Source organism: Balaenoptera musculus, chromosome 8 (assembly GCF_009873245.2).
Source record: "Balaenoptera musculus isolate JJ_BM4_2016_0621 chromosome 8, mBalMus1.pri.v3, whole genome shotgun sequence".
Classification (NCBI taxonomy): Eukaryota; Metazoa; Chordata; class Mammalia; order Artiodactyla; family Balaenopteridae; genus Balaenoptera; species Balaenoptera musculus.
In genome coordinates this window covers 104,947,350-105,014,773 of record NC_045792.1, presented here as the reverse complement: position 1 = coordinate 105,014,773, position 67,424 = coordinate 104,947,350, and the positions used below count along the sequence as shown (strand labels likewise).

The following is a 67,424-nucleotide window of genomic DNA, read 5'->3' as shown; positions in this document are numbered from 1 at the left end:
CCACCTGTAAACGGCGGCCCCCTCTCTCCTCTGCCTCATACAGTCCTCACTTGAGTTTGGTTCCAGCAGCCTCAGCGGGGGCCCCGGAGCCAGGCTCTGCGACCTCAGGTAGGGGGTCAGCCCGTCTGAGCCACAGTTTCCTCCTCTGTAAAGTGTATCTGTGGTGGCACCAAGGTCCCCAGGCCCTGCGGGAAACTCAAAAGGGCAGAGAGCATATTTGAAATTTTCTAAAATTTGGACATCTACCCACTCTGAGCAAATTAATAGGTTCAGGTGGTTCACAGTTTCACTCTTAGCTCACACCACGATCCTTTCATGTCATATCTTTGAGAAGCTGGGTTTCCTGTGGTTTGGGGATAAAAAGTGAAAATCACTGTGGAATAGGAAGTGAGGCCGGGGGTCTCCAGTCTGATTCCAAGGTTTGAGAAGCTGGCCGGTGCACACAGCCAATTAGTAAGTCATAGTGGTTATTAAAGAATGAAGTAAACACCGTTTTTCTTTCTCTTGGTGTGTGTTATATTTTCTAAGTGACTACTAAGTTATTAGAACCTAAGTACTTATTGGTTTGACCTAAAATAACTCACAAATAGAACTATTCGATATTTCTTTTGGCCTAGGAGCACCATGAAAAAATTCCTGAGACACTGAGGATTCCATGAACAGGGCAAGTTTGGCTCTGTGTTAGCCCAGGGCTGGCGCGGAGTAACTTACAGTGAGTCCCTCGTTGGACCCCGTGCCTCCACCCCCCACCTTGTCCAGAGAACCGGCGGGATCCTTTCTGGACCCAGCCTAGGGAAGGTGATTAAACCTATGGTCTGTGATGCCTGGGAAGGGAACCCCCAGGGTCTGCTGTGAACCAACATGAACTAGTTGCCAAGTTGTTTTTGGCAGATTCGGGGGTCTTGCAGTCATGGGCGACGGTGAGGGCCATAAGGCTCCTCTCCCCAGCCTCCCTACCAGGTGGTCGCTAGACTCAGACAGATGAAGGGCTGAAAACTGCCTGCCTCATACAGACTTTCAATGACAAGCAGACCAAGACCGGTCATGCGGTGTGACCAGCACTCTGTCCTTCCCGTTCCCCACCAGCCTCTGGCATGGAACGGAACTTCTCTGACAGCAGATGTGGCAATATCCTCCTGGCAGGATTCCAGCTAAGTTCCAGTCAGAGATGGGCAACCAGATGCTTGGGTAATAGGCCTCTGAATGCAGGGCAGGGTGCCATTTGGAAGCGTGTGGGCCCCTGGGCATGCCGGGCAAGGTGGGGGAGGGGACGAGGATGGTTCTACAACTGGTCTCATTTCAAAATCATTTCCGGTGATGAGCAAATGAAAGGGTGGCCCAGGCACACGGAGGGAGCACGGCTTCTGATCGCATGCCTCACACCAAGGTAAGTTCCCCATCAGAAGACTCCATACCTCCTCTCGCTACTCCTGGCACACGGACAAGACCCACAGACAGACACACGTAACAGGCCACACCCATGACAAGCAACACACACACACACACCCCCAGGACAAGCAGGGTAACTGTCACCGCAGCAAGCCCCAGCAGGCCAGTTCTTTTGGAAAGCCTAATTAAGCCATCAGATGTGAATGATGGAGCCCCTTGGCAGCTCCAGGCCTGGTTGTAAAGTATGACATTGATGTCTCTGTCACCTCTGGATAAGGTGACCGGGCAGAGGTCTGGACTCCGAAGTGGAAGATCAGACTCCGTGTCATGGTCTCAGCTTCTGTGATTTTGTCAATCTTCCCCAGGGTAATTTTATTTTATCTATTTTTTTTTTAAGTGAACACTTTTGTGATAGTTAGTACATTCACAATGTTGGCACTGAATGATTTTTTAAAATATTTATTTATTTATTTATTTGGTTGTGCTGGGTCTTAGTTGCAGCAGGCAGACTCCTTAGTTGTGGCATGAGAACTCTTAGTTGCGGCATGCACGTGGGATCTAGTTCCCTGACCAGGGATCGAACCCAGGCCCCCTGCATTGGGAGCGTGGGGTCTTAACCACTGCGCCACCAGGGAAGTCCTTGCCCCAGGGTAATTTAAAAATTATCTGATTCCAAGACTCTACAGTGTAAGATTTTAACTATCTTTAACTTCTCAATAGCGTGTTAGAGAGCCTGAAATTTCTCCTGCTAGAAACACCTAGAGATCCTGGATCAGAAACAAACTGATTTTCAAATACATAGCTGAGCTCTCAAGAAAATAAGCAGTACCCCAGGGGGAAGGGCTGGGCTCTGAGACCGAAAGATGGCCCACTGAGTATTTCAGACCTGAGCAGGATCCCCCGATGCGTGGCAGCGTCCCAGACGCAAGATGTACTGAAGGAATAGCCAGAAGGCTGAGCAGCAGTTCTTGTGTAACCGCCTGGGTTTAAAGATCTGCGAAAGTGGAAGGCCTGGACTTGGAATAGGCATTGTTTGGGGTGTGGGTGGGGGCTTGCTTAATATCTGCATGTTCAGGACTCGGGAGCACCTCCTACTGGAAGACACTTTATGATGTGCTGATTTTGATTCTCACCTGTACTGTGAGAAATTTTCGTTAGAATTGTTAATTATGTATTTTATATTTTTGATTTTTTTTTTTTTTTTTTTTTTGCCACACCACACAGCTTGTGGGATCTTAGTTCCCCGACCAGGGATCGAACCCGTGCCCCTGCAATGGAAGCTTGGCCTCCTAACCACTGGATCGCCAGGGAAGTCCATATTTTTGATAAATTATGCAACTTAGGTAGATCTACATCAGCAGGATACCAAAAGTAAAAGTCGATATTTAGAGGGTCTTAGGGTTTATATTTAGAGGGTCAGTCTGGTCTCCATCCCTTACAGCATGCAGAGCAAGCTTGTAAACGTGGACATTTTCCTGAGTGTCTTGTTCAGGCTATGAGCCTTTTATGAGAAGGTGAGACCTTCTGATAGTTGTTGAAGTTTCAAAATTTGGCACACAGGCAAATCATTTTGTGTTGTATATTACGGCTTATGAGGCAACAGATGTTGTGGTTTTGCTTTTATAGACAGCCAACCCATCAGCACAGCCCAGGAGTCAGGAAAAGTGCGCATGAGGCCCCGGCTGGTCAGGGTCCTGCTCTGGTGCTAACAGTAGCACCCGCTTCGTCCAGCTGAGCTGCCCCATGTTGATCAGGGAAGGCCCACGAGAGAGGGAACTGCTGCTCTCTGTGAGCCCCTTTCTTGTTTACTCACTTATTCCTAGGGGACCCCAAAGTGGTTAATGTCTCTGGGACAGGGGTGGCCTCCCCCAGCGTCACAGTCTCGGGCAAGGGACCAAGGGCGGGGGTGGGGATGGGGAAGGGGTGGGGAGACACTATGCCAGATGACCCAGGTCTGGCTTTATCCTAACGATGTCGTCTTTACTGTAGCAAGGAAGCTTCTGTGGCCCACCTTCCTGACCCAAGACATATGTGCAGCTGTCCGAAAGGTCATCAGGTCAGAACCAGCGAGCTGTTACGTAAACAGAAGTTTTATATGCGCTGGGGAACCAAAAAAATTTCTTGTGAGACTTGCTCTATTACGATACTTGCTTCCTTGTGGGGTCTGGAACAGAACCTGCAGGGTCTCCGAGGTCTGCCTGTAGGTGATGGAACGGCTGGTCAAGCTCATACCCAAGACAAGGCCAAGCCAAGGTCAACCCGACTGGTTTGGCTGGTAAAGGCACAATGAGCCACTTTTAGATTTAAGGCGTATTATTTCCATAGACAGTGAAAAGGAGAATAAGCCCAAGGTGCCAGCCCCTGGAGGTCCTTGTCACTTACTCCGAGCTCCAGGGGCCCAGACTGCAAGGCCGCTGTGGGAGACCCTGGAGCTGGGGAGCTGATTCTAGACCGCTGCTGAGTGCCTTTTTATCCTGTGCTTTCTTCTGAGGAGGGCAGCAGAAAGACTCAGACCTCATCAGACTGGAGGTGATAAGAAGCTCTCAGGACAGCCTCCAAGGTGGGTAGGTGGGCGAGAGGCAGATGGCCTCACAGCAGCTCCCACAGGCCTCCCACCCTCCTGTGTCCTGGTGGATTATAGCTTCCTGCCAAGACTCAGATGAGCTGCGGTCCAGGCCTCTGCCTGCGTGGCCTGTGTGGACACGTGCGGGTCACTGGGGCGCAATGGAACCTTGAGGGCTTGTGCCCAAGTGGGCTCCATTTACGACGAGCAGACTTCTGAGAACTTGTATAATTAAGTTTCTTTTTTCTCTTTTTTTTTAAATTGAAGTATAGTTGATTTATGATATTGTATTAGTTTCAGGTGAACAAGCACAGTGATTCAGTATTTTTTGCAGATTATATTCCATTATAGGTCATTACAAGGTAATGGGTATAATTCCCTGTGCTATACAATAAATCCTTGTTGCTCATCTACTTTGTATATAGTAGTTTGTATCTATTAATCCCATATCCTTAATTTGTCCCCCCACCTTCCCTCTTTGGTAAACCCAAGTTTGTTTTCTATGTCTGTGAGTCCGTTTCTGTTTTGCATACACATTCGTCTGTATTATTTTTTAGATTCCACATGTAAGTGATATCATATAGTATTTGACTTATTTCACTAAGCATAATACTAAGTCCATCCATGTTGCTGCAAATGGCAGTATTTCATTCTTTTTTATGGCCGAGTCATATTCTATTGTATGTATATGTATATATATACACCACATCTTTTTTTTTTTTTAAGTTATTTATTTTTGGCTGCATTGGGTCTTTGTTGCTGCGTGTGGGCTTTCTCCAGTTGTGGCGAGTAGGGGCTACTCTTGGTTGCAGTGCGTGGGCTTCTCATTGCAGTGGCTTCCTTTGTTGTGGAGCATGGGTTCTAGGCGTGAGGGCTTCAGCAGTTGCGGAACGTGGGCCCAGTAGTTGTGGCTCACGGTAGCTGTGGCTCACGGGCTCTAGAGCTCAGGCTCAGTAGTGTGGCGCACAGGCCTAGTTGCTCCGCGGCATGTGGGATCTTCCCCGACCAGGGCTCGAACCCGTGTCCCCTGCATTGGCAGGCGGATTCTTAACCACTGCGCCACCAGGGAAGCCCTGTATTTTTTTTAAAATAAATTTATTTATTTATTTATTTATGGCTGCATTTGGTCTTCGTCGCGGTGCGTGGGCTTCTCATTGCGGTGGCTTCTCTTGTTGTGGAGCACAGGCTCTAGGCGCACAGGCTTCAGTAGTTGTGGCATGCGGTCTCAGTAGTTGTGGCTCACGGGCTCGAGAGCACTGGTTCAGTAGTTGTGGCACACAGGCTTAGTTGCTCCGCGGCATGTGGGATCTTCCCGGACCAGGGCTCAAACCTGTGTCCCCTGCATTGACAGGCGAATTCTTAACCACTGCGCCACCAGGGAAGTCCCTATACCACATCTTCTTAACCCAATCATCTGTTGATGGGCATTTGGGTTGCTTCCACGTCTTGGCTATTGTAAGTAGAGCTGCTGTGAACACTGGGGTGCATGTATGTTTTCGAATTAGTCTTTTCATTTTTTCCTGATATGTACCCAGGAATGGAATTGCTGGATCATATGGTAGTTCTAATTTTAGTTTTTTAAGGAACCTCCATACTGTTTTCCATAGTGGCTGAACCAATTTACATTCCCACCAACAGTGTACAAGGGTTCCCTTTTTCCCACACCCTCTCCAACATTTGTTATTTGTAGATTTTTTTATGATAGTCATTCTGACAGATGTGAGGTGATACCTCATTGTGGTTTTGATTTGCATTTCTCTAATAATTAGTGATGTTGAGCATCTTTTCATGTACCTGTTAGCCCTCTGTATGTCTTCTTTGGAAAAATGTCTATTCAAGTCTTCTGCCCATTTTTTGATTGGGTTGTTTGTTTTCTTGATATTGAGTTGTCTGAGCTGTTTGTATATTTTGGATATTAAACCTTTGTATGTCTCATCATTTGCAAATATTTTCTCCTAGTCCCTAGGTTGTCTTTTAGTTTTGTTGATGGTTTCCTTTGCTGTGCAAATGCTTTTAAGTTTAATTAGGTCTCATTTGCTTAGTTGTGCTTTTATTTCTTTCACCTTGGGAGACTGATCCAAGAAAATATTTATGATTTATGTCAAAGAGTGTTTCACCTACGTTCTCTTCTAGTTTTATGGTTTCAAGTCTTAGATTTAGGTCTTTAAACCATTTTGAGTTTACTTTCGTATATCATGTGAGGGAATGTTCTAATTTCATTGTTTTACATGTGGCTGTCCAGCTTTCCCAGCATCACTTGAAGAGACTGTCTTTTCTCCATTGTATATTCTTGCCTCCTTTGTTGTAGATTAGTTGACCATAGGTGCGTGAGTTTATTTCTGGGCTCTCTATTCTGTTCCATTGATCTATGTGCCTGTTTTTGTGCCAAATCATGCTGTTTTTTGTTTTTTTAAATTAATTTATTTATTTTTGACTGCATTTGGTCTTTGTTGGTGCACCCAGGCTTTCTCTAGTTTCAGTGAGCGGGGGCTACTCTTCGGTGCGGAGCACAGGCTCTAGGCACACAGGCTTCAGTAGTTGCGGCACGTGAGCCGTTGTGACTCATGGGCTCTAGAGTGCAGACTCAGTAGTTGTGACGCACAGGCTTAGTTGCTCTGTGGCATGTGGGATCTTCCTGGACCAGGGCTCGAACCTGTGTCTCCTGCATTGGCAGGTGGATTCTTAACCTCTGCGCCACCAGGGAAGTCCCACCATGCTGTTTTGATTTCTGTCACTTTGTAGTATAGTCTGAAGCCTGGGTGGGTTATACCTTCAGCTGTGTTCTTTGTTCTCAGGATTGCTTTGGCAACTCATGGTGTTTTGTGGTTCCATATAAATGTTAGGATTATTTGTTCTAGTTCTGTGAAAAATGTCTTGGGTATTTTGATAGGGATTGCATTAAGTCTGTAGATTGCTTTGGGTAGTACGGCCATTTTAATAATATTGATTCTTCCAATCCAAGAGCAAGGGATGGCTTTCCATTTCTTTGAGTCATCTTCAATTTCCTTCATCAATGCTTTATAGTTTTCAGTGTACAGTTCTTTCACTTCCTTGGTTAAGTTTTTTCTTGGGTATTTTATTCTCTTTGATGCGATTTTACATGGGATGTTTTTTTAACTTTCTCTTTCTGATGTTTCATTGTTAGTGTATAGAAAAGCAACAAATTTCTGGGTATGAATCTTGTATCCTGCTTGTATAAATAGTTTTCATAAAATTTGTAAATGGGAATATGTCACCTCAAAAATCCAAGTAGGCCCAAGAAATATTATTAGAAGACTCTTTAATAAGCATTTGGGGGAACTCCCTGGTGGTCCAGTGGTTAAGACTCCACGCTTTCACTGCTGAGGGCTTCGGTTCAATCTCTGGTCAGGGAACTAAGATCCTGCAAGCCACACAGCGCAGCCAGAAAAAAAAAAGCATTTGGACACTTCTGTGGAAATTGTAGTCAATAAAATGTCACACTTGGATTCTGGGGACAACTACATGTGACTGAGGGTCTGTCTGCATGGATTTCATGCCACAGCTGGGCTGTTCAGGTATCCTGGGGAGTGGAACACAGGTGTACTGTGCCTGGTCCAAGGTGAATGCAAATTGCTGAGAGTGACGGTGTGCCACACGGGAGAGCCCCGATTGAACAGTGGGGCCTCCAGGAAGGTTAACAGGGTAATCCCTCAGCCCTCTCTGCTGGAACTCAAGAGAGAGAAGGACTTACCTCAGAAAGAACTGTGGATGTACCTTTCATCACATGGAATGAACTTCAGTGAGAGTCACAGAATTCCCACAAAGTTTTTGAGAAATTTTGCCAGCTTGGACTGAAAGGACGCAGACAATACAAAACAAAAAGAGGCCGTCAGGACCCTCCCCAGTCCATCAAATTCTACCGCAGGAAGTAGGCTGAGAACACCACTCAGCTGCAAACACATGCTTCCTTTCATGAAAAAGGAAGGACTCAGACGACCAGGACCCAGAGAGCAGAGCCAAGAGCCATGGAGAATTCTTCCCAAACCTTGGAAGCTGATCAAAGAACTTCCAGCATGTTCCTGGCTGGATTGCAGAATTGCTTTGGACCACGGGACTTCCTGGTGGTCTAGTGAGTAAGACTCCATGATCCCAATGCAGGGGGCCCAGGTTCAATTCCTGGTGGGGGAACTACATTCTGCATGCATGCCACAACTAAGAAGTCTGCACGCCTCAACTAAATATCCTGCATGCCACAACTAAGACCCGGCACAGCCAAAATAAATAAATAAAAATAAATAATAAATAAATATTAGAAAAAAAAAGAATTGCTTTGGACCAGTCTGGTCCACTGTGCCTCACATTTTCTCCCTCTTTTAACAGGAATGTCTATGGCAGTTATCCTGCATTGAGGTTATAAGACTGCAGTCAAGGCATCAGCCAGAATTCCAGTCATCTCAGGGCTCAGATGGGAGTAAACAAGAGAAGAAGCAGAAAGAGCATGAGCGATGGAACAATAGTCTTTTATTTTCGTGGAAACAAAATTCAAATAACACGCAACTCACCATTTTAAAGTTGCAATTCAGTGGCATTTTCTGCATTTGTGATATTACACAATCCATACCCCTCTCTAGTTTCAAAACTTTTTCGTCACCACTAGATGAACACCCTGTACCCATTCAGCAATCACTCCCCATTTTTCCTGTCCCCAGACCTTGGCAGCCAACAGTCTGCTTTCTGTCTCTATGGATTTGCCTATTCTAGACATTTCATGTAAAAGGAATCATGCAGTATGTTTGGTGTCTGTTTTTTTTCCACTTAACATAATGTTTTCAAGTTTCGTCCATATCGTAGCACATGTATCACTACTTCATTTTAAAAAAATAGACTTTATTTTTTATCGCAGTTTTAAGTTCACAGCAAAACTTCATTCCTTTCTATGGCAGAATAATATTCTATTGTATGACTATACCATATTTGGTTTATCCATTCATCCACTGATGGACATTTGGGTTGTTTCCACATTTTGGCTGTTGTGAATAATGCTTCCATGAACATTTATGAACAAATATTTGTTTGAACACCTGTTTTCAGTTTTGGGGGGTATACACCTAGGAATGGAATTGCTTAGTCATGTGGTATCTGTGTTAAACTTTTTGAGAAACTGCCAAATTGTTTTCCAAAGCAGATGCACCATTTTATATTCTCACCAGCAATGTATGAAGATTCTAATGTCTCCACATCCTTACCAAGACTTGTTATTTTCTGCTTTTATGGGGTTTTATTGTTGTCATTTCATTATAGCTATCCTAATGGGTGTGAAGTGGTATCTTATTGTGGTTTTGATTTGCATTTCCATAATGATCAATGAGGTTAGACGTCTTTCCATATGCTTTTTGGTCATTTGTACATCTTCTTTGGAGAAATGTCTATTCAAGTACTTTGTCCATATTTAAATTGGGTTGTTTGCCTTCTTGTTGCTGACTTTTGAGAGTCTTTATGTATTCTAGATATAGAACCCTTACCAGATATAGGAATTGCAAATATTTTCTCCCATTCTGTAGGTTGTCTTTTCCCTTTCTTAATAATGTCCTTTGATGCACAAAAGTTTTAAATTTTTGTGAAGCCCAATTTATCTATTTGCTCTTTTGTTATTCGTGCCTTTGGTGTCAAATTTAAGAATCCATTGTCAAATCCAAGGTCATGAAGATTCACCCCTATGTTTTCTTTTTTTAAGTAGAATGCAATATATTTCCCTCTGTATTCTCTCTCTCTTTTTTAGAAGTTTTATTTTCTTTTATTATTTTATTAATTAATTTATTTATGTATTTATTATTTTTATTTTTGGCTGCGTTGGGTCTTCGTTGCAGCACCCGAGATCTTCTTTGCAGTGTGCGGGCTTCTCTCTAGTTGTGGTGTGGGGGGTTTTCTTTCTCTAGCTGAGGCGCGTGGGCTCAGCAGCTGCGGAGCGCAGGCTTAGTTGCCCTGCGACATGTGGGATCTTAGTTCCCCGACCAGGGAACCCACGTCCCCTGCACTGGAAGGCAGACTCTTTACCACTGGACCACCAGGGAAGTCCCCCACCCCTATGTTTTCTTCTAAGAGTTTTATTGTTTTAGCTCTAATACTAGCTTGTTGATACATTTTGAGTTAATTTTTATATGTGTAGTGAGGTAGGTACTCAACTTCTTTGGCATGTGGTTGTCCTGGTATCCCAACACCATTTGTTGAAGAGACTGTTCTTTCCCTACTGAATGCTCTTGCCACCTTGTTGGCAATCGATTGCTCATAGATGTTTGGGTTTATTTTTAGTCTCTCAGTGCTATTCTATTGGTCTATATGTCTGTCCTTAAGCCAGAACCAAACTGTTTTTGATTACTGTAACTTGAAGTAAGTTTAGAAATCAGGAAATGTAAGTCCTCTAACTTTGCTTTTCTTTGTAAATATATTTTTGGCTATTTAGAGCCCCTTGCAATTATGTATGAGGATTGGCTTTTCCATTTCTGCAAAACATTGGAGTTTTGATAGAGATTACATTGTATCATAGATCGCTTTGGGGAATATTGCCATATTAAAAATTATTCAGTTTTCCAGCTCTCAGGTCCTGCTTCCAAGATGACCAAGAAAAGAAGGAACAATAGTTGTGCCTAAAAGGGCTGTGGCAACATGCAGCCTGCTCGTTCACCAGCTGTGCCCAGTGTGTGCCCAAGGGCAAATCCGTTAAGAAGTTCATCATTCAGGGACTTCCCTGGTGGCGCAGTGGTTAAGAATCCGCCTGCCAATGCAGGGGACATGGGTTCAAGCCCTGGTCCGGGAAGACCCCACATGCCGTGGAGCAACTCAGCCCGTGCGCCACAACTACTGAGTCTGCGCTCTAGAGCCCCCGTGCCACAACTACTGAGCCCGTGAGCCACAACTACTGAAGCCTGCGCTCTAGAGCCCGTGCTCCACAACAGGAGAAGCCACTGCAAAGAGAAGCCCGCACACCACAACTAAGAGTAGCCCCCACTCACCACAACTAGAGAAAGCCTGCGCACAGCAATGAAGACCCAACACAGCCAAAAAATAAATAAATAAAAATTTAAAAAAAAAAGTTCATCATTCAAAACACAGTAGAGGCTGCAGCCATCAGGGATATTTCTTTTTTTAAATAAAATATTTATTTTATTTATTATTATTTATTTTTGGTTGCGTTGGGTCTTTGTTGCTGTGCGCGGGCTTTCTCTAGTTGCAGCGAGAGGGGCCACTCCTCGTTATGGTGCGCGGGCTTCTCATTGCGGTGGCTTCTCTTGTTGCAGAGCACAGGCTCTAGGCCTGCGGGCTTCAGTAGTTGTGGCACGTGGGCTTCAGTAGTTGTGGCTCGTGGGCTCTAGAGTGCAGGCTCAGTAGCTGTGGCGCACAGGCTTAGTTGCTCCGCGGCATGTGGGAACTTCCCGGACCAGGGCTCGAACCCGTGTCCCCTGCATTGACAGGCGGATTCTTAACCACTGCACCACCAGGGAAGTCTACAACTGGGTATCTTGATGGGAAAAACACTAAATTGGAACTCTACTTCACACCACTTACAAAGTGCATAAATTCTAGCAGAACTTATTGTGAAAAGCCAACTTTTGGAAGAAAACACCAAAAAAAAATTTTTTTTTGTAACTTAGGGTAGAAAAGGATTTCTTAAACAAAGTATAAAAAACACAAATCTTAAAGAAAAAATTAATTGGACTATATTGTTGATGTCCTCCAGCCAAAGACCACTGAGAACACACTTATCTTTGAACAAGTTGGACGTATTGCTCGTGAGACCGTGGAGAGCCGTGAGGCATCTCAGTAGGAGGGCGTTAGAGAGGGCTTGTAAGACTCATGTTTATGTCAGGTGACTGGGAGGATTTGAGGAAGTTGGACTTTTCTCTGGATTGGGTGTTATCAGAAGCAGGGCTGGGACTTCCCTGGTGGCGCAGTGGTTGAGAATCCGCCTGCCAATGCAGGGGACACGGGTTCGAGCCCTGGTCCGGGAAGATCCCACATGCCGTGGAGCAACAAAGCCAGTGCGCCATAACTACTGAGCCTGAGCTCTAGAGCCTGCGAGCCACAGATACGGACCCCGTGAGCCACGACTACTGAGCCCGCGTGCCACAACTACTGATGCCCACGCGCCTAGAGCCCGTGCTCCGCAATAAGAGAAGCCACCACAGTGAGAAGCCTGCGCACCACAATGAAGATGGTCCCCACTCACCGCAACTAGAGAAAGTCTGCATGCAGCAACGAAGACCCAACGCAGCCAAAAATAAATTAATTAATTAAAAAAATACAAGAAGCAGGGCTATTTCTATGGTTGGGTATCTGAATAAATCTTATCTGTAGGGAGTATAGACTAGAATGAGGGTAAAGCTGTAATTGGTCCAGCAGTTACTCATATTAGCCAGGATAGTGGAACGTTTAGTCACTTTTGTGGTCTGGACAACGTTCATGTTTGGGTGATGATGGTGTGTCAGTGGAGGTTTGTTGGCTGTAACAAATGTATCCCTCTGGTGGAGGGTGTTGACGGGGTGTGTGTGGAGGGGGGACAAAGGGAACTCTCTTTCTTTTTTGCTCAATTTTGCTGTAAACCTAAAACTACTCTAGAAAATAAAGTTAATTAATTTAAAAAAGATGCTTGGCAAAGGATTACTGTTGCGAATATATAGAGAGTTCCTACAAACCAATAAGACAAAAGAAAAATTCCTACAAACCAATAAGACAAAAGAAAAAAAGACAAACCAATAAGACAATAGAAAACTGAGCAAAAAACTGAACTGACCAGAAGCCTGAATGGCCCACAAGCCAATGACAATATGGTCAACCTTGATAGCAACTGGGAAAATGTAAAATAAAACAATTGTAAATGCCTTTGCACATCTATTAGATCAATTTCCTAGGACGGCCGTAACAAATTACACAAACTTGGTGGCTTAAAAACCAGATATTTATTCTTTCACAGTTTTGGAGGGCAGAAATCTGAAATCAAGGTGTCACAGGGCCGTGCTCCTTCTGAAGCCTCTAGGGGAGGATCCTTCCCACCTCTTCCAGCTTCTGAGGGTTCCAGGCGTTCCTTGGCGTGTGGCGGCATCACTCCAATCTCCGCCTCGTGTTCATATGGCCTTCTCCTCTTCTGTCTCAAATCTCTCTCTTCCGTTTTCTTATGAGGACCGTTGTCATTGGATTTAGGGCTTTCCTGAACAATCCAGGATGATCTCATCTCAAGATCCTTAACTTGATTACATCTTTTTTTTTTTTTTTTTTGGCCACGCTGCATAACTTGCAGGATCTCAGTTCCCCAACCAGGGATTGAACCTGGGCCACGGCAGTGAAAGCACCAGATCCTAACCACTAGACCACCAGGGAACTCCCTTGATTACATCTTGAAAGACCACTTTTCCAAATAAGATCGTATTCCGAGGTTCCAGGACATGAACATATCTTCGTGGGGAAGGGTGGCACCATTCAACCTGCTACAGTCATTGGCAAAAAGTAAAAAGTCCAACAATACCAAGTGTTGGAGACCATATGCAGCAAGGGGAACTGTCATACAATTGTCAAGAGGACTTTTAATTGGTCTCTTTGGAGACAGCATCCCCAATCCTGGGAAAGTTGAAGATGTACGAACCGCATCACCTAACTGTTTCACTCCCAGATACACAGCAAGAGACGTGACCCAATGTTACTCGCAGCAATGTTTGTAATCCTCAAAAAGGGAGCACTTCCACCAGCAGCGGAACGGGTAAGTAAACTGTGGTGTGTTTATTCAACCACCGTGTGAGTAAGTACGGACCAGGGTGGGAAAACCTCAGAAACAGAATGTTGAGGAACAAAGCAAATTGCAGAAAGATAAGTAGAATATGACACTAGTGGTCTAAAGTTTAAGCTATGCAAAGCAATCCTATGTAATGTTCAATGATAGCAGATATACACCAAGAGCATAATGACACTCACAGGGTGATAAACATAAGGCAAACGTCAAGATCTGACAAAGCTGGGTGGTGTGTACATGGATGATTATATGTTATCCTGTGTATTTTTTGTATGCTTGAAACATCGCTTAAGGCATAAAGAAAAAAAGAGGATTCTGTGTGTCCCAAATCCTAGTGTTCTCCCTATTCTGAAGTTTAGAGCGGCTAAGAAGAGCTTGAGCTCTCAAGACTACACGTTTCCCTGGGCCCACGGTGCTAAAACAGAGTGATTCTGGGATCTTCGCACAATACGATTCAAGCCCGTCCTGGGACCACAGCTCCGCAGCTGCCCCTCCGCCCCGTGGCGTGAGGGGCATGCAGGCTCCTCTGACCCTGCCTCTGCTCCTTGCCACACCCTCACCTGGCTGGGTCCTTGGGGCTGGAGAGGACACATCGACCTTTGTCCCTCCCACCACCCCTTAGGCTTCTCACTGCCTGCAGTGCTTTGAAGTTTCTCGAAGCATCCCACCTGGTCCTGTAACTACCTCCCAGCAACCTTGTTGGATGGATGTCACAATTTTGCTTCTTTTTCCCCATTCTATGGATGGGGAGACTGAGGCTCTGGGCATTCTGGGCAGGGCTGGTTCCTGGCTGAAGAGCTTCCACGTGGAAGAGGCCCAGAGGGATGCTGCCAGGGGCCCCCAGATCTGTCACAAACCTATTGGATAGCTTTTCCCAGGAATGACCAGGGAGCAACTACCTGCTCTGTCCAGGGAATCCAGTGGCAGTTTCTAAATCCATCTGAACCTCGAGATCATTTGGGAGCTGGTTAAAACCGCTGATGCCAGGGCCCATCCCACACCTGCTGGGGCAGAAACACAGAGTGGGCCTTGGAATATTCAGGTTCCCAGGGAGGTTTGAGGGCCCCTGAATTAACCTGTTGAGTCCCACTGAGGAGGCCGGGATCCTGGAGTCCTGGGCACTGCTGTTTTTTTCCCCCCAAGAAGGATCTCCCTCACAGGGCACCCAGCAACTTGGCTCTCTCCCCGCTCCTACCTGAGGGAATAGAGGGTCCCTTTCTCCAGGCCCCACCCACCAGGTGGAGAATCATGCCAGGTCCGTATCTTAGGCAGCTTGGGCTGTTCTAACAAAATACCACAAATATTTCTTTCTTGCAGTTCTGGAGGCTGGAAGTCCAAGACCAAGGTACCAGCTGATTCGGTTTCTCATGGGGGCTCTTTTCCTGGCTTGCAGATGGCTGTCTTCTCCCTGTATCCTCACGTGGCAGAGAGAGCCAGCAATCTCCCTAGTGTCTTTTCTTATTAGGGCACCGATCCCATCACAGGGGCCCCACCTCCTGACCTCATCTAACCTTAATCACCTCCCAAAGACCCCAGCTCTAAATACCACACATTGGGGGTTTGGGCTTCAACATATGAATTTGAGGAGACACCATTCAGACCACAGGAGTCTGTCAGATCTCACTGAAAGGTCATGGCCTAGACCAGAGTCTGCTGCTCTGCCCTCAGATTTGTCACAGCAAATCCCTCACTCCCCTACCCTGGCTGGTGGTTACTTCCTGGAAAACACAGAAACCCCCAGAGGAAATTGCCCCTCATTCTCCCACCCCCAACTCTGCAACGCACCACCCCACATCCACACGCGCCACCCCCGCTGACATCCCCATCAAGGGGATCATCCTGTAAGCACCCAGCGTGTCCCTGGACCACCCCTCTCTACCCCACCCCGCCCGTCAGCCGTCACCCTTTCTCTGCTTCCCTAGAGCGGCAGAACTTCTTGAAAGAATCATCTAGGGCGGTGGCTCTCAACTGGGGCCGATGTCGTTCCCCTGGGGACACTTGGCAGTGTCTGGAGACCTTTTGGGTTTTTGAGGAGGTGTGTCCCAGTAAGAGAGAGGCAGAAGGAGATTCGACACACACGGCGAAGGCCATGTGAGGACAGAGGCAGAGCTGGGAGCGGTGTGGTAGGAGCTGAGGAGTGCCGGCAGCCACAGAAGCCACAGGGGCCCCGGAGGATCCTCCCCTGCAGCCTGCAGAGGGGGTGCAGCCCTGGCAGCACCTGGACTTCGGGCTTCTGTCCTCCGGGACTGGGAGACAGTAACCCCGCTGTTGCGGCCGTTTGTGAGGGCTGCAGGAAACTGATCCAATGGGTTTGCAAAGCATCTTACAATTGTTTTATTTTGCATTTCACAATTGCTCTGGAGGTTGGACATATTTTCATTTGCTTGCGGGCTATTCAGGCTGCTTACCGGTTCCGGTTCCGCTCAGTTTAGTTTGTTTGTTTGTTTGTTTTTTGGCCGCGAGGTGCGGCTTTCGGAATCTTAGTTCCCCGACCAGGGACTGAACCCGCGCCCTCGGCAGTGAAAGCGTGGAGTCCTAACCACTGGACCGCCAGGGGATTCCCTTGTTTGTTTAGTTTTAACAGCTTTACTGAGATACAATTCACCCGTTTGAAGCGCAAAATCCGATGGTTCCAGGGAGGTGGGCCTCCTCAGTCACCAGCCTCCGCGCCCTGCTCTCAGACTGGTCTTGCCAGCCCTGTCTTCCCTTCTGGTGTCTTGTGCGGCTCCTGCTGGCCTGGTTCCAGTCGCAGCCAGGGATGACCTCAGACACCCCACCTGCCCACGACGCAAGAGGGTTCTCACGCTCTGCCTGGAATGGCTCTCCACAGCCCTTGGCCGTGGGTGTTCTTGGTCCCTTGGGACAGGCTGGGGGTTGGTGGGGGGACAGGGTCAGACCATACATGAGGGATAGCGGTGGGGCCTGAGCGCATTCTTCTGCTTCCCAGAACCTAGCAGGTGCTCAAGAAAGACTCGTGGAAACATTAGTAGCCAACACTTAAGAGCACCAACTTTGCGCCAGGAGCTATGAAATGTCTTGTCTATTCTTTCATCTTCTCATGTGATCCTCTCAAGAACCATGACAATTAAGTGCAAATGTTACCCCAGGGAGGCTCAGGGAGGTTAAGTAACTTGCCTAGGGTCACACAGTAAACAGGAGAATAAGGGAAAAAAGCAACGAGGTGTGCCGCCCTGCAGCCACAGGTTCCCCAGCCCGTCCAGGCTCTCTCTACAGCTGCCAGGGCCCCACCCTCTGCCCCAAGGATGCCAGTCGGGCACATTAGGAGAGTGCAAATGAAGGAGCCCTGCAGGGTGGAGATGGGGGCATAGACATGAGGACCTGGTGCGGGGGCCTCGGTGGGCTGAAGAGCCCTGCAGGCTGAGGGCATCCTGGAGGAGGCTGCCAGGGTCCCACTGATATTTTCATCCTGTAACCTCATCTTTCTCCTTATCAGGTAACTTTCTGCCAGGCCCTCCCAGCGATCACAGAGCAGCCTGGAGTTGCCAGACCCGTTCCCGGGCCAGCTGTGCCAGGTCGGGTGAGGCAGCTGCCGGAGGTGCCGACGTGTAAACCAGGAGGAGGCCAGACTAGCTGGAGCTTCGGTTAGGTCAGCCCGGGTGCCACTCCACTGCCAGACGTGGGCCCGCGGCATCCGGTGGGGGGCTGCGCAGGCTCCTGGGAGGACTGGCCGTCAGCAGAGGCAGCGGTGAGACGGGCCAGGAGCAGAGGCGGCACATCTGGAGGCAGCATGTCAGGCAAAGAGGGCAAAGGCTCGGCAAAGGATCCAGGGTCGGAGCCCACACCTGCGGGGTACCTGGGGTCCCGGGGTGAGGGCCGGCAGCACGAGGTGCGGGGAGAGGAATGGGATGTGAGGCCACAGGGTGGGTGTCGTGGTCCTGGGGCCTGGCTCAGCGCAGGGAGGTGGGTGCTGCCCTGCCCCAGCCGTGCACGTGACCTCCGGCCCGTCGTGCAGTCTAAGCCTCACTCCCCCCGCCACCCCAACCCCTGTGACACCCAGGAGTACCCTCGGAGGAACCCTCCATCCCTGGCCTCTGCTGGCCTGGCCCCGGGGGTAGAGGCAGACCCTGTCCTCCCTCGAGAGTCTCCCCAGGCTGGGGGAGGAGGTGGCGTGTGGACAGACGGGGGCCAGCCAGGTGTGGCCCGGGCTGTGATTGGGATGTGCCGGGGAGCTGGGACGAGGGAAGCTTCTTGGGAGGTTGTAGAAGCAACACTCACTGTTCATTTCTGATTCTGGAAGCATCGGATGCTCACTGTAGAAAACGTGGAAGCTGCAGAAGGATGCTGAAAAGTCGAAAAAAGTGCAGGGCACACATTGATGCTGGTGAGGGAGGTGCTGCAGGGCCACAAGGACTGGGACTGAAGCCACCATGTAGCAGCTGTGAGGAGGGCAAATCGGATCACCTCTCAGAGCCTCGGGTTGCTCGTCCTTACAACGAGGTAACAAAAAGACCTTTGAGGCTTAAATGAGACGATGCACGCTGAGCGCTGGGCCCCAGGTGCCAGCTCTGCTTCCCTCCAGCCTGTGTTCTTGTGCCCGCAAAATAGATCCCAAATCCCTATGTGAAGGTCCTGTCAGGCTGCTGACCTGCCCAGTTGCATCTTGTTTCTCTAAATCTTTGCCTTTGCTTGTGCCAGCCCCTCTGTCCCGACGCCTGCCCTCCGAGGGCCCTCCCCTGCCCCTTTCCCACTGCGGTCGGGGCCTCTGCTGGGTCTCCAGCCGGCCTCTCCCAGGGCCTGCGGCACCAATGCACGTTTTTGTTTTTGTTTTGTTTTGTTCTTAATATTTATTTATTTGGCTGCGCCAGGTCTTAGTTGCTGCACGAGGAATCTTTTAGTGGCAGCATGCGGGATCTAGTTCCCTGACCAAGGATCGAACCCGGCCCCCTGCACTGGTAGCACGGAGTCTTAACCACTGGACCACCAAGGAAATCCCACCAGCTCATGTTTATAATTATCTTGTTTTCAGTGTCATTACTGTTCCACGTCTAGACCGTGAGCTCTGCGCAGGCTGGCTAGGTCTGCTGTGGTCACCTCTGTGGCCCAGGTCCAGCCAGGCCCTGCCTGGTCGGCAGCCAGGGTCCCTAGTCAGCCCCACCTCAACAAGCACCTGGGAGGAGGAGAAGCCAGCCGTCCGGCTCCAGGGCCCCTGGGGACGCGGCCGACCTCAGCCCCATTCAGCTGTCTGCCTCCTCATTTGACTGGGCAATGCTGGGGCTGGGATTTGGCCATGCACAAGCTAAGCCCGAGGCTGTCCCCAGGCTCTCCAGGTGTGCACAGTGAGGACACAGACAGTGACAGTGGAGAAAGTCAGGGAACCCCTGCCCTGCTTGCCTCACCTGGGAAACGTATGACTGAGCTGGGGCCAGGGTCCCTCGACAGACCTCAGGACACCTGGGTGCCATAGCTCACCCCAGACTCCTCCACTCTGGGCCTTGATTCAGCCCTAGAGAGTCTCTAGGGAGCCATGGACAAAGTTGGAGCAGGGCTGATCGGACCACGAGCCACTTGAACCCAGGCAGGGAAAGCCGGGTGAGACAGGTGATGCTGGCACCGCAGGCAGAGCTCTGGGGCAGCCCTGGAACGGGAAGGCCTGAAGGGGCTCCAGGCAACCCTGGACTGAGGGTGGGCGCTGCCAGTGGCCAGAGTTGGGCCCAAAGCAGCCCCAGCCAGGCCCAGCTCCTCTAGGATGCAGTGGGGAGGAAACGGCCCCCTGCCCCTCTTGGCCCGGAGCCTGGGCCTAGGACTGACTTCCCTCTGCCCCTCTGCAATCTGGGGCAGGGGTCTAGGTGGGACCACCCCTGGGCCCGGCTGTGGGTGGGCACAGCTTTGGGCCCGTTCCAGCCCAAGACATGGTGGACAAGTCCTTACTGAACACCTACTGTGGGCCACGTCCTCCCCCAGGCCGTGGGATGGGAGGAGGGGATGGACGTGCCGGGAATGGGGGCCTCACTGCCAGGCGGAGGGAGGTCGTTCTGCAGGTGTTGCCCAGGAACGTGCCCAGCCTCTGTTCCTATCTCCCCATACTCCTCAGCGTGGGTGGCCCCCTGAGCCGGGCACCAGTGCTTTCCCCGTCTTATGGCTCCTAAGAATAATAACGTCAGTGGCCAGGCCTGTGCTGCACACGCCCATGGAGGAGCGCTGTCCCCACTTCCCAGATGAGGAGACTGAGGTCCAGAGAGGAGGAGGGGGAGGTGCCGACGGGGCCCCGGCCTGCAGGTGCCCAGGGGGACGTGGAGGCCCAGCTCACTCCACGGCCAGCGCTCTGAGGCAGAGGTCCTGGGCTCAGGCCTGTGGGATGCTGAGGACGACTCACGTCCACACACAGAGAAAGAGAGACAGAGAGACAGAGACACAGAGAGACAGACAGACAGACAGAGACGTGGAGGCACAGGCAATGGTATGGTTTTGTGGCCCCAGCTGGGGTGCTCAGAGCGCTTTCTTGCTCAAGGTCCAGGCAGATCCCCCCCAGAGGCCCTGCTGGGCTCCTTCTTCCCACCCCCATGCCCCATCCCTCTCCACTCTCAGCCCCACTGGGGTTCCCTTGGGCATCAGGCCAAAGCCCGGATGGGCTCCAGGCCGCAGTCAGCCGTGCCGCAGGCCTTCCCATGGACGCCCCGCCTGCTCCAGCACCCCCTCTGCCCCTTGCTTTGAGACCCTATTCCAGGACCACCTCCCAAGAGCACACTGAGCCGTCCCCATGCTCCAAGGACCTGTGGCACACCCCGCCTCAGTTTCCCCATCTGCCACCACGAAAGCTCTGTGGCCTCTGAGGCAAGGAACCCTCCGGGTCCCCATGGGGCTGCCCGTGGGCCCACGCAGATGTAGGCAGGAGCGGTGGAGGGCGCCTGGACGTGGGGTGCCCCGGCCCACACTGCCCCGCCCGGCAGGATGGACCCCTTCGCAGACACGCTGCAGCGGCTGCAGGAGGCCTTCGGCTCGGGGTGCACGCGGCCGGCCGAGTTCCGGGCTGCCCAGCTGAAGGGCCTGAGCCGCTTCCTGCAAGAGAACAAACAGCTTCTGCAGGAGGCACTGGCGCAGGACCTGCACAGGGTGGGTTGGGGGGAGGGGGCGGGAGCTGGCTGCGTCCCCAGTTCAGTCTTGTGTATTTAGCAGACCCTTCCCTGGCCTGCCGTGCGTGGCAGGTGCTCTGCATCAGCTCAGCAAAACTGCGAGGCAGGTTTGACTGCTGTCCCATGTCACTGATGGGGAAAGTGAGGCACGTGGGAGTTAAGTCACTTGCCCAAGGTCCCACAGCCAGGAAGTGGCAGAGCTGGGGTGGGACCCCAGGACCCACGCTCCTCACGGCAGTTCCCAGGGGTCCAGCTGTGCTGCCCCTGGAGATTGTCCCCATATCCACCCTGGGGACTCTTGGGGACCTCAAGCACTAGATTCCCTCCCCATCCCGCCCAGACCTGACCCCCGAATCCCACCACCGCAGTCGGCCTTTGGCGGGGACATTTCGGAGCTCATCCTCTGCCAGAACGAGGTCGACCTGGCTCTCAAGAACCTGCACACCTGGATGAAGGACGAGCCAGCGGCCAAGAACACAGTGAGCCCGCAGGCCAGGCGGGGGCAACTCCAGGGCGGCTCAGCCCAGGCCCAGGGAGAGTCACGGACTTTCTCGGGACCTCTGTCTCCCTGTGGGGACTCCACTGCACAGGCAGCCCGAGGACCCTGGCGGGGTGGGCTTTGGGGTGATGCTCGGTGGGGCCTCACTGTCCGTCCCACACCCCAGCTCCCGCAGCTGGACTCGGCCTTCCTCCGGAAGGAGCCCTTCGGCCTGGTGCTCATCACCGCCCCCTGGAACTACCCCCCCCCGTACCTAACCCTGGTGCCCCTGGTGGGCGCCCTCGTGGCAGGTGAAGGAGAGCCTCCTCCTTCCTGCCCCCTGCCAGTGCCCCCAGCCTCGTGGCCTCACAGCCGCCCACAGAGCCAGGAAAGAGGGGCACCAGGTGGCTAAGAAGGCCTGGTTCCCATCTGGCCCACCATCCCCAGGCTGTGTGGCCTTGGGGCCCGCACGGCACCTCTCTGAGCCATATTCTTCACCTGAAGGTGGAGTGAGGCCGGCACCTGCCCTGCAGGTGTGAGGACTGAATGGAGATGGGGCGTGGCTACAACTGGCCCCCTCCCCTCCCCGCCCCGCCTTGCCCCATCCCCCTCTCCCCGCCCTGCCCCGCCCCTCAGGGAACTGCGCGCTGCTGAAGCCCTCGAGATCAGCAAGAGCACTGAGAAGGTCCCAGCCGAGGTGTTGCCCCGATACCTGGACCAGGTGAGGGTGGGCCTGCTCCTTCAGCACCTGCGTCCCACACCTGCACCCCTGCCGGTAGGAGCTCCTGCAGTGTCCCCTGAGCCGTCTGTCCCCCCTTGCAGAGCTGCTTTGCTGTGGTGCTGGGCGGGCCCGAGGAGACGGGGCAGCTGCTGGAGCACAAGTTCGACTACATCCTCTTCACGAGTGAGGGTGGCCCCGGCCAGTGTCCTGGGGGAGACGGACATTGAGAACGGGATGGAGAAGGCCGTGGAAGGAGGAAGTGGTGGCCAGTGGGGTGGAGCATCCCAGGTGGCAATCAAGCCAGGCAGGCGGGCCTGGCACGGTGGGATCCTGGGGCAGCAGGGCAGGGGGCATAACCCAGTGGGTGAGCCAGGATGGGCTGGGAAGGTGGTGCCTGAACCATCTGACCAAGGGCAGTTGAGGCTTGGGGTCAACTCTCATGTCCCCAGGGGGCCCCCGAGTAGGCAGGATCGTCATGGCTGCTGCCGCCAAGCACCTGACGCCCGTCACGCTGGAGCTGGGGGGCAAGAACCCCTGCTACGTGGACGACAACTGCGACCCCCAGACCGTGGCCAACCGCGTGGCCTTCTTCCGCTATTTCAACTCCGGCCAGACCTGCGTGGCCCCCGACTATATCCTGTGCAGCCCCGAAATGCAGGCTCGACTGCTGCCCGCCCTGCAGAGTGCCATCACCCGTTTCTATGGCGAAGACCCCCAGAGCTCCCCAGACCTGGGCCGCATCATCAGTGAGAAGAATTTCCAGCGGCTCCGGGGCCTGCTGAGCTGTGGCCGAGTGGCCATCGGGGGCCAGAGTGATGAAAGCGATCGCTACATCGGTGAGTCCCGCCCTCCCTGCCACTGTGCCCCACTCCCAGCCCACCCCAGCTACGGCCCCTCCACGCTGGGGGCCACAGCTGGGCCCTGAGTCCGGGGCCACAGCTGGGCCCTGAGTCCGGGCCCAGCCTGTAACCTGGGGCCCTGAGGCTCCCCGACCCCACTGCTAGAGCCCAGCCTGGTCCACGGCTCTGGTGCCACGATTCTGTGTCACTAGTGTTCCGCCTTGCCGTGTCTGAGCCTGTGACCCCACGACTCGGCACTCTGGCCCAGGCTCTGGATTCTCCAAGCTCAGACCCCAGAGTTCTAGGGCCCAGGCTCCAAACTTCAGCCCCAAGCTCTGCTGCTCCACGGGGCCATGACCCCAGGTCCTATGAGCCCACGGTTCCTGGTTCTGAACTTCAACAGCCCGTCCTGAGCATCCGCTATGCTGTGAACAGAGCAGCCCCAGTCTCCTGGGCCGAACGGCTCAGAGGGTGGCGCTGCTCCCCAACAGGCTGGGACCTGGGACCTCAGGTCCGGTCACCCTCTGACTGTAAGACCAAGGCTCAGGGCCTCTCTGGGCCCCACGGGCTCCGGTCAGGCTGGGGAGCCCCTCAAGGTCACTTCCCGGGGGCTGTGGGGAGATCACCTTCCCCAGAACGTCCCTGAGCCTGGGGCCCTGGGGCCCTGGGTCCCTGAGCCCTGCCTGCCCGAGGCCCCACCCCTAGGGCTGAGCCGTGCCCTGTGCCCGGGCAGCTCCCACGGTGCTGGTGGACGTGCAGGAGACGGAGCCGGTGATGCGGGAGGAGATCTTTGGGCCCATCCTGCCCATCATGAACGTGGGGAGCCTGGACGAGGCCATTGACTTCATCAACCGTCGGGAGAAGCCCCTGGCCCTGTACACCTTCTCCAACAGCAACCAGGTGGGGCTGGGCGGAGGTGGGCGCAGCAGAGGGGCCCAAAAGAGTGAGACTGGTCACCTCCCCTTTCCCGGCCCACTTGTGAGGGTTAGGGCAGCAGATGCCTCCAGTGTGACTATAATCCAGGCCACGCAGGTGCCTGGCAGAGACGGGGGGCAGCGTCAAGAAGCTGCCAACACGTGGCTGGCCAACTGTCTGCCCTGGCGCCGGGGTAGCTCCCGTCCGGACGAGGAGGTGCTCCTTCTATCTGGCCTGCCCCGGGGCAGCCCTCTTTTCCTCAATCGTGCAAAAGTTCTGTATGGGCGAGCAGAGCCCCTGAAGGGGGATGGGGCAGAGCAAAGGTGGGGCCCGGCAGGCAGGGCCAGGCTGGCCGCCATGAGGCCTGTGACCTGCAGCTGCTTGTGACCCTCGCTGCCGCTTCTCAGGGCCACGGACTCGCCTCTGTGAGCTCAGAGGGGCGACACTCACTCAGTAGAGGATGGAGACAGGGGAGACTCCTCTGCTCCCTGTGGAATGACGAGTCTACCCTCCACCCACCCACCCCCACCCCTGCCCCCTGCCTCCCTCCTCCCACCAGGTAGTGAACCAGGTGCTGCACCGGATCAGCAGCGGCCCCTTTGGAGGCAAGGAGGGCTTCATCTACCTGACTCTGCCGTCCCTGCCACTAGGGGGAGTCGGTGAGCCCTGCCCTCCTTCACCCTCCAGCCCCAACTCCCAGGGAAGCTCGGGTTGGCACCCCAGACCCAGGAAGGCCCAGTTTTGCCTTCCCTCACTGTGGATCCAGGCCCCAGGCCTCTCAAGGCCTCAGTTTCCTTATCTGCAAAATGGCTCTTAGACTGGCCTAGCTTTCCCTGAGCTCCCTGCTGGGCGGTGGGCTTCTGCTGAGCGGGCCCTCACTTCCGTGCCCATGCAGACAACAGCGGAATGCGCAGCTACCACGGCAAGTTCTCCTTCGACACCTTCTCCCACCACCGCGCCTGCCTGCTCTCCCCCTCGGGCCTGGAGGAGCTCAAGGACATCTGCTACCCGCCCTTTTCTGCCTGCAAAGAGAAGTTGCTCAGCTGGGCCTTGGGCAACCAGCACTGCATCCTTCTGGGAGCACCCTGTCCATCTCCAGGGCCCCATCCCCACGACCCCCTTGCCCTGCTGCTGCCCAGGTGCTCAGTGGCCCCCCAAAGGCAGGTGTCCTGTCCAGGAACACAAAGGTCCTGCTCCTGGGGCTTTGTCTGAACAGACCCCTGGCTGGGCAGGACCTCTGGGACACTGGTCCAGCCCCTTTCAGGGCCAAAGTCCCCTCTGCAGCCTCCTGACAGATTTGTTGACCCTCTGCTTGAACATATTTGATGACAGAGAACTCACTCCCAAGGTTGGGCAGCTCTGGTGGTTAGAAAAGACTCCCTCACGTCAGATCTATAAATAAGCTCCCAAAATACAGAGTGATTTCTAACAGCTCCAGTCACATCTGGTTTGGGGAGCTGGGTTTGTCTGATCTGAAGTGATCTGATCTTGAACTCAGATCTGGCCAGTCGGTGGTGTCGGCCTGAAGTGCGTTATTTACAAGGACTCACTCTGATGGTGTGTGTGGAATCTATAGGAAGGAGTGCAATGGTTGATTAGTGATGTCTGCTACGGGCACAGGAGGGGGTTGTGCACATGCTGGCCACATCCATCATTCCTGCTCTAATCTCCCAGAAGGAGGTCAGGGCGGGCAGAATCTAAATCTGGTCTCTTCATCTGACACATGGGAAAACAGATTTAGAGCCAGGATAGGGCTGAACTGAATTTATACGGTAAAGCAGGGCAGAGCTGAGTGACAGTGGGATTTATGGTCTCGTGGCCCTCATCTGGCTCACACAGAACCCTACCCATCCCTGCAGTAGCTCCGTCACCTAGAAAGCTCGGGTTTGCGTCAGTCCACGGCCATATTGTTACTGAGTGCCTTTGGGCATGTCCCTTAACTTCTCTGAGCCTTATCTTGTAGAATGGGGTTCCCACCTACCTCTTACAGTTGGTGTGAGTGTTAAATGGGATCATATGTGTCTGGGGCCCAGGGGCCCCCACCCCGGACATAGTAGAGTCCAGACTCTGATGTACGTTAAGCCAGCATTGGGCAGAGGCCGTGGCTGCAGAGGTGCCCCTGGCCACACACCTCCCAGTGCTTCCCAGGGCTCTGTCACAGTCACAGGTTCTGTGACAGCAGCCTCTGCTTGTCCAGCAATCATGGCATGCTGCTGTCCCAAGGCTTGGGGGTGGTCCCAGGCTCCCTTAGGGCTCAGAGGTCAGCTTCAGCCATAGATGCTGGTTCCACTCTGGGAACAGGCCACAGTCCCGAGTGGGTCATTAAGAAAAACAACAATATGGGGTGAGTCCTCCTCCCACCCCCACCCCAGGATACTAGGCCAGCAAGAAGGAGTGAGCAGGGTGGTCCTGGGGGGCATAAAGGAGCACCTGATATGAGGCCGCTGTGAAAGGCTGACAGGAGGGGGTGAGCAGAGGCCAAAGGGGGACTCAGAGCCTGGTCAGGATGGTAGAGGGTCAGGCAGGGGCTCCAAAGCCACTGGACAGGGTGTTCCCTGGCAGTCCAGTGGTTAAGACTCCGTGCTTCCACTGCAAGGGGCGTGGGTTTGATCCCTGGTTGGGGAACTAAGATTCCGCATGTCGCGGCGTGGCCAAAAACAACAACAGCAGCAACAAAAAAAAACAAAGCCACTGGACAGTGGCCCTTGGGTGTGGCACCCAGGTCACGTGGCTCTCCTGAGCCAAGACTTACAATTTTGTGGGATGGTTCAGGTTCTGACCCCTCTCTGGGCCTCAGTTTCCTCAACTGCAGTGAAGAAGTTGGACCTTTGGATACTCACGATGCCTCTGCCCTCCATCAGGCCAGGGTCTGCTGTGCATGTGTCCGTTCTCCAAGCTTGCACCTGCCTCTTTGCTCCCTCACTCCTCACAGCTGCCCGGACCCAGGAGGGAGCCTCATTCCCATTTCACAGGCAGGAGCCAAGGCCCAGAGAGGGCACTGACTCCCCAAGTCACACAGCTTGTCAGGGAGGGGTGTCAGAGCCAGTGGGGGCTGGGGGCCCCCTCTACTTCCTGGGGCTCAGAGGTGTGACTCAGCAGGCCCACCTCCAGACTGTTCTCACTGCTGTGGCTTGCACACACGTTGGTACACGCAACACAGACGTGAATACACAGATCCTCAGACACACAGACACCAGTGTACACACGCACGAGCTTGCACACTTAGTTGGGATTGGGGGCTGCTGTTCCTGGGAGCTCTTGCCCTGGCTCCCAGATGCCCTTCCATTCTATAAACGCTTTCTGAGGGTGTGGAGAAAAGGGGAGCCTCCTATACTTTTTGTGGGAATATAAATCAGTGCAGCCACTATGGAGAACAGTATGGAGATTACTTAAAGAAACTAAAAATAGAGTTACCATATGATGTAGCAATCCCACTCCTGGGCATATATCTGGAGAAAACTTTAATTCAAACAAATATATGCACCCCAATGTTCGTAGTGGTATTATTTACAATAGTCAAGACACGGAAGCAACCTAAATGTCCCATGACAGATGAATGGATAAGGAATGTACAATGTACAATGGAATATTACTCAGCCATAAAAAGAATGAAATAATGCCATTTGCAGCAACATGGATGGACCTAGAGGTTATCACACGAAGTGAAGTAAGTCAGAGAAAGACAAATATTATATGATATCACTTATGCGTGGAATCTAAAAATTAGTACAAATGAACTTACTTACAAAACAGAAGCAGATTCACAGACATAGAAAACAAATTTATGGGACTTCCCTGGTGGTCCAGTGGTTAAGACTCTGTGCTCCCAACGCAGAGGGCCCAGGTTCGATCCCTGGTTGGGAAACTAAATCTTGCATGCATGCCGCAACTAAGACCCGGCACAGCCTAAATAAATAAATAAATTTAAAACAAAAACTAAAAAAACACACAACTTTATGGTCACCAAAGAGGAAGTGGGGGAGGGATAAATTAGGAGTATGGGATTAACATATACATACTACCATACATAAAATAAAAAACAAGGTCCTATTGTATAGCACAGGGAACTATATTGAATATCTTGTAATAACCTATAATGAAGAATTAATTTAAAAAATTAAAAGAATTTAAAAAAGAATATATATATATAACACAATATTGTAAATCAACTATACTTCAATTTAAAAAATAAATAAATTAAAAAAAATATATATATATATATATACACCTTCTAAGACGGGGACGCTGGACCCCAGCCAGGGGAAGTGAAACTTTCCAGGACCCCCTAAGGCTGTCCTCCCCAGAGCTGGGGGCCCACCACCTCCTGGCAGGAAGCATTCTGGTCTCCAGCAACCCCCCAAATAGCCAGGGCTGCTGCTCAGGCCCTTCCTTCCTTCCCAAGAGGCCCAGCACCAAGAGAATCAGCAGAACCCCGGCAGCCTGGGCGGGCCTCTCAAAGACTGCGGCTTCTGCCTTAGAAAGCAGGGCCTCGAGGTCCCCACCCTGAGCGAAGCGGGGAGCAGGGACCCGGAGGGAGGCAGACACCCCACTGACTCGCTCCACCACCACTGGCCAGGGGGTCGGCCGAGTCGCTCAACCTCCCAGAGCCCAGGTCCAGCCCCACGAACAGAGCGAATTACAGCTGCCTTCCGTTTGCGGCCGCCAGGGCCATCGCCCATGAAGATTCAGTGACCCCACCCCTCCAGCTACCCTACTGAGGTACCAGCAGGCCTGACAGGTCCCACAGCTCCACCTATGGGGGTGAGCAGGAGAGCAGGAGAGTGCGGGGTGAGCCCAGCCCTTGCATGTGATCTGAGCAGCTGCAAAGAAGGCTGGCCTGGAGGGAGCCCCAGCTGCTGGGCCTGGTTCTGGAGCAGGGCTGACACCTCCTGGGAGGACTCAGCCTGGTCGTGAAGAAGGTCTGGGACCAGACGCCTGGGGGAGGCCCAGCTTCAGGGCCCCAGTGCTGGCACACAGTAGGCACTGGTGACCTGACGGTCACTGCCCAGCAGTGCCTCTCTCCTCAGGGACCACTGGACCGCCCTCGGCTCCTGGGGAAAGGACAGGACTTGGGGCCACGTGCAGGGGACTTTTAGTCTTCATCTTTCCCCCCTTGTCCCTTGAGAGCAGCAAGAGGAGAGTGGGCTCAGATTGGACCCCCCCCCCAGGTTCCAATTCCAGTTCTGCCTCTAGTGCCCTGGGTACCCTTGGGCATCCTGTCTGAGCCTCAGTTTCCACATCTATAAAATGGATCTGAGGGTCATTTCCAAAACAAAGCAAGTTGAATCATTTGAGTCATACCTGTCCCTGAAAACGATCAAAAACAATGAAATATTTTGAAATTGTTTAAAGCATCAAAGAGCTGTAAAGCTGGGACCCCACAGCTCATAGCCCTTTAGGGTAAAGGGTGACCCAGGAGTGACCCTGGCCCTCTGAGGGCTGCAGGGACAGAAGCATGTTGCTGAAGGGATGGAGGGAGGGGAATATTCCTCATCTGGGTGGCCACTAAGGCACCTCCTCAACAGGCAACTTGTAGCGGCCTGGTCTGGTGGTGGCCCATGGCTCATCCAGTGGTGGATTCCAGGCCTGCCCTCCCTTGGCTGGACACCCGGGCAATGAACGGCCTGCACTTGGCAGCCCTCTAGGGCTCTCTCTGGGGGAGTAGTCTTCATCCCAGGCTTTAAAGAGTCCTTGCAAGCAATTTCCCAAAGCCTTGTGCAGCTCCCCAGCAGGAGCTCCAGCTGGCCCCAGGAGGCGGAGAAGTTGAGATTCCCAGAGGAGGGACCAAGGGCAAGGGCAGGGTCCTGGCCACAGGACCTGGACTCAATGGACCATGGCAGCAGCAAGCAACAGTGTGAGGTAGAGGCAGGCAGGGAGACCCCAGCACTACTGACCTCTGGGTGGACCTCAGCCCATCACCCACTCCTGCCCCCTGCTCTCCACCAACTCAGCACAGACACTTCCTGCCCAGGGATCTCCTGGCCCATAAATACCCATCGTTCCAGGAGGTGCACATCCCAGCCCTGGTGGCCCAGGAAACTGAGACCTGCATTGACAGGTAACCACCCCTTCCCTAAGGCCCCTGCACCAGCTCAGAGGAGCATGGGGGAGGGGCAGGAAGGAGCAGGAGTCGCCTGGAATCCGACACTCCACAGCCAGCTCCTGTGACACCGGCCCCTTCCCGTGCTGGGCCCGGTTTCCCCATCTGTAAAATGGGAGCATAGCCCTCTTGCTATAGGGAGTGTGCCTTGGTGAATCCATCTTCCCAAGTCTGGGCCCCTTTTCTCAACTTGGGAGAAAGAAACTCCTTCTCTCCAAAGGGAGCAGAGAAATGATCTCCTCAGAGAAAGGCAGGGGAGGGCAATGCTTACCCTCAAGGGAAGGGTGCCAACGGAGGGACTGCAGGCACCAGGAGGGACCAACCTGGGCCACTGGAGGTGCAGGTGGGACACCGCTGAGCTAACATCCAGCCACGGCTTTGGACAAACAACCGTCCAGCCTGGCTTGGGCTCCTCAGGCCTCAGGGAGCTCACCACCACCAGCCCAGCTCTAAGCACTGGGGGTTGTGCTGGTGCCAGGGTTGCCTAAGCAGGTCCACCCACCAGGTACGCCACCCCACACGGTGATGTGCTGGCTGCTGGTGCCCTGAGAGGCCCTGCACCACGTGGCAGTGACCAGGGCCACTCACGGCAATGAGACAGCTAGCGCCTACCTGGCCCGGCACTGGCTGCGGGTCCCAGGGGAGGTGCAGAGACTCAGCTTCTCCACCGTGCCTGTGCTGCTGGCCAGCCCGGTGGCCTCAGCCGCCTGCTGCCGCTACGTGGGCCATGACCTCAGTCATGCCTTCACCGGGTCCTTCCTCAGGTGAGCCTCCTGCCCCGCTGCTGTAGGGCCCCCACCTGCTAAGCTGGTCCAGTCCCTCCACCTGGCAGGAGGCACCCTTCTGCCTGTGATGCCCATTCCCCCCTTTTCAGTTTAGAGAAATTCAGATTGATGTCACCTCCTCCAGGAAGCCCTTCCTGATCCCAGGCTGAGACGGGGCCTCTTCTGGGTTCCCCAGACCCCGGGCTTGCCTCACATCAGCACTCCACAGGCTGCGTTTAAGCAACCGCTGTTTATACCTTCCTTCAGTGGATACTGGCCGAGCCCCATCTCTGAGCCCCATCTCAGGCCAGCTCTGCTGAGAGAATGGGGAATAGGACTGAGGCGCTGTCCTCAGCTTACTAAGGACAGAGAAAGGACAGAGACAGAGAAAGGACTCAGCGACCACAAACCAGGAGGCTAAATGCAGGTGTGGGGGCTACACGAAGAATCTAACTTGGTCAAGGGCAGTCAGGGAAGGCTTCCGGAAGGAGGCGGGATCTCAGCCAAGCCCCAAAGGGTGAGTATAAGTTAACCGGGTGGAGAGGAGAGAAGGAGTTCCAGGGAAGGGCCCAGCAGGTACGAGGCCTGAAGGCGAGACCAGCACAGTGCTTGGAGGTGTGGCCGGCGTGAGAGCTGATGAGGCAGGTGGGCAGGGCGTGAGAGCTGATGAGGCAGGTGGGCAGGGCCAGGCCGAGGGTTTGGGGCCGTGCGAGGGGGCAGGCGCCCACATGAACACTTGAGCTGCTCTGTCCCCCCTGCAGGGTCTCAGGGGCTTCACTCCTGTCGGCACAAGGCTGCCCTCCCCCGCACCCCACACCACTCACACACTCTGACCCTCTGATCTCTGACTGAGACTGTCAGGGGCTGACACTACATTTTCGCCCCTGAAATGCCAGGGCCAACCCAGATGACCCACACGAGTTGTCAAGGGCCAGATATCTGAACCACCTGCTGGGGCCCAAGGCCTCGGGCCGGCCTTCTACTTATCCCAGACCTTCACAACACCACGGCCTCACCTGGAAGGCACCTACAACGTTTATGCCATGTACCTGTGCCACCACCTACAGGTGGCCCTAACCTCCCAGAGTACACAGCAGGGGAGGGAGAGAAGGGGACAGAGGCCCTGACCGGCCACCTCTTCTGGGCTTCATTCCCCGGGGCCTGCGGTGCTCCGGACCCTGTGGTCCCTCTCTCCCCTCCCCACAGGAGGGCACAGGGAGGCGAGTGCTCCCTCCAGGATCTCCCCCCTCACCCGACTCCCGCCTCATCTTCCACCCCCGAGCAGCCTGGGGCCCTGACCCGCCCCACCCCCATCCCCCGGCTGCAGAGCCCTGAGCTCCCGGCCGGTCATCCCGCACCAGTGGCGGGGGGAGGAGAGTCAGAGCGAGTACCCTGCGAACAAGAAGGGAAAGGGTAGGTGGTGACCTCAGAAGTGGGCGGGCCCTGGAAGGGCGGGGCCAGATGATGGGCGGGGGCGGGGCCTGAGGTCTGGAGCGCCCCCTCTTCTCGGGCGTGGCCTGACCCCTCCCTTCTCGGTCCTCAGCCCTGGAGCTGCGCCCCGGCCTCAAGGGTGCTGCGGGCCAACGTTTTTCACCAGGATGAGGGTCCTGGTGGCCGCAGCTGTAGACTTCATCGAGCTGTTCAAGAGACCCCCGGGGTCTTGCTGGGAAACTAAGGCGCAGAGAGGAGAGGGCCTGGCCCCGGCGGGACCAAGGAACCAGGCTCCCCACCGCCCACTCGGCCCTGGGCCTGGAGGGAGGGACGGGCTCACAGCCCCAGCCTCCTGCACAGGCATGGAGATGGAGGTATACGGAACCGTGAGCAGCGTGGACTTCCCACGCACCGAGGCCGGGGACCTGGCCGGCCCCGTGCACCCTCAGCTGCGGGTGTGTGAGACTCCAGGGTCACAGCCTTGGGGTGACAGGGGAGCCTGAGGCCCAGAGGGAGGGATCACAGGTGCCTCCCACAGGGTGTGTCATCAGCACCTCAGAATCAGGAGCAGGACAGGAGGCTGGGCCCCCCATGCCGGCCCCTACTGCCCCCCGGGGAACCCCACACGCAGGCCTGGCACTCGGGGCCACAGTGATCCTCACAGCGCCTGCGGAGAGCAGGGGGGGCTCCTCAACAGCCTGGACACGCCTCCCTCGCCTCCGAAGGCGGAGGAAGGGAGAGGATGTGGCGCAGGCAGGACCCAATTCACCTGCTTAGAGGTGCAAATACAGAACCCTCTCTTTAATTAAACCCTTCCAATTAATTCCGCGAGCGTCCCTCTGCACGTTAGCAGGGAGTCCAGCATCTCCATCTCCAGGCCTCCCTTTCCTCGTTGTCACAGGAATGGGGTAATCCTGCTTCTACACCTAGCGAAAAAGGAGGTGGGGAAGAATGGGCAGCCCACCAGCTGCTGCTCTACTTGCTGCCACATGGGTCGCTGTTGAGCAGTGCCCATGCCCTCCAGTGGCCTTTTAGGTCCTGCGGTCCCAGGCGGCAGGGTCCTAGCCTGCTTAGTACCTGTTCCCCAAGCCCCACAACTGGCCTTCAGAGGTGGGAGGAGCTTCAGAGAGAGCCACCTGCTCTGTTGGCACCGGCCCTCCCCCATCCACCGCAAAGCTCTGCTCCTGAGCCTGGTGACCATCCAGAGTCCCCTCCTTCATAATGAGTCTTTGTGGACCAGCAGGGTCCTCTCCTGCCAGAGCTGACCAGGTAATGCTGAACCTCTGCAAGGATAGGGTTCCAGCTCAGGGGCCTTGCTTCGTCAGCCCTGCCCATCCCTGACAGGGGCAGCTGTGGTCTGGCTCCCAAGGCAAGCAGAACCCCCAGCCGAGGGCACAGCAAAGCATGGGCACAAAAGAGAGATAAATATTAGGAAGAACTTGACATTTCAAAAATGTGGTCCTTTTAAAAGGACCAAATAACAACGGTAGGAAAAATCAGAACTTGGCTGGACTTTTTTGCTCTTATTACAGCTTCATGTTTTATTTTGAGGTGTTATTTTACTTGTAACAGCATTATGGTGGAGGGGGCACCACCCTTTCAGTGTTTAGGGCTAGAGGCTCATCTTTCTTGTGGATGCTGGATAATAGTCATTTTGAGTGATTTCTCCCACAATTTAAAAATTTATTTAATAAACTTTTATATTACATTCACTATGTGTCAGGCACTGTTTTAAGCACTATTACCTGTTTAATTTAGACTTCAGGATAATAGGAGGAGATAGAATAATCCCTATTTTACAGATGGGGAAGCTGAGGAACAGAGAGGTTAAGTGACTTGCTCAAGGTCACACAGCTAGCAAGGCTTTGAACGCAGGGCTTCACTATCTGTGCCCGTAACCACTAGGGTACACTTCCACAATGACAAGCGTCTTTCTAAGGCGACTGGTGTCTCCATTTCTAGACACAGAGCCAGTTGGCATCTCAGCAGACACCCTGTTGCATTGATCGAGGAAGTGAAGGAGCAAGTGGGCAGGGCCATAAGTGAGGGGCATCTCTTAGGCAGTCCCTGCTGGGGTCGCTCGCACTGGGGCCAGGGCAGAGGTCGGCCCCAGCAACCTTGGCCCTTGGCTCTTCTCCCAGGACTGAGACTTCGAGCCACTGCGACCTGGTGCACCCATCTTCCAGATGTTCAGTGGTGAGGACGTGCTCTGTGAGGGGGAGTCCGCCATGGACCCTGTGTTCATCAACGAGGTTGCCTACTACGAGGAGGGCATTGCCTTCCTCCAGACTGAGAAGCTCACGTTCTCCGTGCCTGCCCTGCCTGCACTGGCTCCACCCCGCCAGGGTCCCTAATCCAGGCCACACCTGCCCGGCCTCAGCCCGCCCTTCTGAACAGTGGGTCCTGAGGCACAATCTCGAGCCCAGGGCCCCCCCTTTGCCACCCGCTGTGTACCAAGTTTCTTGCCATATCCCCACACCTCCCTGCCTCAGTTTCCCATTCTATAAGATGGAAGATGTCCAGGGGTCCATGGTTCACGTCCTCTCACCTGCATGGCCCCTCTCTGTGACCTCAGGATCTGGGGCAGGTCTGGCTCAGGGTGCTCTTGGACATTCTGTGTGTACTGGGGCCAGGGGTGTCTGTCTCTGTGCCCATGCTTTTTCATCAGTGCCCAGGGGGAAGATCCCATAGTGTGTGTGTGTGTGTGTGTGTGTTGGGGGAGGACTTGGAGAAATACTGTCCTGGGGCCAGCAGAGGGGCTTCCAGAGGAGGCCATGACCCAGAGGAGGGCTCCAACCCCTCTGCGTTCCCAGGGCCAGAAGGTCGATCTCTGTGTGCCCGTGTGTGTGGGTGTCCAGGCGTGTGCCTGCCCCAGGTGCTCCGTGGTTGTGTGTGTGTGTATGTGTGTGTGTGTGTGTCTGCACACACATGTGTTTCTGAGAACCTCAGTATCTTGGGCATTCTTCCAGGGGGATCCATATGTGGCTGATGGCACAGCCCAGATGTGCATTTCCAGGTATGTAACGAGCTCAGGGTTCATGGGGGCTCAGGGGGCGTCAAGGCTGGGGAAGGGGTGCAGCTCGACAAGGCTCTCCCCACCCAGGACAGCCGTCCAGGCACAGGGATGCAGGGAGGAGGTGCAGGTAGGGCAGGCGGAAGTCTCCTGCACCACCTAGGACAAGAAGTCAGCATCGGGGAGGGAGCGGGCGCAGGGTCTGCGGCGGGGGTCCCCTCAGTCCTGCCCCAGGCACTCTCTGCAGGGTGTCCACAGCAGGGCTGAACTGGATGGGGCGGGATGGGGCCTGGACACAGCCTCACCCTTTCCATGCTCCACCCCCCGGGCCCGCACCCCACCCCACCCCTGTGTTGAGAGCATCGCTCCTGCCTGACGGTGGGGCTGGTGGAGCCCAGAGCTCCATCCTCTCCAGGCGTCACTCCCTGGCCCCTCTACACCCCCGCCGCCTGGCCCATCCATCTCCCCGCGGGCACAGCTGCCACGCTGACTTCTGCTATTGAGCAGCGAGATGAGAAGGTGTGAAGGATATGGGGGCACCAGGGACAGGCTGGCAGGCGAGATGGATGAGGGGGCAGGGGGCCAGCAGGCGCCTCCGGCAGGAAGGGCAGACTGGCCGGGGAGGAGGCTGTAAAGGGAAGCGTGCCTGTGTGCATGGTGTGTATGTGTTTGTGTGCGTGTGTGTAAGAGGAGCTTGTGCACATGTGCACAGGAGTGGTGGCAGATCATCAGGTCTTGAGTTCGTTTATGCATTTGGGCTGACATGTGAGTGTGCCCACGTATGCATGAGCATGTGTGTGTGTGTGGGGGTGTCCCATCACACAGACCAAAGGCGTGTGCAAGCACACACACACATCAGGAGCCAGTAGAACCCCGGGGCCCTGGGAGTCCGGGCTGAGGGGGAGCCACTAGGACTGGTGCAGATCCCCCAAACCCCTCCATCACCTGCCTATTTCTCACCTGCCCCACTGTGCATCTTGGGACAGGGTCGCACCTGGGAGCCGCTGGTACCCTCCATCACAGGCGCAGAGAACTCTCCCCCATCTTGCCCAGCAGCAGACCCCAGTGCTGGTGCAGCCTTCCTCCCAAAGCTGGCCGCGGGTCTATGCCAGGGGTCGGCCCATGCTCTCCCCGAGGGCTTGCTCCCAGCCTGGCAGGCAGGGACCGGGGGCACAGGGGGTGGAAGCAGCAGGCCTCCCTGAGCTGAAGGGAGGAGAGGTCTGCCCCCGACATGCGACATGTGGCTCTGGGAGGGGCCAGGGTGTCACACTCGAGAGGAGCAGACCCTCTCTGCCCCCTGTTAAGTACGGCCTCTGCCAACCCCTTGTTCCCATGCCAGACTCTGGAGGAGGTGCGGGGGTCCAGCCGCCTTTGGGGACCCCAGTCGAGCATGCCCAGCTCGGTGTGCTCTCACCTAGTGCCCCGGCCTGGGGGCTAGCCTGCGATGCTCCCTCCTGGAGTGGGCTAACCGGGTTCTAGCCCGATGACCCTCCTCGCACCACATGGCAGACACCAGCTTCGGGGAACCCCCCTCCTCTGCCTTCCTGACTGGAGATCTGTGTGTTCCCTGAATGCCCAGCCCCAGACGGGCAGGGGCCACCTGGGGAGGGTGTCTGGTCAGGACATGCCCCAGAGGCCTCTGACCTGGGCCAGCGTCCCCCCCTGTGGGGACTGTGTAGGCACCGTCAACCAGGATGGGGACAGCTTACTGCCCCCCAGGCTGGGCCAGCCCATCCCAGGCAGAAGGGATCATGCACTTAGTTCAGTTGGGGAAACTGAGGCACGGGGATGTCAGGGTCCTGCCAGCGTTGCATAGCTCATCGGGCCGAGCAGTCAGGAGGACCTGGCTTCCTGCCATCCCCAGTCCTGGGGCTCTGCCTCTGCTAGTACTTACAGCTGCTGACCCCTTGCCTTTCCTGCTCAAGCTCCCTGGTGATTCCATACCAGCAGCCCCAGGTCAGGTGTCTGGGTCCTGGGGAGAGAGCTTCGCCTCTGCCATTCAGCCCTCCATGCTCCTGCCACCACCGCAGCCCCCTGACCTCCCCGAGGCCCTGTCAGCCCCGGCCCCTCCAGTCAACCAGGCGTGGCCCCCTGCAGATCACCCAGCCTGTCCTCGAGATGGGCCCCTGCCCTGCGTCTGGGCCCATTGATCGGGAATGGCTGGGGGGCTCCTAGCTGGGGAAGGAGGAAGCCGGGAGGGGGGACCGGGGGAGGGAGAGGAGGCTTTGCCACGTCAGAGCCTTCCCACCTGCCCTCCTCCCGCACGGCATCGCACCTGGAGCTGGACAAGCCCAGCCAGGGGCCTCGCGCAGTCCAGCGAGAGGGCGGCTTGGAGAAGGGACTCTGCACACCCCAGAGCCAGGGTCCTGCCTGCAGAGACCAGGTGCCTGGCTTGGGTGGAGAACCAAGACCTGGGCGATCGAGGAGGGAAGGACAGTCCTGCCAGGAGACTGGGGACTGAGGGCCCGAGAGCTGAGCCGTGCTGCCGAATGGACCGGGAGACCGGGAGACACTGACCAGAGGTGGGGCAGGCAGGGACCCCAGCTGAGCCGCCCTTCTCCTGGAGCCGGAAGTCCAGGCTGTCCCCATGGCAGGTAAGGGGCGGGCAGCCAAGGGAGCCCCATGGGTGGGCTCAGGCCCTGGGGTGAGTGGGGTGGGGGGCAGGCACTGGGCGTGGGGACCAAGGAAACCCCACTGGACCCAGGGCCTGGGCAAGAGCATGGGGCAGGGGCACCCCAGGCTGAGGCCTCAGATCCCCCAGGGCGGGGTCGATGGGCTCACAGCCACCCAAGTGCAAATATAGGGGTGCTGACAGGCAGGGAGACACAGCCATTTCTGGGAGGTGAAAGCCTTATGAGACGTGGGTGACCTTGGACCTGGCCCCGCCCCTCTCTGGGCCTCACCCCTTGAGGAGCAAGGTTGTTGGGGGCTGGACAAGGAGCCTTTAACTTCCCCTTCAAACCTGACTTCATGCTGGTGGGAAACTGTCAACCCCTGACCCCAAGAGGTGCTGGCTTTTAGAGGAACTGGGCAGAGGACAGGCGCCTGCCCAGAGTTACTGAGGGTGCTCAGGGGTGGCACATTGACTGGGATGGGCAGGTGTAGGCTTGTAGACTTGGAGGCCAGTAACCAGCCTGTGAAGCCCCCAGGCCCAGCAAAGCCATGAGCCTCCCCCACTTGGGACGCATCACCACGGACCCTGGGGGCTGGCATCAGTTACGGATGATGTACATGTTCCAGCAGGACAGCTGGGTGACGGGCAGTTGCCCATGTGACGGCCTGGTCTAGGTGGTGGGGAACATTAGCCCAGCCACCCTTCGTGCCCCTCTGGGGGATTTGGACCCGATATGGCCCATCCCCTCTCAGTGAGACCCACCCACCTCCAGACTACAGAACTCCCAGGGGCTTTAGTGAGGTGCCACTTCTCACACGTGGCTCTCAGGGCTGCTAAGGATGGGGCCATGGGCCCGGAGCCCCACACTCTCACCAGGCACCTACTGTGCACTGACTCTGGCCAGCACATCACACGCTATACCATCCCAGGAACCTCCCTCTACCCGTCTATCTCTCCGTCCATGCATCCATCCATCCAACACCAAAATTCTACCTCTGCCCAGAGGATCTCATGGTTTTACCAGGTCCTCAGCCCCTTATGGGGCTGCTAGAAACTAACAGTTTGTTTTTCAGGATATTTTTCCTAGTTTTAAAATTGTAATTGTGTTAAAATATACGGAACATAAAAATTATCATTTTAACCACCTTTAAGTGTTCAGTGGCATTAAGTACATTCATACTGTTGTGCAACCATCACCACCATCCATCTCCAGAACTTTTTGCATCTTGCAAAACTGAAACTCTGTCCCCATTAAACATTAACTCCCCTTCCCCTCCCCCTGTCCCTAGCAACCACCATCCTACTTTCTGTCTATGAATTTGACTACTTTAGGCACCTCTCATGAGTGGAATCACACAGTATTTTTGTGACTGACTTGTTTCACTTAGCATAACATCCTCAAGGCTCATCCACATTGTAGCCTGTAGCACAATTTCCTTCCTTTTAAAGGCTGAATAATATTCCATTGTCTGTATAGACACATTCTGCTTATCCATTCATCCATCGATGGACACCAGGGTTTCTTCCACATTTTAGCTATTGTGAACAACGCTGCTATGAACACCAATGTACACATATCTGTTCGGGTCCCTGCTCTGGATTCTTTTGGGTTTATACCTAGAAGTGAAACTGCTGGATCGTATGGTAATTCTATCTTTAATATTTTGAAGGACTGTCAGCAGTTTTCCACAGGGTTTACACCATTTTTAGATTCCACCAGCAATGCACAAGAGTTCCAATTTCTCCACATCCTCGCCAACACTTGTAATGTTTCATTTCTTCTTTTTGTTATTGTTTTGGATTTTGGTAATAGCCATCCCTGTGGGTGTAAAGTAGTATCTCGTTGTATCAATAGTTAGGATTTTTTTTTTTTTTTAATCAGAAGGGTGGAGCTGTGGCAAAGCTTTTGGCCAAGCCTTGTGCCAGGACTGCAGATCAAAAGGTGGGCTCCTTAGAAAAAAGTGAGGAGGCCAGAGCAGAAAGATGTTAGAACCAGCTTCTGGAGGCAGGATTTGGGCCAGTTTTCGGGGTCAGAGATGGGTAAGAGTCATTCGTGGTAATTCGGGGATCTCCTTCAGCTCAGTATTCCTTAAGCAGCACGAGGCAGCCAGGTCTCCCCAGAGCTGAGAAAGACCCCCCACCCCCATGACCCCACGTGTCGCATCATCCATAACAGATGTCCTTTATGAAGGGCCTACTGTGTGCCAGGCTTGTGCGTGTCCTCACAAATCCTCACATCAGCCCTATAAGGCAGATATTAAGAACCCCTTGTGACAAGTGTGGAAACTGAGGCTCCGGGAGGTGAAACAATTTGCTCAAGGCCACTCGGCCTCCTGATGGCTCAAAGATTCCCTGGGGAGCCTGACAGGTCCTGTCTCTGGTCTCCAGGAGCTTTAACTGAGCATTTACCTCATGAAGTGATGCCGAGTTGGGGATCCTGTGGGAAAACAGGCCTGGCAGTCAGGGAGAGCTTCCTGGAAGAAGAGGCATCTAGGTGCAGCCTGAAAGATGAAGGCTGTCTGGGTGGAGTGGGGGTGGGTGAGGTGAACAGGGGCCCACACTCCGTCCTCTCTCCCCAGCTTTCCTCTCTGCTGGCCTCGGGGTATTTGCCCCCTCAGAGACCTACCCTTTGCCCATGACGAGCTCCAGCTGGGAGCCCCAGCTGGACTCCCTGCTACCATCAGGCCCTTCCACCAGCTCCACAGGGGCCCAAGCCATGGCTGAGCCCACAGAGCAGGGCCCCAAGAACCCATGTGTTTCTGGTGTGACGGTTCAGCTGGAGATGAAGGCTCTGTGGGAGGAATTCAACCAGCTGGGCACAGAGATGATTGTCACCAAGGCGGGCAGGTATGAGCAGTGGCGGGCGGCAGCGGGTCGGTGGCGAGAGTTGGGGGCAGGCCGGAACCACATTCGGGCTGCTGAGCACCCCCTCCCGCAGGAGGATGTTCCCCACCTTCCAGGTGAAGATCCTGGGCATGGACACGCTGGCTGACTACGCCCTGCTCATGGACTTCGTGCCTTTGGATGACAAGAGATACAGGTCCGGGCCTGGCTGGGGGTCGCAGCTCAGACCTCAGGCACTTGGTCGGGGAAGTAGACCCCCACCAGCACCCTGGGGGAGGCAGGGGCCAGTCGGAGCAGTGTCGGGGGGGGCCTATCCTGGGTAGCAGTGGGCGCACCTGGGCAGGTAGGGTGGGCTAGCCCAGGGCAGCAGATGCAGCCACGGTGAACCCAGGCCAGACAGCGCTCTGGAGCCTCCGGATCCTCATGTGCAGATGGGGCCAGTGCATGGGCAGTAGGAGAGGTGCCCCGTCAGTCTTGGCTCCGGGTGGGGGCAACAGATGAGGTGCCGTGGGCTGCAGTCAGGGCGCCCTCGCCACCTCACTCTGTCCCCAGATATGCCTTCCATAGCTCAGCCTGGCTGGTGGCGGGCAAGGCGGACCCAACCACGCCTGGCCGTGTGCACTTCCACCCCGACTCGCCGGCCAAGGGCGCACAGTGGATGCGCCAGATTGTGTCCTTCGACAAGCTCAAGCTGACCAACAACCTGTTGGACGACAACGGCCACGTGAGGCCCGGGCCACAGTGGGGAGGGGTTCGGCCAGGGCAGGGGACGCTGGGGCATGATTGTGATGAAGCCGAGCCAGGGCTGGCTGGGCCTTTGGTGCCCGAGCTCACCTGGCCGGGGGTTGGACAGCAGAGACTGCCAGGCGGGTGGGGCGAGGCCCACGTAGGTGCAGGAACCCAGCACCACTGACACTGTGTCAAACAGACAAAGATCCCTGCCCTCACGGGGGCTTACCTCCTGGGGTACCGGGCAGATGGTAAGCAAAGAATCCAGATGGCAGAAGGGTGATAAATGTCAGGAGAAAAAGGAAGCAGGGAGGGGGGCTGAGACGGAGGTGGCCGTTGAGTTCAGGGGGCTCAGGAAGCAGCTGAGGCGCTATTTGAAGAGGGGTCTGATGGAAGTGGAGGAGGGAGCCTGTGCATATAGAAGGGGGAGCCGTTGCAGGCAGAGGGAACAGCAAGTGCAAAGGCCCTGAGGCTGGAGAATGCTGGGGAGTTGGGGAAGCTGTGAGGAGACTCCCGTTTGGCTGGGGTGGAGCTCAGAGGGGCAGTGGGAGGGGAAGGGATCCTAGGGGTGTCCAGCGCTGCTCTGCAGGGCCAGTTGGCTGTGGAGAGGATTCTGGTCTTTACTCTGTGTAGCTCGGGAGCCACAGGAGGGATCTGAGCTGACTCACTGGGGCTGCTGTGTGAAGGGAGTGCAGCCAGGAAGCAGCTGCGGAAATCCAGGAGAAAGATGACGGTGGCCGGGCGGAGTGGTGCCAGTGGGGTGGGAGAGGTGGTCAGATAGTTCCGTGACAGCTGGGACGTGGGAGTGAGAGACACCAAGCAGCCTGGATGCTCAGACAAAGGGGCCTTTGATACAGAACTGCAGACTCTCAAGTTCAGACCCAGCACCGCCGCTATCAGATGGGGGCAGCGGGCCCTGGAAGAAGGGCTTCGGCCTCAGAGAGGGTTTGCTGCTGCCCCACCCCTTCCGCACCCCCCGCAGATCATTCTCAGCTCCATGCATCGCTACCAGCCACGCTTCCACGTGGTCTTCGTGGACCCACGCAAAGACAGCGAGCGCTACACGCAGGAGAACTTCAAGTCCTTCATCTTCACGGAGACCCAGTTCACGGCCGTGACGGCGTATCAGAACCACCGGGTGGGTCAGGCCACAGCTCGTGAGGCAGCTGCCAGCCGACCTCACAGGGGGGAAACTGAGGCGCCAGGCTCTTAGGCCCCACAGGCACACAGACCCCTGCCCTTCTCTCCTTCCCGGACTCAGTGGGCATCTACCCACAGTCCTCCCCCTGCCTTCATGCCCACTGGCTCTGTGGTTCCTGGGCTGGGGGGCCCAGGTCCCAGGGCCTCCAGATCGGGGATGGGGGTGTCCAGGGAGGAGAGAGTGGCTGAGCCTGGGGCCCACAGCCTTTCCCCAGCTCAGGGCTGGCCCATAACTACCCTTTCTCCTCTGCAGATCACCCAGCTGAAAATCGCCAGCAACCCTTTTGCCAAGGGCTTTAGGGAGAGTGACCCGGACTCCTGGTACCGTCTGGCCCCTGACAGTCCCGCCCAGCTGCCCTAACACACCCCCTCACCCCATCCCTATCCCCAGGCATCTCCTAAGGCCTCTGACCCTTCTTTCAGAGTCATGCCCACTGGCTTGTCCTGGGGTCCCACTGTCTGACTCTGACCATGACCCTTGGCCTGGGTTCTCCATCTTGACCCCCTGCCCCATTCCTGCTTGCCCCACCTTCAGGCCTATATCTCCACGGCCCCTGCTCAGCGTCCCGACCCGGAGTCGCAGCAGCCTCCGCCCCTGCGTGCTGAAGGGCTCCACAGAGCAGGAGAAAGGTCAGCCCCCAGGCTCACAGACACAGTGGGACCAGAGCCTGCATAGTGGACAGGGCCACGGGGCCCCCAGGAAGGGGCTTCAGCATGCTCAGCAAGCTCCCCGGGCATCTGTGTGGACAGAGAGGGGGAGGCAGAGATTTCTGAGACAATTTGGGACCCACGGCAGAGAGACCAGGGCCGGGACAAGGTGCTGAGAGCAGGGGCAGGGGGGTTGGGGAGACTTCCTGGAGGAGGTGGTTCCCGAGCTGGGCCTTGGAGGACTGGGAAGGGTTTGGACAGAGGAAGAAGGTGGGGAAGAAATTCCAGGCAGAGGGAAGAGCAAGAGCAAAGGCTAAGCGGTGGGCAACTTGGGATGCGAGGAGCAGGGAAGGGGACAGGAAGGCTGAAGGTGTGAGGGGAGGTCTGGGGTCCACTCAGACCATTTCCTCTCTCAGACCCCAACAAAGCTCCAGCCTTCACCTCCAGGACCCCTGCCAGGCTCCACCATCAGCTGCTGGCTCCCCCTGAGGCTCTGCTGGCCCCAGCCACCTACCGGCCCCTCACCTACCAGGGCCTGTACCCTGGAGCCTCAAGCCCCCTCCGAATCCCAAGGGCCTGACCGACACCATACCCCCTACCCAATATCCAGGCTGACAGGGATCAGGGGAGCCTCCGCTTCCCAGCTGGGCTGGGGCTCCTCTCCCCCACTGCAGTGCGCCTGGGGCCTGGCCAGGACCCGCAGTGATGGAAGGGCCCTGTGGACAGAGTGCTCTTACCCTGGAGCCCACCCTCGTCAGCCTCACCTCTGCAGAGACATCCTCACAAGGAGAGCAGGGCAGGTGGAAGCCAGAGAGGAAAGCTACCTGCCCAGAGTTCCAGCAAAGCTGGGGTGGTGTCAGGCTTGGAACCAGAGCCCCTACCGCCCAACCTGCCCCCTTCTGCCTTGGAGGTGACTCCTCCAAACCCTGCTTTACCTCTCTCTTCCCTGCAACACTAAACTGTTTGGAATGGGTGGTCAGCTGCACTTCTGTCCTTGGAGGCCAAGGTGGAGGGCCTCAGGAGTGCCCACACCCCCGAGTCTGGGCTGCAGACATCGCAAAGCTCTGCCCAGTGCTGCTGGCATCCCTGGGAGCACAGAGTGATGGTAAAGGTGGCGACACATGCTGAGTGGCAGGGCTGTGAAGGAGGCTGCGTTCCTGCCCTCTGCCTCGTGTGCCCACATGAGGACTGAAACTGCAGCTCAGGGAAGCACCTGCTCAAAGTCGAAGCAAAACATGGGACATCTGCCATTCCACGTTTAGGTGCTAAGTGCGAGGCTGGGGTGTGTGGTCCTCGAGGGGCCAGAGTCTGGCCGAGGGGTGCACAACACCACAGGCAGTGACCACAGGGATCAAGGTGAGGGTGGCGGGAGGAGTTTGGGAATCCGATCAACACTCCAGGTAGAAGAGCTTCTAGAGAAAGTGACATTTAAACCAACATCTCTAAGAGTAGAAATTGCGGAGGACGGGGGACGGGAGAAGACACGAGCTCCCCGGCGGCGGGAAAAGCAGGGAGAAAGCCGGGGGCTGGAGTGGGACCCTTGGAGCGAGAGGGCGCGGCGCGTGCCACCCAGTGGAACCAGGAGAGAGGGCCCGGAGGGTAGGGAGGGCCGGGCACTCCTCCCGCGGTCCCAGGCGTCTCTGCCTCGTAGACCCCCTAAACGTCGACCCCGAACATCCTGGAGCACTTCCTCTGAGGTCCCGGATCCCCGCGGGCGCGGAGAAACGCGGGACCCGGCGGGGCCTCAACAGCCAGACACCCCGACTCGAGAACCCCGCGGTCAGCACGGCCGAGCCCCGTCGCCGGGCCAGGCGCGACCCCAGCTGTTCTAGGCGCTCGGAAGGGACACTCTCCAGACCTGCCACTCCAGCTCCGCCCCGCCCCAGGCCCGCCCCAGGCCCGCCCCTCTACCGGAAGTCCAGGCTATCTGGTGACGCCCCTTCTGGCCGCGCCCCACAACTCGCGGAGAGGCCCCTTCCCGGCATGGGCCCCGCCCCTTAATCGGGCCCCGCCCCATGGGCGAGGCCGGTGCCGCTACGGAGCCCCACCCTGTGGGCAGACTTCTCCCACGGTCCGCCCCCCAGATTCCCGGGACACCCCGGAGTGTGCGCTCTGCCCTTTCCCTCTCGCCGCCCGGTGACCTCGGTGTCCCGGCCGCGCTGGACCGGACATGCTGCCCGACTGCCTGTCGGCGGAGGGCGAGCGGCGCTGCCGGCGGTTGCTGGCGGGGGCCACGGCCCGGCTCCGCGTGCGACCTGCTGCGGCCGCGGTTCTCGTGCCGCTGTGCTCGGTGCGCGGGGTCCCGGCGCTGCTCTACACGCTGCGGTCCAGCCGCCTGGCCGGGAGGCACAAGGGTGACGTAAGGTACACCGGCCGAGAACTCCTCTCCCTTCTAGGAAGTGGCCGCTGAACCCGGAGACCGCAGGGTCGTGGGCAAGGCACTTAGCCTTTCCGAGCCTCGGTTTCCGCCTCTGTAGAATGGGTTCTGGGTCTGAGAGCCCGTCCGGCAGAGGGCTATGGCGGGAGTGAGCAACCCACGTCCCTCCGCCCCGAATCTGGCGCCGCAGGTGGTCCTGCCCGGGCGCCGCGCGGATCGCTTGACACCTCGCTCAGATCTGTGTCCCCCTCCAGAAAGGCAGGACTCCGCCCCCTTCCGGCGACTACTGGGAGATTCGTGTCCCCGAGCCGAGGAAGCGCGCGGGGCGGGGCCACCTGGCTTCCCGCCTGGCCCCGCCCCCGGCGGGAACTGGGGACATCCTAGGGTCAATGTCAGCGCCTCTGGGGCCACCATAAGCAGAGTTTGCATGTCTGAGCCCCAGAGCCTCTCTCCCTTACTCCCGTTGTTCAGGGAAGTAAACCGGGCCTGGAGAGGTCGTGTGGCTTGCCTAGCCCTCTCTGCAAACTAGAGGCAGAGACGTTATTTAGGTGGGTCACTGCCACAGCCTCCACCCCCACCCCTCCACGGCCCCAGCAGCCCAAGAACCAGGCTCCCTGTGCCTGTTCAGTTTCCCAGGTGGCAAGTGTGACCCCGCTGACCGGGACGTGGTGCACACGGCCCTGAGGGAGACCCGTGAGGAGGTGGGCCTGGTTGTGCCTGAGGAGCACGTGTGGGGTGTCCTGAGGCCCGTGCACGACCAGGTAAGCCCACCAGGCCCTGAAACCACCAGCGGCCCTTGCCCCTTTCAGCCCCTCTGCTTGCCCTGGGCTAGGAGCAGAGACCCAGGGACGAGGAGGGTGGTCATGGACTGTGGCAGTCACGGAGTGCGGTGGGGACACCCGCCTGGCAGTTATGTTCCAGCCTCACACAGCCCGTCAGGAAGGGGCCAGGGGTATTTATCCCCTTTCACGAGGGATACTGAGGCTCAGGTCCTGGGGTGGAGGTGGCTCCAGGGTGAATCAGCTCTGCTCGGTGGACAAAGGTTGGGGAGGGCTTCGCAGGGTAGGCAGGGACTGAATGACCATTGGGAGATTTTAGGGTAGTAAAAGTAAGGAAAAGCGAAGGCCCAGAGGCCTGAATGGGTCTGGTGTGTTTGGGGGGCCTGAGTCAGTCAGCGTGGCTGGAGCAAGTCCAAGGGCAGGGGCCGGGTGGACCTGGCCTGCACTGCTTAAGGCCCCTGGAGTCTTCCTCTCAGTCTCCCTGCCCCAAAGCCCCAAAGCCCCGTCCAGGGCATGCCTCCCCTGACTGCCTGCCCTCCTCCTGCCTCAGCAAAAGGCCACTGTGGTGCCGGTGCTGGCCGGCGTGGGCCCACTGGATCCCCAGAGCCTCAGGCCCAACCCCGATGAGGTGAGTGGGGAGGTGCTAGGGGTGGAGTCTGGGTCGTCCGGATGGGCGGAGGCTGCGGTGGCCAGTGCTCTGTCTGCCCTCTCGCTGCCTCCTGCCCACAGGTGGATGAAGTGTTTGCACTGCCCCTGGCCCATCTGCTGCAGGAACAGAACCAGGGCTATACCCACTTCTGCCATGGTGGCCACTTCCGCTACACACTGCCTGTCTTCCTGCACGGGCCACACCGGATCTGGGGGCTCACGGCCGTCATCACTGAGTTCACCCTGCAGCTGCTGGCACCTGGCATCTACCAGCCCTGCCTGGCCAGCCCTGAACTGCCCAGGGGCTGATGACCTGGCCCTGAGCAGCCCCTGCCTTTGCCCTGCCACGCCAGCTCCACTCCAGGACTGAATAAAGAGCCTTTGCCAACTCCGCGGCGACTGCACCGTCTGCACTGGAGCCTTGACCTTGGGCAGACCCCATGGGTCAGCTGGCCTCCTGGCTGGGGTGCCTCTGGATAATCACACTGTTACTTGCTGTGCCCACTCACTGTGTGCCAGGTGCCTGGAGTCTTTTTTCTCATTTCACTCTCACCACAACCCTGTGAGGTGGGGCCAACGCTGTCCCTGGCTGGTGAGACTGAGGCTCAGGGAGGGTAGACACCTTGCCCAAGGTCACCCCAGTTTGGGATTTGAACCAGGCCCTCTCTGACTCCAGAGACCAAACTCCTAGCCACTACACTGTACGAGCTCCTGTTCCATCTTCCGTGCCTGGCTGAACATGTGCTGGGCGGTAGGCATCCAGAAAGGAGCCCTGCATGCTACTGCAAACCTCTAACGTGCCAAGCTCCCACCATGTGCCAGGTGCTATGCTGGGGTCCCATCTGTGCACCAGCCAGATGCTACTCTGCCCTCTGGGGGTTCTCAGTCTGTGGGAGATCTTAGACCAGGTCACACAGATAATCATGTGATTGTACATTAATTACTCACAGATATGTAATGGAATTATGTATCAATTATGTAAATCTCTGTGAGAGAGTTGAAGGGGTGGGCAGTCTAACCTTGACACGGTGGACTGGGCAGTATTAGGCAGGACAAGTGATAGAAAACCCCACCCACTAGCTGACTTTGCCAAAGGAGGAATGGTGATTACAAACTCCAGAGATAGACCAGCTTCAGGCATAGCTGGATCCAGGAGCTCAGGAACTCTCTTCTTTCTGTGCTTTCCACTGTATTGGCCTCACTCTCAGGAGCATTCTCTACTCCACAGGGGTGAGAGGTGAGGAGAGGGCAACAGCTCTAGGATGGCACGGTACCAGCATCCCATCAACAGAAAACAGCTTCTCTTTCTGGGCCAGTCTATCCCAGAATTGTACTTTATTGGCCTGCTTCGGGTCACATGCCCTTCCCTGAGCCTGTCACGTGGCTGCTGGATTTGGAATTCATTGATTGGCAGGGTCTGGGGCACAGGCTTGGGGAGCAGGGTGAACCTCCTAGAGTGAGAGTAGCGAAGGGGTGGCCCCCAAAAGACCCCTGGGAAAATACAGGGAAGGTTGAGCAGGTAAAGGCAGCCACGTTCCCCTGCAGAGAGTGACCCTGAGGCCATAGGTAAGCAGGAGCAGGCCAGGTCAAAGGGCAAGGGAGGAAAGTCGGGGCAGAGGGAGCAGCATGTGCACACAGCTTGGGGTGTTCTAGGAAATGGAGAGGAGCCATGGGGACGTGGGGGGAAGGGGCCCAGCACTCAGGGGGCCCCAGTGAGCGGCCAAGGGGGCAATCCTCAGTGATGGGTTAGGATTTTATTCCAGGCTGGGAGAGGGGGAGAGAGGTGCCGAAGTGATCGGATTCAGGTGTTAAGAAGCTTGAGCTCCAAGGGGACCAGGTTGCGGCGCCACCCCCGCCGCCTCCACAGAGCCCTCCCCGCCCGCCCATCTCCCCTCCCCCCCAGCCTGCCCTCCACACCCCTCCCCCTTCCCACACGCCTCCCCACAGGCTCTCCCCCGACCCCTCTGTCTCACCTACCCCTTCCTCCCCACACTCCCCTCCCATTGCCCCTCACACCCCTTGTGTCACCTCTGGCCCTCCAGCCTCCTCACCTGGGAGCAGGGCCACGTGATGGCGGTAAAAATAACTCTCCCCGGCTGTGTGTGAATTGGGGAGGGGTTGGGGGAGGAGAGAGGCTGGGCCCCAGCACTAGGGAAGGGGCCCTTGGGGTGGAGGGCAGGGAGCTGCTGGTCTCCTGGGCCCCAGAGAAGTGTTCTGAGTCCTGAGTCCCGCCCCTTCCCGCTCCCCCCAGGGCCACACTCTGGCTCTCCAGGTCACCTCCGTCAGGCGTGTCACCTCCGTCAGGCGCACACCCAGCACCGGCAGCGACCCAAACCAGGTGGAGGAGCTCTCAGAGCGGTAAGTAGCCCAGCCGGCCTACCTGCCAGCCCACGGGGTCCCCCTCCAGGCTGGAGGCCCCCACCCCACCGGCCTTGACCTTGCGCTCTGTCCTCAGGTCCCAGCTGCTGCCCAGGACCGCCCCCCGCCAACACCCTCAGTGATGCCTCCTCGCCCTGTTTGGTTGGCCTGTTGCGGTCCCCTCATCTCCGGTCCTCGGGGGCTCCTCTGAGTCCCCCCTCCCTGTCCGGGCCCCCATGGCGGGCACGGCGGTGGCGGGCTGGGGGCGGGTGAGCGTGCAGGAACACATGGCTATTGACGTGAGCCCGGGCCCCATCCGGCCCATCCACCTCATTTCTGACTACTTCCCGCACTTCTACCCCTTCGCTGAGCCACCCTGCGCACCCGAGACCTACGCCCTCCAGTGACCCCCACCATCCGCTCTGCATCCCAGTCCCAGCCGGACCCAGAGCCAGAGGGAGACTCAGACGACAGCAGTGAGTGGGCACGGGGGACAAGGGGGACCCTCTGGGCCCAGCCCAGCCAGGATGGGGTCTGGGGCCCATCCCAGGCTTCCGACCAGGGGAGGGGCAGGGCAGGAGGCGTCGTGCCGGGGCGGGGGTTGATGTAGAAGCTGACCTGCCGGCCACCTGCCCTTAGCCACCCTCGGCACCCTCGAGTTCACGCTTCTTTTTGACACGGACAATAGCACCCTGCACTGCACAGCTCACCGTGCCAAGGTGAGGATGGGGCGGCATCCCTGGGTCCCAGGCGTGGGCCCTGGGCCTGTCCCACATCCACTGTCTCTTCCCAGGGCCTCAAGCCACCGGCCTTGGGCTCTGTGGACACCTATGTCAAAGCCAACCTGCCGCCCGGGGCCAGCAAGGTGAGGGCGAGACACAGGCCCCTACTGCTGCCCCTTGGCCGCACACCCAGCCTGCAGCACCCACCTGGCCTGCCATGCCCCTCTTCCCCAAGGCCTCGACCTCAGACAGGGAGCCCCCCGTTGCTGGGATGTGCAACTAGAGGCCATATGAGGGAGGGGGACCAGGCTGGGGCCCTGGGGCCCGATGAGGCTCTGACCCTCCCTGCTCGGCCCCCAGGCCAGCCAGCCGCGGACACGCACGGTTCGGGGCACAAGGAGGCCTGTCTGGGAGGAGACACTCATGGCTTCACCCTCCAGGACGCCTGGCGCAAGACCCTGCGGTGAGAATAGGGCCTGGGCCACAAGGGGGCAGGGCCAAGGCGGGGGTGAGGGCTTGCCTGGCCAGGTCTGACCTGGGTGGCCACCAGGCTGTGCATCTGGGAGGACCCACGGCAACGGCGGCGGCGCCTCCCCTGGGGGAGCTGCGGGTGCCCCTGGGGAAGCTGGTGCCCAACGGAGCCAGGAGCTTCAATGTGTGTCTGGAGAGGCGGAGGCTGGTGAGTGGGCTGGTGCACAGGGTGCGGCAGGCAGGGAGGGAGACCTGGGCAGTGTCCAGCCAAGGGGACCGGGCTCTCTGCTCTTTCAGACCAAGAGGCCCGAGAGCCTGGACACAGCACGTGGCATGTCTCTGTATGAGGAGGTGGGTAGGACGGTGGGGCCCAGCGAGGATCGGGGGGGCAGGTCTGGGGTGGCCCAGGCTGAAGTGTGTCAGGCAGGGATTGATGTGGGCTGGACAGGGGTCCAGGCCCAGGCAGGCTTGGAGAAACCGAGGCCATCTCGCTCAGCGGCCCTGTGAGCGCTCATAGGCCCAGGGAACAGCCAGGCCCCAGGGGCTGGGCAGAGGGTGACTTCCCCTGCCAGGGCAGCCCAGGGGAGCTGTGGGGCGCTGGCACAAGCCCTCAGGGGGCAGAGACACAGGCCAGCTTGAGGCAGAGGCTGGAGCCGGTGGGATTTGTCCATGGCCTGAGCTGGGAGGGCAGGTCAAGGTCCCGGAGGGAATGGATATGGTGGGTCTCCACGGCTGCTAGGTCTGCCCGAGGCAGTGTGGGTACCACACTCCTGGGGCTGGTAGTCACAGACAGGCCCTTGGCAGGAGGCAGTGATGGTGATCGCAGGGGATTTGCAATAGGAAACCAAAGACCTGGGCAGAACCCCTGCAGCCCAGCAGGCCCCCGGGCACCTGCAAGGCTGAGGCAGGGCCCTCCGCAGCTCCTCCGGGGCCGGAGGGCCAGGTGCTGCTGCCCCGCCGCCTAGTGGAGCCGCATGTTGCTGCGACTGTCAGTCAAGGCGAAGCTGCGGAGCCCTACCGGGTGGGGCAGGGACCCGCCACAAGCACTTCCTGGCCCAGCCCTGCACCGCAGCCCCTTGGCTCGTGGAGCACTCCCTTACTGAGAGCTGAACGCCAGCAAGGTGGCTGGGCTCTCGGCAAATCAAATCCCTCGTTAAGTGTGGGAGAAGCACATTCTCTCCAAGGCATCCTCCCAAGTCCTTTGGAAGCTCCGGGGGCCGAGTGTGGCAAAGGACGTTCAGAATCTGGCCACTTGGGCTGCGGGGTGTGAGGAGGGTGGGCTTTGTAGCTGAACAGACCTGCATGTCCTTGGGTAGAGAACAGCCTCTTGGAGCTGCTTCTGTGGCAGCAGGCTTACCCTGCGGGAGGGTGGTGACGGGTACCTAATGGAAGGCCACCTAGGAAGCTCCTAGCATGTTTGTGGCCCTTAGGGACATCAGTTCCCTTCCCCTCCACGACAAAGATGCCCCGAACTGGCCAGTCACGTGGCCTGGGCAAGCCCGTCCCCTTCTCAGGCCCTGAAGGATAGAGCTGACCTGGAAGTTTCCTTCCAGGGCACTAAGCCAGTGACTGTTTTTGTAAATTGAATCATGAAATCAAACCACTGGCCCCTGACTTCTCTGCAGCCAGTTTGCGTTCTCATGTCCAGGCCAGCACGGGTGGGTGGCTGGGCTGCGGGCCACACGGGAGCTGACCCCAAGCCTACCCCCTGCAGGAGGCGGTGGGGGCTGAGGTGGCCGGGGAGGAGCATGGGTGCATCCTGCTGTCGCTGTGCTACAGCTCTCAGCAGGGCGGCCTGCTGGTGGGTGTGCCGCGCTGTGCCCACCTCGCCCCCACGGACGCCAACGGCTACTCGGACCCCTTCGTCCGCCTGTGAGTGTGACCAGGGGCGGACAGTGAGGGTCCCTCAGAGCCCCTCTGGGGCTCACCTCTCCAGGGCCGCACCTGAGCTGACCCCGTTCTTCCCCATCAGTTACTTGCATCCAAATGGAGGGAAGAAATCGAAATATAAGACCAGTGTTCGGAAGAAGATCCCGAACCCTGAGTTCAACGAGGTAGGCCAGGGCTGGGGGGGAGGCAGTCCTGGCTGCGGGGGGTGGGAGGAGGGGTGTCAACATCCCGCCTCCGAGAGCACAGGCCCCAGCTACCCTGAGCCATTCACCTGTCTGAGCCTATTTCTGAGGCTGTGAAGGACCCAAGGCCGCCTCCCTCCTGCCTTTCTGCCCCTTCCCTGCAGGAGTTCCTCTGCGCAGGCCCGTGGGAGGAGCTGGCGCAGAAGACACTGCTGGTGTCTGTGTGGGATGATGACCCGGGCACAGCTGACGACTTCACTGGTGAGTGGGAATGTCGGGGAGCTTGGGTGGGGGGGCCCAGTGGACTCCCACACGGCTCCTGACCTGTCCCCCAACCCAGGCGGGGTGCAGCTGAATAGCCGGGCCCGTGGGGAGCGCCAGCAGGACTGGCGCGAATGCCTGGGCCGCAGTGACCACCAGCTGGAGCTGTGGCACCCGCTGGATGGCGTGCCCCTCCAGCTCAGCGGCTAGCGGGGGCCCCCGGCCTGGCCCTGCTCACTGCCCGTCCCCCAGGCTGACCCGCGGCCGCCTCCATGGAGCTCGGAGGACCTGGGGCTGCCTCACCCACCGTGTCCACCCCTAGTCAATTGCTTCCTTCCTTCCCCCCTTTCAAATTCACCCCACTGCCAAATCATGAAGCAAGAATAAACCTCTCCTCCAAACCAGACCGGACAGCCGGTTCTTTCCCTGCCCATCGCCTCACAGAGCAGACTGGGCCCTGTCCTCCTTGCTCCCACCCTCCAGAGGCCTGCACTGGGCCAGGCCCAGGTCTGCACCCCAGGCCACAGTTTCCCCCTCCCCACCCCTGCTTCTTGCACTGAGGGGTCAATGCTCAGGATGGTCTACGACAGACTGACGCACAGGAGGCCAAGTGTAAATTCACAATGAGACCTTGTGCTGACCTATCCCTCCCAAACCTCCACCTCCGTCTGGGAAATAAGCCCCCAGGAATAATGGGCCGCAGAGGCAGAGTGAAGAGCAAGGCCACAGAGAAGATGCAACGAGTGGGCAGCACTTGCTTTATTGTCCAGCCGTCCAGGCAGACGGATGCCAGCCCAGCGCCGCGGGCTCAGGAAGCGGCTCGCCTGGCCTGGTGCTGCTGGGCGAACCGCTGCATCCGCTCCTCGAGCTCAGGCCGGAAGTGTCGGATCAGGCCCTGGGGGTGAGGGTCGGGGTGTTGGGTGCAGCAGGGCCTGAAAGTCCCCCAACGCACCGGCTCTCAGCACCGCCCCCAGCAGCACGCAGCAGGGCAGCGAGTACCTGCACGGGCCAGGCAGCTCCGTCGCCCAGGGCGCAAATGGTGTGGCCCTCTATCTGCTTGCTGATCTCCCACAGGGAGTCGATCTCAGCCGGCCGGGCGTCCCCCTTCACAAAGCGGGCCATCACCTTGTTCATCCAGTCCACACCTGAGCCGTGGCAGCAAGAGAGGGCCTGACGAGCTCCCTAGGCCGGCGTGGGGGGGATGGGACCCGAGGGGCGCGGGCCACAGGGAGGGGGGGGCTCAGAGCAGCCACAGCAGGCTGGGAGGCAGCAGCTGTTTATTCAGGGTCCAGTGCCCGGCCCAGGCCTGGCGTGAGCCACCGAGAAAGCCCCCAGCTTGCCCAGCGCGCTTACCCTCGCGGCATGGGGTGCACTGGCCACAGCTCTCGTGCTTGTAGAACTCGGTGAGGCGGGCGATGGCTTTCACAATATCCGTCTGGGGAGACAAGGGACAGTGAGGAGGCACCCAAGGCCTGAGCCTCAGCGCCCCCCGGCGGCACACCCTCCTGATTCCAGCGGCACTCTGGCTGTCTCCTCCACCCGCCCTGGGCATCCCGCCCTGCCCAGGCTCCACGGGCTTGTCGCTCAGAGAAGCCTTGCTCCCCGCCTCTCCCACCTCACTGTACCTCAGGTGACAGGAACCGGGACCCAAGAGCTGGCAGTTCTCCGAGAGGCCCCGGAAGGGTTACTAACCAGGCTGGCCTAAGGCAGGGACTGGGTGGGGAGCATGGGCCAGCCCTTACCGAGCGGTCCATGACGATCACGGCAGCCGTGCCCAGGCCCGTCTGCGCCTGCACCAGCGCGTCGAAGTCCATCAGCACCGTCTCACACACGGACTTGGGGATCAGTGGGGTGGACGAGCCGCCAGGAATCACAGCAAGGAGGTTGTCCCAGCCACCCGTGACACCCCCTGGGGCCCCAGTCAGTCCCCAAAAGGATGGATGGTCAGGGCTGGGGCCGGCACACCTGCCTAGCCCTGAGGCCAGGACCTCTGCTAGCCCCAGCCCCAGCTCCTGAGGCTCTCCCACCCTGCTGGCTGGCCCCAGGCCTCACCGGCGTGCTTTTCAATCAGTTCCTTCAGCGGTATAGACATCTCCTCCTCCACGGTGCAAGGGTGGTTGACATGGCCAGAGATGTTGAACAGCTTGGTGCCTGAGTTGCGTTCGCGGCCAAAGCTGGCAAACCACACACCCCCTCGGCGGCAGATGGTAGGGGACACGGCCACTGTCTCCACGTTGGCCACGGTTGTAGGGCAGCCGAACACTCCTGTGGGGGAATGGGATGAGAAATCGGTGGCTTCCCGTGGGTGGGGACAGGTTGGGGCGGGTTTCCTGGCAATGGGGTACATCCAGGGTCCTGCTCCGGTGGCAGAGAGCCCTGCTTTCACCCCTTTGTTATTCTCGTCCCCCACTGGACCCCAGATTCCAGCAGGAGATGCACTGCCTTTTCACCATCCTGCCCCGAGTTCCCGGAGGGTTGGAGAGGACTTGGGTATCTGACGTGGGAGGTGAGGCAGGATGAGGGACTGCAGGTGGCACCGGTGAAGCCTCTATGTTGTTCCCACCCTGCTCTCTGTGTCAGACGCCCAGTGCAGAAGGGACTCAGAAATTCCCTAAGAATGACCAGTGGGGACCTGAAACCAGATCCCGCACTCCATAGGACACAGGACAAGGCCCAGGATCGGGCCAGGCGCCAGGTCTTACCCACGTCTGCAGGGAAGGGAGGCTTTAGGCGGGGCTTGCCCTGCTTGCCCTCGATGGACTCGATGAGCGCTGTCTCCTCCCCGCAGATGTAGGCCCCAGCCCCGCGCACCACAAACACGTCCAAATCGTAGCCGGAGCCGCAGGCATTCTTGCCAATCAGACCAGCCTCGTAGGCCTCTCGGACGGCTACCTGTGGGACAGGGGTGTGAGGGGCACGGTCCCCAAGAGCCCAGGAACACTGTGCGTGGGAGGGAGGGGCACTGGCCCAGTGAGCCCATCACCAAAGTCCAGAGCAAAAGCTCCCTTTGGACACAAGCAGAGGACGCTCTGGGAGGGGGTGGGGATTTTTACGATGCATGTGCTACTTCTGTAATAACATTTAACAAATTCTCCAACTATATGTATTTTTAAAGACTTTAAGGAAATAATGAAAATTTCAGCAAGTAGTTTCTCCAGGTGGTGGATCTGTGGGAGAGTTTTCTTTCGTGTGTGTGTGGTTTCCTATCTTCATAATGAGCGAGTATTGCTTCTGAGTAGAGGAAAAGACCCTGGAGGCTTATTTTTAAATATGTAATAATAATAATAATAACACTTACACATAATGCTACCATGTGCCAGGTTATTATTCCCACATCCTTCATCACTGTTGTGTAGGAGCCTAATAGAAAGGTGAGGCTTTGGCCCTGGACCAATTACTACAGGCGTCACTGAGCTGAGAATTACTGAAATGACCCCTTGACCCTTCAGGAAAAATGCCCATATGGGAGTTCCCCAGCCTACCCCTGCCCCAGGAGTCATGGAGCCCAAGTTGACGCTCTGGAACATACAGAAAGAGACAGAGGCATTGGGGGCCATGTCCCATTCAGGACACAAGGCATGCAGGAGTGATCGCCACTCTCCTAGTGCGACCCCAGACAGATCAGGAACTAAAATCTAAGAACAACTCTGCCTAGGATTGGGGCACGTAAGTGCACACTGAGCACCTTCTCCTCTGTTGACGCCCCGCCCCTGCCCACCTGCAGATTGGAGGCCTCATTGTAGAATTCCCCGCGGACGTAGATGTAGGCGGCACGGGCACCCATGGCCCGGCCCCCCACTAGGCAGCCTTCCACCAGCTTGTGGGGATCGTGGCGCATGATCTCCCGGTCCTTGCAGGTGCCAGGCTCCCCCTCATCTGCGTTCACCACCAGATACTTGGGCCTGTGGGGGCCAGCAGGTCAGTCGGGCTACAGGGCCACCAGGGTTGGGCCTTCAACCACATGCCACCCCACTCCACCCAGGGAAGCCTCCTCTGACAGCCAATCCCTCTTTGTCCTCCTGACATGTTCCCAGGGGCTCTGCTTGCTCACCACCGATGACGGGGAGCTCACTGCCTATTCCGTATTTGGGTGGCTATGACCACAGGAAAAGTCTTTGTTCTGTCCAAATGTCTCTCCTAGTGCTTTCCCAAGAGCCCAAATCTGCTTTTGGTCACAAAGAGCATTCCGTGAACTTCCACCATATCTCTGGAGCCAAAAGGAGGCAAAATAGCCGACATTTAGCCTTTGCTTTCTATGTGCCAACCAAAGGGCAGGCCAAAAGCTGTAAGAACATTATTTCTTTCATCCCTGCACAATATAATATCCATTTACAGAATAGAAAACTGAGGTTCGGAAAGGCCAGGAGACTGCCCAAAGCTATATGATTAAAAGGCAGAGCTAGGAATTGATCAGTTAAGTCTGACTGAGTCAAAATTTTGTGTTGATTCTGCTACCCCTCAAGTCTCCCCTGAGGAAGACCAGAGAGAACTGAGTCCCACCTACTTGAGCTCTGGCTATGTTTTCCCACTTCATTCACTTTCAGTTTCCAAGGAAACAGCCCAAAGGCCCAGGTAAGCCACAGCCACCCCCAAGGTCTCTCCTGCAACCCCATTGCTGCCTGCCTACACACACCTGCCATCTGAGGGCTTATTCATGAAGCTCCATTTAAGGCCAGTTGGGAAGCCAGCACCTCCACGGCCCCGCAAGCCCGACGTCTTGACCTCACCCAGGATCCAGTCAGGCCCCTTCAGCAGAATCTCCTTTGTCTTGTACCAGTCACCTCGACTCTGGGCACCTTTCAGCCTGGACAGAGTGGGGAAGGCAGTGAGGGGGAGGCCCTGCCTCGGGAACCACCGGCCTAAGGGCACCATCTCACCTCCAGTCATGGCGGCCATACAGGTTGGTGAAGATCCGGTCTTCATCCTTCAGCGAGCCAAATGAGGTTTTCTTGGGCGCTGTCTGGGGACACAGAGGGTCAGCAGGCCCAGGAGAGCTCTGGGGTCATGAGGGGCCAGGCCAGAAGGTACAGAGTTTTGAGTCCCCCTGATTAGAGAGGGCTGGGCTGGGAGGAGGGCAGTGGCCTAAGCCTAAGAACCCTTCGTAGTATCATAGCTGCCATCACCACTTAGTAAGCACTTCCTATTAGCAGACACGAAGCTAAGCTTTCTATATCTAAAACCCCATTTCATCCTCATAACCTTGAGACAGGAATGATTTCCTCCATTTTACAGAAAAGGAAACTGAGGCTCAGAGCAAAATGAGCTTATGAAAGGCACACAGCCCAAAGGAGCAGATGAAATCTAAGCTCAGGCGTGTCCGTGGCCAAAGCCCACACCTGACCCACAGCACATACTACTCCCGAGCCCAGTGTGATGCTATGTCCATTTACTTGTCTGGCTGTGCTGCTGGACCAAAACTTGGTTAGGCCAAAGCCTTGTGTTACTAAACTCTGCTGGCGACAAAATGCACTTTCTGAAGGAAAAGAAATGCCTCACTGCGGCTGGGACACAAGATGACGGAGGGAGGCCCGCTTGGGATAAAACAGTTGAGGAGAGATGGGTCTGGAATTCCACGTGACCCAGTGAGGCGCACCCCAGCTGAGGGCTAAGGGGACCTGGTTTCCAGACACCCAACCCCTTAAAAGCCAACATGGGGATCGGAGCGCTGAACGAAGAATGAGGAGGCGCACGGCCCTCTCCAAAGCTATTGTCTGCATCTGTAAAATGGGTCAGTGGTCCCTTCACGCCCTACAAAGCTGTGGCGGGAAAGGAATGAGACAAGGACGCTTCGCCACCTGCAAAATTTTCCGCTAAGTCGCGCGGCTGTTAAATAAGGAAAGCCAAGGTGCCGGAGGGCTGGGGGCGGGGGTGAGTCAGCCTCCCGTTTGGACCCGTTCCCTTTCTACACCCAGGCCGGATCGGCAACCTTCCTGCCGGGCTGCGGAGATGAGAATGTTCTCCAGAAGGCACTACAGACCCAAGGGATGGTGCGCGCACAGGCGCGGCAGCGAGAGCTGGCCCGCGAGCACCCCTGGCCCGAGCCAGGTCAGGCCTCACCGTATCGCCGCTGAATCGCACAGATACGCGTGCGGGGAGCGACCCGCCCAGCAGCCGCCGTGCCGCCAGCATCGCGGGGGCCAACCCGGTCACTTCCCGCTGTCACCTTCACGGCTCTGAGGCTGAGGAACCGGCGCGACCTAGACGCTAGGCGGCGCACAGGAATAACGTCACGCGCCCTGGCGCCGACGGCGCGCCCAAACTCCCCTGCACCGCTCCCGCCCCGCCCTTGGCCCCGCCTCCTCGTAGGGGGGGCGGAAAGGCCGGAAGTGCCCTGTCTGGCGCTGAGGCTGCTGGGAGACGCAGTCCTGCGGGCTTTCGGACCTCCTTTCTCCCTTCGCGCGATTGGTATTTACTCTCTTGCTCCCCCGCGCTGCTCCATCGCATTAGCCCGTGGACCCTCAGCCTTTCAATCCCCAAGTAAACAAACCTCGCATGTCACCTTCTGCTGGTTCTGGTGTTTTCTGCAAGTTCCGCATTTCGCGTGCTCTTGTTGTATGCACAAATGTATGGGAGAAGGAGGAGAAATCAGATCGGTGATAGCCCGACCCTCATGACCGCCTTGTAATTATTCCGTCCCCGTCCAAAATCCTCCCAGACTATGATTTTCCCCTCACCCACTACGGGCACCCCTGGGCTCAGAGAAGGATTGCTTATTAGCCGCAGGGAGCCGGGGCAGACTGGGGTTTGTTGGCGGACGTCTCCCCAGAGGAGGTGTGTCTAGAGTACTAGGTTGGGGTGAGGCCAGGAGGGTGGAGATAGTCAGTGGGTGGCACATCCTCTTGCTAGTGCTGCTGAACTCTCCCAGCCATTCCTTCCTCAGCCCCCGTCAGGAGAGTTTGGCACTTGGTGCCCCTGCACAAAATCCTGGAGCGGCTCTTACTGCCTCGGCAACCTGGCATTTAAGGACTCAGCCACTATCATGCAGGTCATCAGGCCCAGGCCACATCATGCCCACTCTCCCCAGGACCTCTTCCTCTTGGGGCTTTAGGGCATTTCTGCCCACTCCCTCCCCACCCCGCAATGCTCCCGTGACCTGAGGAGGGCCTCTGTTCTTTGCCTTCTCTTGAAGTCTTGGAAGCCTGATTAACTCTTGTTAATCAGTTTGTCAGTTCTCTGGAACCCTTTGGCTCTGAGTCCCATGATAAGCATGTCGGTTTTGGTCTGCCCTCCCCAGCTCCTCTATTCTCTTGTCCTGTAACCATCCTTTCCTATCTCTCAAGAGATGTGCCATTTACAAAGTAATATGCCCTTTTTTTCTCATATATTCCCCACAGTAGCCCTGGATAGTGTTAACTCCATTTTCTACATGAAAAAAATTGAGGCCCATGGAGGTTTCATCTCTTGTCCATGGGTATGAAGCTGCTGAGTGGTAGAGCTAGAATCAACCCCAGGCCTTTCTTCCTTCCCAAAGTGCCCCAGACACGGCACACATGTGACAGTCATTGCAGGATGTCAGTGGTGTTTCCAAAAGAGGCGGCAAGAGCCTGGGCACCTTGTCTGAGGGCTCACAGATGGGTAGGGCAGTACCAGGCCCAGGGCCCAGCAGTCCTGACTGCCAGCCCCAGACCCCCTCTCCTGGGCAGGGAAAGAGACTGCCCAGACAGAGCTGGGGATTACACAGCTAATCCGGAGCTCAGACCCGAGTCCATGGATCCCTCCCTCTGGGGTGGCAGAAGGGGGGCAAGATGGAGCCAGAGGGTGGATTCTTTCCTAATCCCTATCTAACAGGGTCAAGGGAACACAAGGCCATGGGGAGAAGGCAGCCGGGGGATGCTGTGGACGGGAGATGCTGGGCATGGGCCCGTGGGAAACTAAGAGTGAGGGGCAGGAGCTCCAGTTCGTCCAGCGCCAGGCTCTGTGCCAAGCACTTGCCATGTGTTATCTCCTTAATCCTCCCACAACCCAGGGCATGGGAGTGATAAGCCCCCGTTTTCAGAAGAGGACAGAGTATATTAGCCACGCTGAGTTGCCTGCCCAAGTCGGCACAGCTGCCAGAACTCGGCCTGAGGTCTCCTGACCCTCAGTCCCCCACTCAGTCCCCACCCATCTAGAGCACCCACTTGCCAGGCTCCACTCAGTATCACCTCCTCCAGGAAGCCCTCTTCCAAGGCATCCCAGACCCTGTCTCTCACCTGTCTCATCCTATGCCACTGTCCATGTCTGTCTCCCCTACCAGCCTCCAGGCCAGAAGCTGGGAGGCATCCAGGATGCCTCCCTGTCCCCATATCCACCGCATCCTGCCAACTCTGCCTTCTGAACACACCCTGTTCCCGTGCCTTCAGGCCCCGCCCCATGGCAGTGACCCATCAGCTTTCACCTGGAATTTTGCAAAGCCTCCTTGAGGTCCCCCAGCCTCAAGTCTCGGCCCCCGCAATCACTTCTTTGCACCATGGAACGAGCAGGATTGTTGTAAACCTTGGATCCATTTTGCCCCTCTCCTGCCTGAGACCCTTCGTGGTTCCCTCGTGTCTTCAGGACAAAGCCCAAGTCCCCGGCCCTGGCACTCAAGGCCCGTGCTGACCTCTCCAGATCCAGCTCAGATTTTCTCCAGGAGATCTCTTCCAGTTTTGTTAAAATGTGGTGTGCCCCTTTCCACCTTTTCCTGTACATTGCAGGAGTTTTCTGAAGGTAAAAGTTATCATCTCCTGAAGCGTCACTAGAACTCACCGTAAGGCCATCTGAAACTGGGGACTCTGCTTAGGAGTGATCTTATCACCATTTCCATTTCTTTTATGGCTATTTGTTTATTTCCTTGAGCCAATTTTGGACACCTATACTTAATTTTATTTTAGTTTATTAAATATTATTTATTTATTTGGCTGCGTCGGGTCTTAGTGGCGGCACGCGGGATCTTTGTTGTGGAATACGGGATCTTTTGTTGCAGCACGTGGGCTTCTCTCTAGCTGTGGCGCGCAGGCTCAGTAGTTGCAGCATGCGGGCTTAGTTGCCCCAAGGCATGTGGGATCTTAGTTCCCCAACCAGGGATCGAACCCACATCCCCTGCATTGGAAGGTGGATTTTTAACCACTGGACCACCAGGGAAGTCCCTGAACACCTATATTTTAAAGAATGTTTTCTTGAGGGATCTTTCCTTTTTCTAATATAAAATATTTCTCTGCATCTCTTTTAACAATTTTGCCTTGAGGTCTATGATCTCTGATATTACTATTGCTACACAAGCTTTCTTTTTATTAGTATTTGGGGGTTTTTTTCATTTTATTTTCAATCATTCTCTTGTTTTAGGGATGGTTTTTAAAACAACATCTAATTAAATTTCATTTTGTTTTATTTTAACTCAATAAATCTCTGTCTTTTAAAAAGAGAGTCTGGCCTGTTTACATTTATTGGTATTGCCATTGGAACATATATCTGCCATATTATATTGTGTTTTCTATTTAGCATTCTTTCTCTTTATTTCTTTTTCCTCTATTTTCCAGACTTCTACTGAATTAATTGAATTTTCTTTGTGCTATTCCCTTCTTCCCCAGTATTGGTTTGAAAGTTATACATTTTATTTCTATTTTTAGTGGTTTCCCTTACATTTTTTTCCTTCCTTTTTTTTAAAATTAATTAATTAATTTATTTTTGGCTGCGTTGGGTCTTCGTTGCTGCGCGCGGGCTTTCTCTAGTTGTGGTGAGCAGGAGCTACTCTTCATTGCAGTGCGCAGGCTTCTCATTGTGGTGGCTTCTCTTGTTGTGGAGCACAGGCTCTGGGCGTGCGGGCTTCAGTAGTTGTGGCTCACAGGCTTAGTTGCTCCGCAGCATGTGGGATCTTCCTGGACCAGGGCTTGAACCTGTGTCCCCTGCAGTGGCAGGCGGATTCTTAACCACTGCGCCACCAGGGAAGTCCCCTCCCTTACATTTTTAACAGTCATGACAAAATTTCTTTTTCCAGCAAAAGCTAGTTCATACAGCTATCCTCCTGCTGAATATGAAACAAAAACAGGTATACTGCTTCCCTCTGTACTTACTTCCATCCCAAATTCTGCACTCCTGTTTTCTGGGTTGGCCCTGTTTGTGACCTGGCAGGGAGGGCATTTCTGGCCCCCTGCCTCATGCTCCTGGTGGAGACCTGGCCTCAGTCATGGGAGGCTCTCAGCCTTGCTCTCCAGCACTGGGTACAGACTGAGGACTTGGCCCCAAGCCTGTGCATTTGGCTTGGCTGTGTTCCTGCTTCCTGGCTAAGTCATAAGGCTTCAGCTCCCGCCCCAGGCTGTGGGTTTCTTCCTATTTCTTTCCTTCAAAGAGAGCCTTATGTCAAGTCTACACAGAATTCCCCTTTTCATTTCTATGTGGTTGGAATATCATTTTTTTTTTTTTTTAGGAATTCCTTTATTTTTATTTTTTATTTATTTATGTATTTATTTTTGGCTGTGTTGGGTCTTCGTTTCTGTGCGAGGGCTTTCTCTAGTTGCGGCGAGCGGGGGCCACTCTTCATCGCAGTGCGTGGGCCTCTCACTGTCGTGGCCTCTCTTTTTGCAGAGCACAGGCTCCAGACGCGCAGGCTCAGTAGTTGTGGCTCACGGGCCTAGTTGCTCCGCGGCATGTGGGATCTTCCCAGACCAGGGCTCGAACCCGTGTCCCCTGCATTGGCAGGCAGATTCTCAACCACTGCGCCACCAGGGAAGCCCCTGGAATATCATTTTTAACACTTTTTTTCCTTCTCTGATTTTGATGTGTTTGAGAAGGACAGGGTGCATTTCAGGTTCTACTCTAATATCTTGAACTGGAAATCTATCTTTTTTTCCATTAATTTAAATTGGAGAAAGTAAAGTCGATCAGTCATGGCTGGTGAGGTACACACAGGACAATGTGAGTGCATTTGGGGCAAGCAACACAATTAACGATGCATGTGACCCAGCCTCCTTCCCTGCTCTCCAGGGCAGGGTGCCCTCACATGCTCTGCAGACTCTCGTCCTGGCGTGAGAACCACTCCCTGTCAGGCTGCCAGTGTCTCAGGGTCCCTCTTTGGCTCATACTGGTCCTGAAGCACTGGGCACCATCATGCAGTCTCCAACAGGGAGGACCTGCGAAGTTTCAGTTGGGCACAGGTCCCAGGGACCGGTACAGTCCGCTCAGCCCACCCACCCTGGCACCTCCCTGGCAGCAGATCCACACTCAGACACCCAGTAGATCAGGTCTAGGTATCTGGAGTGTCTCCATGTTGGTCCTTTTCCCATCCTCAAGTTGTTCCTTGGCGTTCTGCCTACACCCCCTTTGTCCCTTAACACAAAAACTGTAGTCTCTTCTTTGCCCCGTATAGCCCTTGACGGCTATTTGGGAGGACAGATACCAGGAAGAGCTTACACACCCCTTGACTAATCCCAAGCTGTTAGAAATGTGAGACTCAAGGTTCAGTTTTTAGAAACGCCAGGCCCTACCTTATAAATCAGCAAAAAGAAAAACCAGTTGAGTGTTTATTAGAGACAGGTTGAGCTATTCATCTTCTGGTACATGTTCTTCTTCCCGTGACCACTTTGCACCTTCCAAAGACAATTTCCTCCCAATACACAAAACTCAGAGCCACAAAGGACACATGGAGGGGCGCCACTTCTGCAATGGGTCATGACACCATAGCCAGTGTTTACGGCTGCCTTCGTCCTTCAAGAATCCCACATTCCCTTTGCCTCTAGCCAGTACTGCAGCTGCTGAGGGGACTTTAACAGGTGGGTGACAATATCATAAAGATACCACATCTTTCCAAGTTAATTTACAAACTCTTTGCAATTCCAATCAAAGTCCCATCAAGGCTTTTCATGGAACTGGGAAAACTGATTCTAAAATGGATATAGAAGAACAAAGGGCCAAGAAGGGCCAAACCAATTTTGAAGAGGAACAAGAGGGTTGGGGGGATCTGCCCTGCCAGATAGCAAGATTAATGATAAAGCTAGAGTAATCGAGACAAGCAGACCAACACTTCCGATTTATGGTGCTTCTTTATCATAATTTGCTAGAAGTTCTGCAATTCTGGTTTTGATTTCTTTTTTGACATGCCATTCTTTTTCTTTTTTTTTTTTTTGCCTCACACACCACGGCATGTGGGATCTTAATTCCCCAACCAGGGATCGAACCCATGTCCCCTGCAGTGGAAGCGGGGAGTCCTAACCATTGGACTGCCAGGGAAGTCCCATGCCATTTTAAGAGAGATTTATAAATATACTTATAAATATAAATATTATAACTGTAAACATTAGTCTTTTTGTTCCCTGGGTTTTGCTATTTTTCATTTTATTGCCTTATAATGAGAGACTGTTGTCTGTACTGTTCCTCTCTCTCCCTCTGGAATGTTCTAAAACTTTCCGTGCCCCATGACATATGGTTACTATAGTAAATGTCCCATGAGCAATTGAAAGGACAGTGCCTTCTCTGTTTTCTTATTTCAGAGTTGGACATTTGTTGTTTCCAGTTTCCTAAGTCCCCGTCTTCCCATCAGCTTTTGCTTTATGAACGTCAGGGTATGTTATTTGGTGCATAGAAGCTCATAACTGTAATCACTTCAGATGTCTCCTACATACATGAGAGATGGAGTGTGTGTTTGGTTTTTTATGGTCTTTGTGGCTTTGGGGTTTTGTGTTTTGTTTTGTTTTTTTTATGGCTGTGTCGGGTCTTCGTTGCTGCACGGGTTTTCTCTAGTTGTGGCGAGCAGGGGCTACTCTATGTTGCAGTGCGCAGGCTTCTCATCACGGTGGCTTCTCTCGTTGTGGAGCACGGGCTCTAGGCGCGCAGGCTTCAGTAGTTGCCGCACGCAGGCTCAGTAGTTGCGGCGCACGGGCTTAGTTGCTCCGCGGCATGTGGGATCTTCCCGGACCAGGGCTGGAACCCGTGTCCCCTGCACTGGCAGGCGGATTCTTAACCACCGTGCCACCAGGAAGGCCCCCTTTGGGGGGATTCTGAAAGATTAGTGGGAACACCATCTCCAACATTGTAAACCACTGGTCCTCCCTCCCCCATCAGATGTGGCAAATATATTTCCTTTGAGTTGATCATTTATCTGATAATCTGATAAATAGTAATTATCATTGTACAAGAGAAATTCTCAGTTTTGATGTAGTCAAGTTCATTCATTTGGGGGCCTTGTTTAAGGAATTCATCCCCAGTCCAAGGTCATAAAGAAATCTCTTACTTTTTTCCTGTTATTATTTTATTTTTCTCGTTCACATATAGGTGAACCCTATGGCAGGGTTTCTCAATCTTGACACTGTGGACATTCGGGCCTATACAGTTCTTTGCTGTGAGTGGCTGTCCTGTGCATTGTGAGAAGCTTAGCAGCATTCCCTAAGTGCCAGCAGCACCCCATAAGTTGTGACAACAGAAATATCTCCAGACGTGGCCAAGCATAATCTGGGGGACAAAATCACCCCCAGCTGAGAACAACTGATCTATCTGGAGTTTATTGTTGTAAATGGCGTGAGATAAGAATCCAGTCATTTTTCTCAATACAGTGAATCAGTTTTACTAATACTAAATAACTCTTCAAACTTATTCAGTATTTGTGATGACACTGCTATCACACATCAAGTTCCTGTATATGTATAGATCTGATGTTGTATGTGGTAGGGACTGACAAGATATGACAAACTTATTTCCTCCTCCCGGGCACAGAGCCCCCTTGTATCTGGATGGGGCAGAAGTGAAGAGTGTCACTTCCAGGGCTGGGCAGCTGGGAGCAGGTGTGTCTTCATCACTGCTCCTTCCCTCCCTTTTTCTCCCCATCTCTGGTCTCTCCACATGGGCTCTCTGTGTGGCAGCCTCAGGGTGGCTGGACCTTTTGCACAATGACTGAAGCAAGTGTCTCGAGAGAAACTGCAAAGCTGTGTGACCTTCTCAAACTTAGCCTGGGAAGCCCCATCGTGTGGCTTCCACTGTTTTCTCTTCACTGAGGCAGCAGCAAAGTCCTGCCCAGCTTCCACGGGAGAGCATAGAGATGCCGGAGCGTCAAAGTATTTGTGGACATGTTTCATCACCACCACAAGATATCTGACGCAATTTCAAATTCTTTATCCCTCGTGTGTGGTGTTTTTCTCTCTCCGGAAGGTTGCAGGGTCTTCATTTGCCTTCTGGGGCTCTGGAATCTCATGATCTGCTTTTGTATCAGTCTTTGGTCCTTCTTCATTCAATGTGCTGGGCACTCATTGTGCCTTTCAACGTGAAAGCTCACCTTCTTCAGTCCTGAGAAAATGTATTATTCATTTGATAATCTGCTCCATCCGATTTTTTTCTACCCTCTTCTCTCCCTCTCTCTAGACTCCCTCGAATAATACTCTGTTTTTCTCATCTTTCCATGCTTTTATCTTTTTGTTTTATTTTCATATGTATTTTTCAACTTTACCGTCTGAGATTTTTCTTTTTTCTTTTTTGATAAATTTATTTATTTAATTTCTTTATTTTTGGCTGCATGGGGTCTTCGTTGCTGCACGCAGGCTTCCTCTAGTTGCAGCGAGCAGGGGCTACTCTTTGTTGTGGAGCCCGGGCTCTAGGCGGGCGGGCTTCAGTAGTTGTGGCACGTGGGCTCGGTAGTTGTGGCTCGCGGGCTCTAGAGCACAGGCTCAGTAGTTGTGGCACACTGGCTTAGTTGCTCCTCAGCATGTGGGATCTTCC

The 67,424-nt window shown here is 55.7% G+C and overlaps 6 protein-coding genes and 1 non-coding gene across 9 annotated transcripts; 6 read left to right on the top strand and 1 right to left on the bottom strand.

Annotated features, from left to right (window-relative positions):
- The first annotated feature begins 17,439 nt into the window (after positions 1–17,439).
- Positions 17,440–28,453, top strand: LOC118899619 (aldehyde dehydrogenase family 3 member B1-like). The gene is given in 12 exon segments (XM_036861381.1): positions 17,440–17,501; positions 20,600–20,762; positions 21,151–21,261; positions 21,448–21,571; positions 21,897–21,917; positions 21,920–21,981; positions 22,083–22,164; positions 22,431–22,817; positions 23,554–23,720; positions 24,295–24,394; positions 24,631–24,874; positions 28,312–28,453. Coding segments are annotated over 12 exon segments (1,665 nt in total).
- TRNAG-CCC lies at positions 27,528–27,600 on the top strand. Its single transcript has one exon. It is a non-coding gene; the product is annotated as a tRNA-Gly (tRNA).
- A 1,907-nt stretch (positions 28,454–30,360) lies between the features above and the next one.
- ACY3 (aminoacylase 3) lies at positions 30,361–34,384 on the top strand. Its single transcript, XM_036861380.1, is given in 6 exon segments — positions 30,361–30,596; positions 31,487–31,579; positions 31,581–31,622; positions 31,806–32,012; positions 32,143–32,485; positions 34,172–34,384. Coding segments are annotated over 6 exon segments (1,134 nt in total).
- Positions 34,385–37,630: 3,246 nt separating this feature from the next.
- On the top strand, positions 37,631–43,784 carry TBX10 (T-box transcription factor 10). The gene is given in 8 exon segments (XM_036861379.1): positions 37,631–37,637; positions 40,201–40,504; positions 40,596–40,697; positions 41,054–41,225; positions 42,213–42,368; positions 42,684–42,751; positions 42,966–43,060; positions 43,495–43,784. Coding segments are annotated over 8 exon segments (1,194 nt in total).
- A 1,379-nt stretch (positions 43,785–45,163) lies between these two features.
- Positions 45,164–47,379, top strand: NUDT8 (nudix hydrolase 8). 3 transcript variants are annotated; one of them, XM_036861073.1, is made up of 4 exons: positions 45,164–45,442; positions 46,084–46,216; positions 46,785–46,862; positions 46,964–47,379. In XM_036861073.1, exons 1-4 carry the CDS (start codon positions 45,249–45,251, stop codon positions 47,189–47,191), a joined length of 633 nt encoding a protein of 210 aa, XP_036716968.1. In that variant the 5' UTR covers positions 45,164–45,248; the 3' UTR covers positions 47,192–47,379. The 3 variants fall into 3 exon arrangements, with proteins under 3 accessions (XP_036716968.1, XP_036716969.1, XP_036716970.1); XM_036861074.1 differs by having other exon boundaries at positions 45,185–45,442; positions 47,006–47,273; XM_036861075.1 differs by lacking the exon at positions 46,785–46,862 and having other exon boundaries at positions 45,185–45,442; positions 46,964–47,273.
- Positions 47,380–47,399: 20 nt separating this feature from the next.
- LOC118899402 (double C2-like domain-containing protein gamma) lies at positions 47,400–53,161 on the top strand. Its single transcript, XM_036861072.1, is given in 15 exon segments — positions 47,400–48,448; positions 49,134–49,240; positions 49,338–49,624; positions 49,627–49,716; positions 49,880–49,959; positions 50,034–50,105; positions 50,323–50,380; positions 50,383–50,425; positions 50,513–50,547; positions 50,550–50,641; positions 50,731–50,784; positions 52,148–52,305; positions 52,406–52,487; positions 52,670–52,766; positions 52,846–53,161. Coding segments are annotated over 13 exon segments (1,140 nt in total). The 5' UTR covers positions 47,400–48,448; positions 49,134–49,240; positions 49,338–49,476; the 3' UTR covers positions 52,977–53,161.
- Positions 53,162–53,502: 341 nt separating this feature from the next.
- Positions 53,503–58,993, bottom strand: NDUFV1 (NADH:ubiquinone oxidoreductase core subunit V1). Its single transcript, XM_036861071.1, has 10 exons — positions 58,824–58,993; positions 57,644–57,726; positions 57,400–57,570; positions 56,485–56,668; positions 55,469–55,658; positions 54,819–55,031; positions 54,509–54,675; positions 54,120–54,201; positions 53,766–53,911; positions 53,503–53,661 (listed from the first exon to the last, which is right to left on the bottom strand). Exons 1-10 carry the CDS (start codon positions 58,893–58,895, stop codon positions 53,575–53,577), a joined length of 1,395 nt encoding a protein of 464 aa, XP_036716966.1. The 5' UTR covers positions 58,896–58,993; the 3' UTR covers positions 53,503–53,574.
- Positions 58,994–67,424: the final 8,431 nt, after the last annotated feature.

Excerpts from the sequence above, each read along its gene's own strand:
- NUDT8 (XM_036861073.1), top strand. The coding sequence starts at position 45,249 with ATGCTGCCCGACTGCCTGTCGGCGGAGGGCGAGCGGCGCTGCCGGCGG. Across the intron at positions 45,443-46,083 it reads AGGCACAAGGGTGACGTAAG|TTTCCCAGGTGGCAAGTGTG; the intron begins GTACACCGGCCG and ends GTGCCTGTTCAG. Across the intron at positions 46,217-46,784 it reads TGAGGCCCGTGCACGACCAG|CAAAAGGCCACTGTGGTGCC; the intron begins GTAAGCCCACCA and ends CTCCTGCCTCAG.
- NDUFV1 (XM_036861071.1), bottom strand. The coding sequence starts at position 58,895 with ATGCTGGCGGCACGGCGGCTGCTGGGCGGGTCGCTCCCCGCACGCGTA. Across the intron at positions 57,571-57,643 it reads TATGGCCGCCATGACTGGAG|GCTGAAAGGTGCCCAGAGTC; the intron begins GTGAGATGGTGC and ends CACTCTGTCCAG. Across the intron at positions 53,912-54,119 it reads GTGCACCCCATGCCGCGAGG|GTGTGGACTGGATGAACAAG; the intron begins GTAAGCGCGCTG and ends GCCACGGCTCAG.